This window comes from Lynx canadensis, chromosome B1 (assembly GCF_007474595.2).
Source record: "Lynx canadensis isolate LIC74 chromosome B1, mLynCan4.pri.v2, whole genome shotgun sequence".
NCBI lineage: Eukaryota > Metazoa > Chordata > Mammalia > Carnivora > Felidae > Lynx > Lynx canadensis.
In genome coordinates, this window is record NC_044306.2 from 113,829,427 (window position 1) to 113,895,047 (window position 65,621).

The window sequence follows — 65,621 nt, forward strand, 5'->3', positions numbered from 1 at the left end:
AGTCAGTAATTTACTTCATCAGGGTGTCCCAAGTTTCCTTTCTTGACAAATAACATACCTTTGTAAAGTCTGGGTGCCATTTGGCTCAGTAATCTGTAACATTCTCCTGTAGTCATCATTTCTAATGTAGTGGTATTTTGGCAGTCTGTTTATATGAACCCTTTAAATATGGCAGTGAACTCCATGAGGTCTTTAGAGTAAAGAAATGCAAGTTTTTGCAATCTATTAATTCAAAATAAGTTGAGCCAACAACTTGAAGTGAAACACAAAATTGCCTGTAAAAGGTATTTTCTAACAAATCTTAACAATTCATACTAAATTTTAAACCGTTAGATGATTAGACAATGCACTCAGTGATGAAAGCACCAGAGAAGAATGGGCTGGAAAGGAAAGAGAAGGAAAAGAAAGGAAATTATACAAGAAGGGGACATTTGGGAGCTCTGGACAGGCCATCCATCCATGCTGGTCTCCTCATAATATGCAGAATATTCCTAAACTAGAAATATTTTTCCTTTTTAATTAAGAGCCATTTGGAATGAATGATTTTTCATTATCCAGCTGCCTGTATTATAATTTTCACAATGTGTTACATTAAAGCTTGTCTATTCCTTATGAAAAATACAGGATTTTCTTAGAACTTGCTTCTCAGGGTATTTCAGAATTCCTGACACACCTTTATAAATCTGTTCTGTACTCCAAAATCTCTGATGTAAAGGGAATATAATCTTCAGTAAAGGTGGTGATAAACTTCTTTAAAAAAAAAAAAAAACATAAATGTTATGTGTGATGCCCCTTTCCTATCTATTTATATGCCTCCCTCCAATTCAATTTCCGTGATGTTTTTGACCTAGAAAATCTGACCAAATTAATCCATTGAATCTGCTCTTCAAGATCCTAAAACATTCTTTTCAGATCTAAAAAGAATTTTCAGAGTTCTTCCCTTTATCCAGGAAATCAAAATATAACATGGCAATGGGTGATGGGCATTGAGGAGGGCACTTGCTGGGATGAGCACTGGGTGTTGTATGTAAGCGATGAATCATGGGAATCTACCCCCAAAACCAAAAGCACACTGTATACACTGTGTGTTAGCTAACTTGACAGTAAATTATATTTAAAAACCAAAACAAAACAAAACAAAATATAACCTGGCAAAGGACAAACAACTTAGCTGTGGTCCTTTGACTACCTGAATATCTTCTGACAAAGCAGAAGGGGAAAAAAAAGAAATGAAGGAAGAAAGGGAAAGGGAGAGAAAGAGAAGAGGGAGGGGAAGAGAAGAGAGAATATCAAAATATTAAGGAGATTGTTTCAAAATGAGCACTTACGTTTTTAAAAAGATTCATACAGTCTGTTAGCAAATGCATTAGAATGCAATGGTTACTATTTTTAGAAATGGACTTACTATGTTCACAATCCTCCTTTTAAACTTATTTTTCCTAATACCTATGTTTCTAACGATAAGGGAAGTTTTTTCTTGCAATATTAATACAACCGTACAGTATTGTAATGCATAATGGTACCAAGAGCTAGCGCCCTCCCTCTCCAATGGGTTGCATTTAACCTTAATGAATGCAAAATTCTATACTTTCCCACTCTCGCCTAGTAGGCAATGGCAGTAAATAGCCACAGCAAATGCAATAAAGCACTTCAAGCATGGATGAACATCAAGGCTTACCTGGTTATGCTAATCTTTACTTCTTGGAAAACTATCTTTTTAAAATTCAGACTTTACTTTTTGACAACTATTCTCACATGAATTTATTTTTAAGAACTAAGCACTATCCTAAAACATACTATTAACTTATTAAGCAGTACCCTAAACATTATTTCTATGGACATCTTCCACATAACAAAAACCCAGACTATTTGTCTTTTTAGTTCGGAAGTCACATGGTAGTTTTTACGTAATCTCTACACCCAACATGGGGCTCAAACTTACAACCCCGAGATCAGGAGTTACATGCCCTATTGACAGCCAGCCAAGTGCCCTTCGCATGGTATTTTTTTTAAGCACAATTAAAAGCACTCCATTTGTGATTTTCATAGAGGATGTGAAAATCTGTCCAAAAGTCATCCAGAGGGTCAACCACATCCTCAGATCCTTAATTGTGCGGAAGAAATTTTATGGACTTCACATGTGCCTGAGTTGTAAAACCTTAGCAATAATACTCTGGTCTCAAACCTTCACTTTTAAAGGTCACCTGAGATTCCACACTTGACCTAGAACAAAGCAGCAATTTTTCAGAATCATCTCTGTGCCTTCGTGTCCAAAGTTCCCCTATACTTTGAGACCTGGGGGACAGGGTCTCAAATTGAATATAAGTCTCTTTTGCCAGATCATCTTCCCAGAAGGATTCTGACCCACATTGCAGTTTACAAACTTTGTACAACAGGAAAAATATCAATGGCAAGACAACAACACAGGCAGTACCGCTCACCACGATAAGGAAAGACACTTGAGAACCACCTTCTTCTTCGACTCTGTCAACAGAAAAAGTGATACATTGGTCCTTCTGGGGAGGCACTCCCTTTGGACAGACGCATGCTATGTACTGCCTGCCAGGCTCCAAGCCATCTATGGTTACTTGGTCCTTGCTGGAGTCTGCATTCAGCAGCAGCAGGTCCTTCTCGCCATACTTGGAATACAACACAGTCACCTCGGACTTACGTGTAGTGTTGACAGTGTTCCACATCAATGTCACACTCTCTTCAGTCTCACTGACTACTCTGAGATTTTCTATTATGGTATTTGTCTCCATTGGCATTGCTTGATCCAATGACGCCAACTCTTCATTTTTACTTGCACTAGCTGAAGGAAGCTTACTTCCACCTATCTCTGCCTTTACATTTCTTTTCCCATCTGGGCGGAGCTGGAATGACTGCTGGCTGGCCATGGTGGGCTTTGTTGAAATTCTGGTGCTTAGAGTTGTGATTGAAGATGCAATGGAGGAGAGGAAAGGAGATAAGGAGAAGAAAGCAGTGGAGGGAGGAGAGGAAGTAGAAGTAGAAAGAAAAATGGAAGAAGCAGGGGAAGAAGATGAGTTAGAGGACCAAGGAGATGACAGTGAACCAGGTATGGATGTAGATCTAGATCCTGGCTGGGCTCTTTGCTCAAGGTGATCTCCAGTTCTTTCAGAGGTGTCTGATAATACCGTGGTTGTGACAACACCAACCACTGTCACGGTAACCACAGCTTCTGACATCCCAGCCAAATTTTTGGCCTTACATTTGTAATCCCCAGCATCCTTGTAAGAAATGCCTGTCAAACTTATTATGGACCATCTGACTCCTTCTCCTGGAGATTCCTGAATTACTGTAAGAAAAAATATATATACTCTGTGAGGAAAAACTCAAGCAACATGCCAACCTATCTGGTTCTACATGTATCCCTTTCACATAAACCAAGAGGGAAATGGCACACTGCAAATCTCTGATGGCAGGTGATAAGTTCTGTAAATTGTCTACATGGAGGTCTTTGATATGCTGGGTTCCATGAGGTCTATATGGGGAATGGTATTTTAAAAAGACATGGGGGGCTATGAATTGGGAGACTTGGTTTTAGTAAATGTTAGTCCACAAATTAGTGTTTGATTTCAGACAAGTCAATTGGTGTCTTTAAGCCTCTGTTACTATATTTTTAAAATAAGAGAAGACAAAGTGGTCTCAAAGATCGTTTCCAATTTTAACTCACTATGAAATGGTTATTATAAGATCTTACTTAAATATTTCCCAAGATATTTTTTCATTGTAATAAAATGCTATCTATCTACATAGGCGGCTGGCATAGCAGATAACTTTCTGGCATAGAGGAGTCAAAGTTAGTATTCTCAATCTTTCATTTTATAGTTAATCTAAATAAATTAGTAAGCCATGGATTCTATTATTTGCAGAATAATATACAGTTTTTGCACAATTGGAATTTTACTTTCCTAAAGACTAAAATCTAACATATTACCATTCTGTCTTGGTTTCTGAATCTTTATGAAGAATAATAATGTAGTGAGCACTATCCTAGGATCCCAGAATTTAGCTTGCTACCTTAAGCTGTGGGCCTTTTACTGTCTATTTATAAGAATATTAGGCCTTAGCTATTTTTTATTCCATCAGGTTTCTTTATTTCTATCTTGATTTACATTTAGCTTCAGTGAGTTTTTAAAATATATCACTCTAATTAATCAGAATATCACTACTGAAACTAAAGCCAAAGCACTGAGTTGGTCAGAGTAGGATCTGAAAAGTCTATGTAACCAATTTTTCTAAAAATTATATACTTTTTGTTTCATAATAAGGTTTGCATGTAATTTAAATAATGATTTGAATACTCATTCAAAAATGGGAAACCTATATTAAAATCTTTTTTAAAGAAAACTGTAATAGATATACATTTGAAAGTGAGCCATATCCCAAGATGATGCAGCAAGACAAAGGCCTTATTTGCAGTCATCCATCCATTGGATCATGTTGTTTCTGTCTAAAAATCAGATTATCTAATTTCATCTACATAGTCAGATAAACTGAGGAAAAGATTAACGAATAAAATGAACTTTTCAAAGTCCTTTCACCCAATAATTTTGGTGTATTTTATTAGAATTAACTAGCCAATTTCAAATCACACAAAACCATGAGTTTCAATTCAGACCTTTGCAAACTTGTTTTATAGGCCTAAATTAAGAAAATACCTGTATAATTAACTGGTGAGCTGTCGGATCTGGTCCACATGAGCTGTGGAGTAGGCTGGCCAGTAGCATCACACCGCAGCAGAACATTACTGCCCACAGCAGATGTGATCTGGGTGGCCGACGTCATCACTGATGGCTTCAAACACTGTTCCAACTCAGCCCGCTGAAATAGAATCCCTGTCAGGCGCTCAGGTTCACTACATATCATCAGTGGATCAAGAAGCACTACAGCAGGGTCAGCAACTTTTGACAACTCGATCATTTTAGAAATGTGACAGTCACAGAACCAAGGGTTGTCCTGCAGACCTAAACCAGAAGGGAGGAAAAGATTGATAAAGGTTATCAACAGATGACTTCAGTTTACATCATAGTCACTTGGGCAAGCAAGCATTTGCGCTGTCTCCCTAAAAACAGAAGTGCTTTGAGAGATGAAAGGGGAGTCACCTCTCTGTCAGTTTTGCCCTACAATCTGGCTACCTGAATGAACATAGCCTGTCATTTCCGACCATTAATGATTGTAGCCAACATTTACTGAGCATTTACTCTGTACAGGTCTCTGTTCTAAGGATGTACCTCTATTATTTAATCCCAAAAATCCTATGAAGAAGAGTATTAGTGTCCTCATTTCAAAAATGAAGAAGCTGAGATACAGAGAAATCAAATGATTTGACCAAGGCCACATAGCTAATCAGCATCTGAGCCAAGATTCTAATCCAAGTACCACAGAATACTATAAATACACTAATAGAGATATTTCTAGCATGTTATGAAAGTACTTCTATTACCGTAGGTATTGGAGGGTGTAGAGAGACACCTAACTGCCTGCACTGTGTCTTGGGTTTGCGTGATGTGAAGACCTTTGGAGGACAAGTTCTGTGTAGCATGTAGAGTGAGATGCAGGAGATGTCAGGAGATAAGACTGGAGACTGGGAGAGGCTGGAACAGAGCTTGCCATGAATGCCATGCACGGGGGCCGTACAGGTGCCCTACCCAAATCCCCCTTCAAGAGAGAAGCAGCAGCAAGGAATAGAGTTAGCTGACAGCCTCCAGTTGGAGGACTGCCTCAGCTTTCAGAACTGTTAGCAGACATGCTTTGGCCTTCAAGAAGAGTGTCTGTGAGAGCTTTAAAGGCAAGTCAGGAAAATGTAACTATTGGAAACCAGAAGAAAGGAGACCCTTTTATGGAGTGGCAGAAAGTTTAGAAACACTGCCACCTGTGGTTAACATGGAAAGGAGAAAACACATTCAAGGAAATGAATGTTCCAGCCATTGATATTTCCTTCCACACGGAGTGTTGAAACTGCTGCCCGGTTCTCCTTGCTGCTCGTAGTAAAATGTGAAGGGCAGACAACAGCTAAAGGAAGAACTGCTAAATATAAAGGAGCCAAAACTTGCTGGGTTGAGTAATAAAATTGCTTCTTAAACCCAGCCTCTCCAAAGTTCTCAAATTAAGAAAGGGCTTCAGAGCAAAAATCAAATCCAGAGACAGTGAAAGTATATAATTATTTGCTAATATCCTAGAAGGATCTCAGGTAGTGCTTCGGAGCCTTTGGTCAGACAAAAATCTCTCTAATGATATTAAGGGTGATGTCCCATGTAAATAAAGCGCAAAGCTGAAAGAGATTTATCTCAAAAAGATTTATGGTTGTGGCTTTTTACTAATGGAGTGGATTATAACATTGATTCATAAGGAGAAAAGACAATCATAATTTTTAAACATTCTAACCATGTTAGAAGATTTAACTTCATTCATAAATTCTATTTATGTCTCTTTATGTCTATTTTTATTAGAATAGCACTTCATGAGTGGTTCATATTTTTCTGCCAGAATTTATAAAAATTTACAGTTTTTTTATCTTCTATCTTAGAAATTTCACTTCTTCCATGGGTGAATTATCTTGAACTTCTTCCTCTTACATTTAGTCCTGTGAATCTATGACCAGTTCTCTAATATCCAACTTGCCAGCAAACATCAAATTCATTCTGTCATGTAACAATTAACATGTGGATAATACTTTTTGCTCTCAAAACACTTGTTATGCTAAATTTTTGCTTTATAAAAGAATAACAAAACAAGTTGACAGTTATTGTTTCCTGTATGACAAATATTGTACTTGTCAAGAATTGTAAAGGGTCTGAGTTTTATCCAACTTTAGGGTGACCAGTTGGCAGAAGACACAAGACTTCTGGTCAGAGATGAAGGAGATCTGGAGGAAGACGTTATTATCTCCCTTATACTGGGCAGTAAACATGCCTACCCTTTGCTCTGGAGGGAGATACATCTTTACCTTCCAAAGCAGTTCTCTACATAAACATCCTTAAAAAGATAGTTCAGAACAAAAGGCAGTGACTGCCCCTGCTCACTAGACAGGCAGAAATGTGAGAGACCATGGAAAATTGTCTTCCAGCAGTGCTAAGTATGCTGAAGGATTTGTCTACCTCAAGCCTGACAATAGCATGAGGTAGATAATATTAGTATCATCATCATTTTATTTTTTTTTTATCATCATCATTTTAAAGAGGAAAAAGCCAGCACTCAGAGAGGTTAAGGGTCTTCTTGTCATTACACAACTGAATATAGTCAGGATTTGAACCTCAGTATCCTGATTTTAAATCTCATTCCCAAGCACTGTATGTCTTATATTGACCTCAGAAAGCTAGTGTGATTCTCCAAGTCTCACATCAGAGGATGCTAAAGCACAAAGAGATTACTGCCTTGATTCTGTAAGTAGCTTAGAGTCCTGACTAAATCCCAGATGTTTTAGCCTCCTAATCTACTACCCCTTCCACCATAACTCATTTCATCACCTAAAAACATTTAGGGCCACCGGGTGGCAGCTATAGTGCTGTTATCTATAAACACATGTCAAAGCAGCGATGTCCGGAGCACAAATGTCTACATGGGGAACCATCCAAGAACTGTAACATTAACGGGTCTACTCATGCTTTGAAACTGTCCTAAAAATGTGTTAATGGTGAAACAAAATTCTCTTAAAAATTAATCCTACTTTTATGTCTAAAAGTTATGTCTAAAAGTTACATAAAACAGGAAAATATTTTAAATCCCTCAAAAACATAATGTTTATTCTAGATTTGAAACATCCAAGGTCAAAGGCACAACTTTTAGAGCCTGAATAATAATAATGACCTGAGTGCTGAACACATTCATCAGGTGTTTTGTGTTTTTTGTTTTTTGTTTTTTTCCTTTGGGGGACAAAGGTACAAGAACTCCCTGAAGTTAAACTGTTATTTGCACTGCATTCCTTCAAGGCAACACACCCACCACAGTCACAGTAATTTGCATTAATTAATTTAGTTTATGTAACTATTCCTGGATGGGGCAAGCCAACTTTGCCTTATTCCTTTTGTAAAAGGATAATGTTTTCCATGCATCACAGTACTTGAATTAATTGTGCTATTTTGTGTGTGTGTGAAAAGTCAGCAATAAATTCTTGTACCAAAGTTATTCTATAAGCTCTTGAAAGCAAAGACCATGCCTTAGTCCGTTTTGTAATGACAGTAGTGTCTAACAATTCAAGGGGGAAAGTAAAGTCTTTTCAACAGATGGGTGCTGGAACAACTGGACATCTGTTTGGAAAAAACCTCAACCCCTACCTCACGCTACACTCAAAGACTATTTGAGATGGACCACAGTCATAAGCATAAAAGCCAAGAATATAAAGCCAGAGACTGAACATAATAGTTAAAACTATAAGGAAAACAGAATATTTCTGTGACTTGTAGGAAGACAAATATTTCTTAGATGAGACACAAAAGGCACTAACTATAAAAGAAAAAGCTGGTAAATCAGACATCACTAAAATTTAAAAGTTTCTTACCAAAGACACCATGAAGAAAATGAATAAACAAACTACAGACTTGGAGACAGTATTAATAATACATATAATTGACAAAAGGCTTGTATTCAATACTAAAAAGAAAATGACTTTTAAAAATTGTATATTGGCATAAAGGAATATAGCAATGACCAATGGCCCAATGAAAACATGGTCAATGCCATTAGTCATCAGGGAAATGCAAATGAAAATCACAATGCGAAATCACTCCCTGACCACCCACCCCTAGGAAATGACTGAAATGAAAAAGACTGATAACATCAAGTGTTGGTGAGGATATGGAGCAAGTAGACTGTTACACAGTGCTAGTGGGGGTGTAAAATGGTACAACCTCTGGAAAATTGGCAGTTTTTTAAGGAGTTATATAGCCATCTTAGGACCTAGCAATTTCAATCCTGGGAATTTATCCAAGAGAAATAGAAAATAGGTGCCACAAAAACCTTTGCATAAAAATGATAACAGCAGCTTAATTCATAATAGCTAAAAACTGGTAAGAGCCCATGTGTCCAAAAACAGGAGAAAGGATAAACAATTCATACATTCATAAAATTGAGTATGACTCAGCAAAAGGAACTATCCGTACATGCAGCGACACGGATGAATCTCAAGAACAATAATGCTAAATGAAAGAAGCCAGGCACAAGAGTGTATTTTAGATGATTCCATTTACATAAAATTCTAGGGCAAACAAAATTAACCTACTGTGATAGAAATAAAAATAGTGGAAGGGGTGCCTGGTTAGCTCAGTCAGTTAAGCGTCCAACTTCGGCTCAGGTCATGATCTCATGGTTTGTGGGTTCAAGCCCCACATGGGGCTCTGTGCTGACAGCTCGGAGCCTGAAGCCTGCTTCGGCTTCTGTGTCGCCCTCTGTCTCTGCTTCTCCGTGCTCACGCTCTGTATCTCTCTCCTTCGAGGATAAACATTAAAAATTTTTTAAAAAGAAAAAAAAAATAGTGGTTGCTTGGAATGGAGGAGATTGACTGAAAAAAGACAAAGGGGAACTTTTCCAGTGTGATAAAATTATTCCGTATCTTGGTGAGGGTGTGGGTTCTGTGGAGGTATGTCATTTATCATCATTTTCTAAGTTGTGTACTTAAGATCCATGGTATGTAAGTTATACTTCAACTCCTCAATTTAGAAAAGGTTTGAAAAACAAAAGAATGATATCTCTGGAGATAAACTGAACTTGAAGCTTGACTGCCTCTCCACCAGCTGTAAAAGGGTGGTAATACAGACTCACTTTATGGTATTGTCCTGAAGACTGAGATACTGCCAGGGAGTCCTTAGAAGAGCACCTAGCAAGGAGTCAGCCTTAACTGCGTGGATTTGTCTCCTTGGTGCCTAGCAAAGAACAAGCATACCAACGGGGACTGACAGGTGTTTGTTGAATTAAATTAATGCCATTTTAGAAAATTTTGTGGGAATACTCATGTGGCCGCTGCCCTTCGGGCTAACTTAATTCTAATCTGGAGAAGAGCTTATGTTTGCAATTGAGAAAATTTGGGTGCCAGTAAAAAGCACCCAGAAAAGCATTTTATATCCTCTCCTACTGCAAGCTTTTTCCTCCAAGACAAAGAGTGTGGAGCCTCACAGAGTCTGCCTGTGTAAATATTTGTCTATTCTGGAGAAAGAGACCGTGGAAATTTATCTGTATTGCAAATCAAAACTCCAATCTAGTTTCACAGTTCACTTAAATGTTTACTTGCAAGACACTTGTTTATGTTTTTATGATACATTAGAGGATAATTTGATTAAGCTGATATTTTTACTCATGTAGAAAGAAGAGTCATGGAAAAGCCTCTCCCTAATTTTTTATATTAAATAAATATATGATTTAAAGAGATAGTAATGCATACGTGAGGAAACTAACTCTAGTGTTATTACATACAATACATTACAAAAGAGTGTGGAAGCACATGGGTTCTGGAGCCAAACAGCCTGTATTCACACCCCAGCTCCATGAGTATGATGAGTAAATTTGGGCTTGTGGCTTACCATGTGTCTCAATTCTTCTGTAAAATGGGGATGAAATGATACTTAATACAGGGTTAACGTGAGACTGGAAGAAGTTATATATGTAAAGTATAAGAACGAGACTTGGCCTTGAGTAAGCACTCCATCAATATTACCTATTACTATTATGGTTACAAACAGAACCGCTGTCTGCTAACAATAATGAACACGGTACAATAACAAATAAAAGCAGAATGTGTTCCACCATAATAATAGAAAAGTAAATTCTAGAGGGTACTTGGAAAGATATAATTGCTACAGTTAAAACCTGAGTTCTAGAAAAGCTAGAACTGGTTCTCACCACCATATTTTAATGACGAAATTAGAAGACTCCAATATAGTTAAAATAACAGAAAAAGCCAAAAGAGAGGAGTCTTTCTTTATAAGACACATCTATCTCAGTCACAGCTGTTATGGATTATTGTCGATCTAAAATTATAACCTCAGAGACTGTCCACCTCATATTCTAAAGAACTGTCACATAAAATATCTTATAATATTCTCATTACAGTCTTATGAGTCAGAAAAGAGGGAGTGAGTCCTCCTATCTCCATTTTCCAGATGAAAAACCCCGAGTTTTCTGTGTGTGATTCACACACATGAGCCAGTCTTTTTTTTTTTTTTTCTAATTTTTTTTTAACATTTATTCATTTTTGAGAGACAGAGAGAGAGTGTGAGCGGAGGAGGGGCAGAGAGAGAAGGAGACACAGAATCTGAAGCAGGCTCCAGGCTCTGAGCTGTCTGTCAGCACAGAGCCCGACGCGGGGCTCAAGCCCACGAACCATGAGATCGTGACCTGAGCCGAAGTCAAATGCTTAACTGACTGAGCCACCCAGGTGCCCCGAGCCAGTCTTCTTATTAGAGGAGAGCATTTCTTTCCCCTTTTGTTACATAGCAGGCTATGATTTTGCTAAGATCAGCGGCCACATATGGTTGGGCATGTTTCAAAATATCTTTTGTTATTTATTATCATTATTATCATCACTATTATAAAAGCAATGCATGACCAAAGCAGAACATTTTGAAAATATAGAATACTAAAAAGATGTCCCACCACCCAAAGAGGACAATTAACCAGCTAGTGTATTTTTAAATTTTCTTCTTTGCACATTTTATTTATTTGTATTGTATTGTATTGTATTGTATTGTATTGTATTGTATTGTATTGTATTTTAGAGACAGCATTGCAAGCAGGGGAGAGGGACAGAGGGAGAGATTGAGAGAGAGAGTCCTAAGCAGACTCCACACTCAGTGCAGGGCCCAACTCAGGGCTGAATCCCACAACACAACCCTGGGATCATGACCTGAGTCAGAGTCAAGAGTCAGACACTCAACCTACTGAGCCACGCAGGCATTCCTCTTTGCACATTTTAAAATAGTTATGATCATGAATATGTATAATTACATACCCTGATTTCTCTGTTTAATGTTATACCAAAAGTATTTTCATGTCACTTTTTTAAATTTTTTTTTTTCCAACGTTTATTTATTTTTGGGACAGCGAGAGACAGAGCATAAACGGGGGAGGGGCAGAGAGAGAGGGAGACACAGAATCGGAAACAGGCTCCAGGCTCCGAGCCATCAGCCCAGAGCCCGACGCGGGGCTCGAACTCACGGACCGCGAGATCGTGACCTGGCTGAAGTCGGACGCTTAACCGACTGCGCCACCCAGGCGCCCCTCATGTCACCTTTTTAAAGAATCTGCTTTTGAACAATCTGAACCCTGAAGCATAGATAAAGATGTTTATCTCTTAGGACTGTGAGATTTCATAACCCTTTTCAGTTTGATCCCTAAACTTTTATCCAGATTTAACTCACAAGGTAACAATATTAATGTCCCATAAATCAATTCTTCATAATGATATTAGCAATATTAGTGACTAGTCATTAGAGAGCTATTAATAAGAATTTATTAATTTGATTTTATTTTTTACTATAGATCTCCATTTGGTAATTCTATTAGAACCAAGAGTCACTTTCAAAGAAACTTAGAAAAATGTGTAGAGAAATAGAATCTCAATGTTTAAGACAATTTCTAGCTATTAGTCTTACTCATAAGGACTAAATTAGTGGCTAAAATAGAGTAAATAAATACTGCTGTACAGGTTTACACGGTGCCTGTCATGGTGTACATAATAAGAAGGACTCCACAACTATTGTTAAATTAAACTAATATTTTTCCCCAATCCATCCTATAATATTCCTTTTATTATCTAATAGAAATGTTTGAAATATTAGATAAACAGTAGGTAAACAAAAAATAGCCATATAATAAAAAATTACATGACTTTTCCTCTTCGTGTCTGTTTTTTATCACTCATATTTTTAGTCTCATAAGCACCAAAATGTATTTACATTTCAACAAAAGCAATGCTAAAATCATTTAAATGCTGCCACAGCATTTTTCCTTTTTATCAAAAAAAAAATCTCAGTTATCTTTATTTATAATTTGCTTTGGCAAATATTTGAGCATGTGATATTGGTCAATAGGAATTCCTGGCACAAATTTAGCATCGAGTTGCCTCTCACGCCAAAAGGCTTATAAGTCATTTCCCTAGCCAAAGACCCAGTTCTTTCATCCTGAGAAATACAGCCTCTCCTGCAGCCCTGATGGACATAACTGGTGAACTAATGACCTAGGCTTACTGGGTGAACAAGAATTTAGGAAATCAACTTGATCAGAGCCTCAGGCTTGTGTCACACACAAAAGTATGAAAGACCTCACTGCCCACAGATACCCCTTGAGAAGGGTCTCAGTTCCCTGATTTCAATCTGGCAACCACATTTACCAGGCATTTGCCATGTGTAGAGCGCCATGCAAAGCACTGTGGGAAGATACAAAAAAAGGAAGAGATAGACTTACTGAAAGGAGTTTACACTTTAAGAACCCAAGACAAATACCCATAGAACCTAAACAAAGTCAAGATCAAAGTCTACAAAACATATCACAGTTAAACTAAGAGACCAAATCCACTAGGCGACCCCAATAACTGGTGCCTTCATCATTTCTTTCTAGATTAAGAAAATTTGGAAGCTGTTCTCCCTAATTAATGAAACCACTGCCACCTCATAAAGATGCCAGGGCCCCTCTTCTACTCCTGAAGAGCCTGATGAAGGGCTGAAAAGAGAACAGAGCAGGTTGACTATGGCAGAGCATGGAGCATTGATATGTTCACAGAAACAGGGCAGGTTGGTAGGTTTTGTCACTCAGCCCCAGTATCTCTGACAGCACCATCAGTCTCTCAGTTTATGAAACTAACTCTCCTCGCTCCTCCAACACACATACTGCCTGCCACCCTCCCTCCAGCGCTCGTAGAGAGCCATTACACGTTACACAGGGTAAACAAGTCAATTGACCCTAAGTCAACCAATAAAGTGCCATTCCATCAAAAACTCAAGTATAGAGTAAAAAGCCAAATTCAATAAATGTGAAAAGGCTGAACAGCTGAAGGCACGCAAAGCAAATAATCTGGACCCAAGAAGCCCAGAGGCTTCTGAGCTTACCAAGAATAATTCTTTGTGGTGAAAGGTCCAGGCTTCTTGACGATGTTGTAAGTAAGTGGGACCAGCTCTCCAGGAAATCTGGTGGTAGTGTGGTTAGCCTGTTGCTTGATAAATCCAAGTAGGCAAGGTTCTTCAGGTACCTGACCACCTCATTAGGCACACTGGTTATTTTGTTGTTGTGCAAATCCAGGGTCCTCAGCTGGGGCATGTCCAGCAGAGATGCCCAAGGGAAAGCGGCCAGAGAATTTCCATCCAAGCGCAACTCATGCAGCTGCTTTAGGTTGTAAAAGCTGCTGGCATCAAGGCTGGCCACGGAATTGTAAGTCACCCAGAGGTACTGGAGCTCCACCAGGTAGTAGAAGGCCTCTGCGGGGATTCTGCGGATGACAGTCTTCTCTATACGTAGCTTCACAGTTTCCACAGGGAAGTTCATAGGGACCTCGTTCATATCCAGGTCATTACATAGCACCGACCTAGTGTCACAAAAGCAGTGGAAGGAAACCTGCTTTCCAAGACCCACGTGAAAAAATAATACTTGAAACATAAATCAGTTTTTCATTTCCTACTTGTTTTCACAAAATACCTGTTCAGCCTGGCTGACCTATTCATAATTCATCATCACCATCATCTTCTTCTTTTAGGTTGAATCATATGAAATGGCCATTTTTGTAGGATAAAAATGATCAAATATCAGCAATTTCATGTGTTTCAACCTACTATTGATGGAACTCTTTATGTGTCAGACCTGTGCAACACACATCACATCCACCTAATTTATCAACAGCCCTATAAGGTAGATACTGGGTAATAGGTAAGGGCACCGGCTCTGGAGTCAGGCTGATCTTGGTTCAGATCTAAGCTCTGCCACTTCCTTTGTGGACATGAAAAGCCACGTCAGTCCCTCAACTTCATTTTCCCACATGGCACTGTTAGGATGATTAATTGAAATGGGTGTAAAATTTTATACCTTCCTGGCACATAATAATGGGTGTTTGCCATTTTTTATCATTAATCTCATTTTTACAGAGAAAATAACTGAGGCCCACCAATGTGCAGTAGCTGCTGAATGTCATATAGCCAGTGGGTTACACAGCCACCTATTAAACCCACATCTGTCCAACTCTAAAGTACACACTTTTAACCACTTTAGGAAATGACCCATATTTTTAAAATCCCCTGTTAACGTTATAAATTGATCCCTTTTAAATAACTTAATTTTAAAAAGGAAGGAAGGAGAAAGAAAAAAAAAGCCAAGTGTTCAAACTAGATGCTTCAAGTTGAACTCTATTTTAATGTGACTGGTGAGTTCCTTTCAGCCTAAGGAATAAACCAGAAACTGCAAGTTTATTTCTTTTACCACTCACTAACTTAAGTGACCTTGAGTAAGTCACATTGTGATCTTGTTTAATGGCATTTGTAAAACAGGCATAGAAAAACAAGCCTGTCCCCTCTGTGGATATAAAGTATGAAGAATCAGAGAATTTAGATTCATTTTAACCTGAAAAAAGACTTATTTATCCCTTATTCATACTCACTCCCACTGGATTGCTGAAAAATGAACAATAAAAATTTTGCAAAGCATAGTCTAAATTACAGCCTATTATACTTGTAGTACATAATAACAATGAAACAGCCATTTGGTAAAAACAGGACATTAAACCAGTGAATTTTAAAAGCCAGTGTATAATGTAAAGGGAAGTAGGTAGCAGAAAGCTGGAGTGCGCTGACAGTATCATCTCCTTTCTGTAACTTTAGGAGAAGACTATGGAATCATTGGAATTCTCTAGGAACACCTCTTTTTCTTCATCTCTATTCCAAATTACAACTTTCGGTGCTATTTTATACCAGAATGGTAAGTCAGCATTCCAGCGTAATGGAAAAAAGCCTGGATAGGAAGCTGAAAGACGTAGCATCTTTATCAACCAGCCACTGCGTCAACTCAGTGTTGTGACCTTGGACAAGTCATTTAATCTCTGTATGGTTGCATTTCTTTGTTTATAAAAGGACAGCAGTCAAACTAGATTATTTCTAGAGTCCTTGCCAGGCATAATGTGCTATGGTTTTTATAAAATCAATAATGGGGTTATCATGGGGAAAAAAATAAACATTTCTGTGGCTGTTTTCTCAAAATTATGGAGCCCCTAGTCATTAACTACTTCATATCTTTTGCCAAGTAGGTCTTTAATTTGTTACATTCTTTCCTTGTCTTAACCTACTTAGTGAATATCCCAAAAAGCTACAAAGAGTTGGTTGAGTAAAGTTCAAACAATAACAAATCAAATTACTCAAAAATATATTTTACTTGTTATTGCTTATTTGTTTAAAGTTGTAAGATATAGTGGCCTGGGTTGCTCAGCTGGTTAAGCGTCTGACTTTGGCTCAGGTCATGATCTCCAGGTTCATGGGTTTGAGGCCTGCATCAGGCTCTGTGCTGACAGCTCAGAGCCTGGAGCCTGCTTGGGATTCTGTGTCTCCCTTTCTCTCTCTGCCCCTCCCCTTCTCGTACTCTGTCTCTCTCTCTCTCTCTCTCAAAAGTAAACATTAAAAAATAAAAATTAAAAAAAATAGTTTTAAGACATAAACTGGGCGATCCTTTTAACTAATTATTTTCAATGAGAGTCTCACTGTTCACTTCAACCAAGCCACAAAATAATCTGGTTGTTATTAAATATCCTCCCCCCCCATCTCCCCCCCCACCAAAATCAAGTTCTACCAGGTTTAGCTAACAACAGTTCTGTTTTGCATTTAACTTCTATCTCAAAGGACTCACTACATTATTAGTATGTAAGTATTCTCACTCCACAGGTAGATGTTAAAGCAGCCCAGAGATTAACTTCAGTGAGGCCCCCCAGTGTCTGCAATAGACAAGGCTGATTTGTATCTTTCCAACTTTTCTTTGTAAACTCCAGTACCTTAAAATGAAAAATTCTAACTATGAACATTTCTAAATTCACTCTTGTGATCTTCCTTCCTACTTTTTAAGGTCTATCCAGAAGGCATGAAAAAGAAATGGGAAATCAGGGAAGCAAATGCTCTGGTTACCTCCTAGATTGGCCCTCCCTCTCATGCCTTCTGTAAACAAGCTGAGCTGGCCACACACATTTCAGTGGTTTGACCTAAAAGGGACAGGTTGTGAATATGAGTGCAGTGAAGATTTTGGTTACACAGAATGTGTTTGAGAGTCTCAGATAATTTGAGAGGGTTTTAAGAGCTGAATTGCTCAAAATGAAAACAATGGAGTGAGCAACTGGTATTAACACAATTAAGCTAAAGCTTAGGTAAATTAAACCTTCTGTCCTCTGATACCTGGTCAACAATTTGCTTTCAAAATAAGGCTGCCTAGTTGGAGTCCTTTTCCAAAAAAATCATTAGAACACTTAATAGCAAGGAGAGGAGCATACCTTGATCCTGTGCCGTCATTTCTGCCATGATAATCGCAGGTGCACTGTGAAGGACATGAACAGCTCACTCCCTCCAAAAAGCTAATGAGCACAATGCACAGGCATGCTGAAAGACGCATCGCTCCTTGTAGAGGTTATTTGAACAGAAAGTAAAAACCAAATCCTAAACTTCAGAAACTGGTGTGCCAGGAATGCAAACAGCCATTTAGTAACAGCAGATTAGATGGGATTAGCTGAGATCTGTAGTTACTTAACCTTCAAGTGTATTTTACAGGGGATCAATCGACCTAGGCTTTGAAAATGGTTTCAGCAAAGTAACACATTCCAAGGAATATGAAAATCAAGCACATGTCAAAAAAATTTCAATAGTTGCCCATCTCCAGATTTGCAAGGAAATGCCTATTAAATTCTTTTCCTATGAATGTAATTGCTACTATACTGTGAAGATACACTTAACGTTTAAAACAATTCAATGTTTTAGGGGTGCTAGAAAATACTGCAGCTTATTTATATAACATTATAAATTATAGTTTTTGCATTTGTGATCTCCAAAAACAAAGTAAACAAAACCCAGTACCTAGATTTTTTAGGCAAAATGCTTCAATCCACCACTGAGTAGCAGGACCCAGGCTCTGGTGAGAATGTCTCCTGCAGCTCTCCCACGTCACCTCAGTGCAGCATGTTTGTAATGAAGACCGTTATCTTGGTTTAAGAATATATTTTATTCTACATTAGTTTCCCAAGTTATGGGCATCAAGCCAGATCTGAAGATCCATTTCTTTTAGCAAAATTAGGCTCTATCAGAAAACAAAAATGTAATTCAATAATTAAAAACTACCTCCAATCACAGAAGATGGAAAATCCTCATCGACAGTTGATAGTCATGGATTTAGTGGCGTGTGTGTGTATGTGTGTGTGTATTGATTAGCCTTGCCTGATCACACACATACACACACACACACACACACACACACATATATATAATTTAATCTTGCTATTATTGTATTGGGTAGTTCTATCAATCATCTTTAAACCAAAAAACTTTTTCAAAAGGAAATTCTATAAAAGTAAGAATATTATGGGAAATTTTATTTAAAACTGATAGAATGCATATAGAAACAATAAAGTCAGCAAAATGTGCTCAATTAAAATAAAATACTGCAGATTTTAAATGTCCATTATTTAAACAGTATTACATTATCATACTATGCTTAATGGTTATTTCTTTTTTTTTTTTTTTTTTAATTTTTTTTTTTTCAACGTTTATTTATTTTCGGGACAGAGAGAGACAGAGCATGAACAGGGGAGGGGCAGAGAGAGAGGGAGACACAGAATCAGAAACAGGCTCCAGGCTCTGAGCCATCAGCCCAGAGCCCGACGCGGGGCTCGAACTCACGGACCGCGAGATCGTGACCTGGCTGAAGTCGGACGCTTAACCGACTGCGCCACCCAGGCGCCCCAGCTTAATGGTTATTTCAAACAACAAATACATGAGTCTACAAATGCATTCCACATTCAACAGTTTTTTTATTGAGTGCCTACTATGTACCAAGCAACATGCAGTTATGTGCTAAGAATACATCAAAGAGCAAGCATACAGCTATCAATAGCCATTTCAGTTAAGGAAGACAATAAGTTCTACAGATCTGCTGTGCAATACTGTAGTCACAGTTACCAATACTATATTGTACACTTAAAAACTGGTTGAAAGGGTAGATTGCATGCTGTGTTCTTGCCACTATGAAGTAAATTTCAGACAAAATAGGAACAAAAGAACAAAACACAAAAAACCCACTCTGATTAAATTAAGTGTAGTGGCAAATATATGGAAATATATATACAGAAAAATGTTAATTGAAAATGCAGAATACATAATAATATACAGAGATTATATTGCTATATAAAGTAAATATGTGCATCAACTAATGTGATTTAGAAGCAAATGTTTAATATTCATTTGATTATTTTTGTTAAGTAGTATGTTAATATTTGCATTAAAATTTTAAAAGAGTGAAATGCTAAAAATGTTTTCCATCTAGTTCCATCTAGGAACATCCAACAACTCATTTCTGTAATTTACTTACTGAAGACTATTTATTATTGTTAATTTATTTCAATATTAAAATGGCTACTTCTAGTCTAAGGAGGACCCAGGCAAGTTACTTGGTCATTGATACAGTGTAATGAATGCCATGATTGGGAGAAATAGAATGGGCCTTAATCTCATGTGCCTAGCTTCATCAAAGGAGATGGACATAAGTTTACATAAAGGGCATAAAGAAACATTCACTACAGTAGCCATCCCACAAATAGAAGAAATAGGAGAAACACTTGAGGCATTTAGGGTCTAATAGGACAATAATCTATGTATCTGATCTAAGCACGATCATATTTAAAATAAAACTAAACCATTGGAGAAAAAAGTAAATAAAAAATTTTTGATACTGTGTGCTTTTCCTCTTATTTCACTTTCTTCCAGAAGTCAGTGGGTTTTGAGATACATCCATTGGTAAAATACTTGTCACGGGCATAGGTTGGTGATTCTCACATTTGAACATGGCAAACATCGCCTTCCGAAATCTACAGTAAAAAAGGGGAAATCTGGCATTATCCTATAATGATTTGGAACTATTAAAGCATTTTCAAATATGGCTAAGATGCCTCTACTGCTAATTGACATCTCCAAATAAATTTCTGCCTCCAACTTTAAAAGCACTCATAAATGTATAAGGTATATGGTACAGTTAAAGACCAGTTTTACACCACTGATTATAAATATTGAAGGCATTTAATACAAATCAATAATTATGCCTGTTTAAGATGACACTTCTAATGTCAATTACAGTTTACTTGAACCAAGGATGTGTGTTTCATGCATTTGTTCTTCTTAACAAAGGCCAGTTGAAATTAAGGGGAGCTTGAAAATGACTAATCTTTCCAAAAGAACTACCAATAGGCTCTGAATTTAAAATGTGTTCTTGGGGCGCCTGGGTGGCTCAGTCAGTTAAACCTCTGACTCTTGATTTCAGCTCAAGTCGTGATCTCACAGTTCGTGAAATAAAGCCCTGCATCAGGCTCAACGCTGACAGCGAGAAGCCTACTTGAGATTCTTTCTCTGACTTTCCCCTGCTAACTTATGCATGCATGTGCACCCTTTCTCTCAAAATAAATAAAAATGTGTTCGTTATTCTTATGTGGTCTGTTTGCTCTTAAAAGTTTTTATGTTTCCCTGTATTCCTGTAGCTAAAGCTGCTCTACCAAACATGTGCCTAAATAATGTAAGTTTAACAGAAGCATCGCTGGCATTCCAGGATCAAATTACCTGACCTCTACTGAGATTTTTCTTATCAAATATTTAAGGACAATAAATTAGTTATTCCACCTTTCTGCAGTAACAGGAAATAAAATAATCTAAGCTTCACAGAGGAAATATTGCTGAGTCCCAACAAGGGGGGAGAGGGGAGAGTGGGGGATTCTTTATTATCCTGAATGACTACCCACCCCTGAAGTCCTTTTATTTTAGCACCGGGTTTTTCTCTTGCATCTGAATGTCTTCTGTTCTAATATACAACTATGCTACCCACTTACGGAGTTCAACGTTGTCTTCTTCACCTTGTCCCTTTTCTGGTAATAGAACCACTCTTTTCTTTGGAAAATCAATTCCATGTATTTTGGGTGGGGTAACCACGAGAACTAAGCTGAGCCCACTAACAACTTTCCAGCAGCTTTTCAATCAGGGAGCTGTCTGAGATGAAACTCGAGTTTGGAAAAGCTTAGATGGTAGAACTTGGGTCTTGTGTTGCTGTGATCATCTCACCTCCATGTGGGAAGAGGCTCTCACAGAACTGGAGCTCTAGGCATTTAAGGGCCTAGATGCTTCTCCAGTTGCATGAGCCAAATAATTTTTACACTAGTTTGAAGTGAATTTCTGTCACTCTCCAACCCCCCTAAATTTTTTTTTAGCATTCTTTCTATATCTGTTTTTTTTAAAGCATTTTAGACATTACTTACTTTTTATTAGCAACCACATAAATACAGGGATTGTAGAATGTAGAAGATTTTGCAAATAGTGGAGCTATGATGGCCATTGAGGGAGGGATCTTCTTTGGGTCACCAAAAGAAGCCCATAAGCACACGATGGAATAAGGGGACCATGCCACCAGAAACATAAATATCATTATCACAGACATCTGTAAAATAAATCAATATTTGGCAAACCCAATATCTAAAATATTGAAATTTTTTAATTTTTTAATGTTTATTTTTGAGAGAGAGAGAACAGGAAAGGGGCAGAGAGAGAGGGAGAGAGAAAGAAGACAGAGAATCTGAAACAGGCTCCAGGCTCCAAGCCATCAGCACAGAACCTGATGTGGGGTTCAAACTCACGAACTGTCAGATCGTGACCTGAGCTGAAGTCGGATGCTAAACTGGCTGAGCCACCCAGGCACCCCAAAAACTGAATTTTTCCAAACCTCATCGTACTTTGCTTATGTGCCTGAAGTCCTCTATGATAACAAGAACTTGTTAAATGAGTAGAATGTTATACAGATGTAAAGGATGTCCTCTTTATCTGGGAAAGGAAGAATACAAAAGCTGGCTTTGATGAAAGGCACATGAAAACCCACTCTTAACCCATTTCTAGTAATTGTGCTATGGACTGCTGGCATTGTGCTTTTTCCTCTCACTCTCATTATTTGCTAATCTAAAAACTAACCTTCTCACTTTCTAAGTTCAATCTTGAAAAGACCAAAGTCCTATATTGAGTTCACTGTATTGTAATACGGAAGCTCCACATAGATGTACAGTGCAGATAGTTTTGTAACGCAGCTCCCTTGCATCTCCTTTATATAAAAAAATATAATTTTTACATTGTTCCTTATTGATTGTCCACTAAAATGATAGAAAGAGGTTTAAAAAGATCTAAACCCTTAAGGCCTGAGAATCACAGATTATACAATAGCCTTGTAAAAATTAAAACTGAATAACCATTGGGCAAGCAGCAAATTATTTATCAGACACAAGAATAATTTAAAAATAAATTTAAAAAACTTTTAAAAGTACCATCAGTGAGGGAACATGAAATAGAGACTAATCCATTACGCAGAACTTCAGAAAGTCCCTGGATTTGGAGGTAACAGCTAGCTCTGAATGTAGGGCAGCACATGGAACTTAAAATAGCAGAACTCATTGAAATCTGCAAAAACAGACAAACTTCTGAATCCCCTTACCATTCCACCATGCAACTGCCCCATCCTCTCCCCAGAAGAATCCCAGAGCTTCAGTCTAAGAGGTAGGAAACTATAGGATCTTGGGCTTAGCAGAGAGCTGGAGCACTGTAAGAAAGAGGGGTGCTGCATGCTGTCTGTCCCCTCCCTGCTCTGAGCCATGAGAATCTGGGAAACAGACTTGTGCTTCCCACTAAGGAACATGAAAGAATCTCCTTGGGAACTGACCAGCCCAGAAGAAAATACCTGGAGATACAGAGTGTCAGAAATTCCCCCCAAGGAAACATCCCAGGGAGGAGCATGTCCAGAGCTCACAATCAGCTTTTTAGTGTATCACTTTTAAATATGCAGGAGACAGTCGCTGACCACCAGATATTGAGGAAACAAACTGACAGGCAGAGACAAAAATGGTGTGTGTGTGTGTGTGTGTGTATCTATCTAATGTATATATATAAATTATATACATATATATGTACATACACACACACACACACACACACACACACACACCCCACAATGGAATATCACTTACCCATAGAAAGAATGAAACTTTGCCATTTGCAACATGGATGGACCCAGAGGGTATTATATTATGCTAAGTGAAATAAGTCAGACAGAGAAAGACAAATACCATATGATTCCACCTATATGTGGAATCTAAGAAACAAAACCAAATGAACAAACAGACAGACAGAAATAGACTCATCAATACGGAAAGCGTGGTTGCCAGAGGGGAGGAACATAGGGGATGAGTAAAATAGGTGAGGAGAATTAAGAGGTACAAACTTCCAGTTATAAAATAAGTCATAGAGGTGAAAGTACTGCATAGGGAACATAGTCAATAATATTATAATGACATTTAATGGTGACAGATAGTAACTACAATTATTGTGGTGAACATTGTATCATGTAGAGAATCATTGAATCACTATGTTGTACACCTGAAACTAATATAACATTGTATGCCAACTATACTTCAATGATAATTCTTTTTTTTAAAAAGATACCAAAAAATGATGCAGAAATTCAGGGGAAACAAAAAATATGTGATGAACAGAAATGAGAGAAGATACATATCCATAAACCAAGAAGAGGGGGCTATTGAAAAGGAGTAGAGGGTGTAAACTAATTCTTTTTATCTATAAAAATGGGCTTTCTCCTATGCCCTATCTATAAAAGAAAGAGGAGAATTTTTAAAATGCAATAGAAAAGTTGAACAATGTGATTAGCCAGGATTGGGGTACTGAGGTGAGTCATGCAAGGGCAGGGTGAGATCCTATCTTTATTTAAAATTTTATATTTTGTTCAGTGAGTTTCTGACATTAATTTTGATTTTTTTTTTTAAATGCTACATTAACTGGAGCACCTGGGTGGCTCAGTCAGTTAAGCATCGGACTTCGGCTCAGGTCACGATCTCACGGTTGGTGAGTTCGAGCCCCGTGTCAGGCTCTGTGCTGACAGCTTGGAGCCTGGAGCTTGCTTGGGATTCCGTGTCTCCCTCTGTACACCTCCCCCACACTCACTGTGTGTCTCTGTCTCAAAAATAAATAAGCATTAAAAAAATAATAAAAATACATTAACTACTTTGTGTGTTGGGGGGGGGGATTACTGAGTTTCGTGGTGCCTGATTAAATTTTGCACCCAAGTCTTGAGCCTCATTTTTCTCACCCAACCCCAGACATAGACATGGTTGAGGAAATCTCTCAGAAAGAAACAAACGGAAACAAAGCCCAAGACAGAGACAACATAGGAGAGAAAATTTAAGAAAATTGGAAGGTAAATCCAGGAAATTTAATATTAAAAAAAAAAAAAAAAAAGGACTTCCAGAAAAAGAGAACAGGAAAAACAAAACAGAGAGAGGAAATCGCCAGAGAAATAATACAAGAAGTCTCCCAGAAGGGGAGGACCTGAGTCTTCATATTGAAAGAACTCACCAAGTACCCAGCACATGGTGAATAAAGAGCCCCATCAAGGCACATCTGCATGAAATTCCAGAAAATTGGAGACACAGAAATGATCCTGCAAGCTTCCAGAGAGAATGCATAGATCACTACAAAGGGACTGTCACAAGCATGCTGTCAGCCTTCGTAATAGCAACACCAGAAGCTGGGAAGCTATAGGGCAATGCTTTCAAAACTCTTTGAAAATCGTTTTCTACTTAAAATTCCATACAAGGCAAACAGTCAAATATAATCATAGAATTAAGACATTTTTCAGGCAACAAAATCTTTAAAAAATATACCTCCCTATAATCTCAGAAATCTACTTGAGAATGTGTTCCACCAAATGAGAGAGTAACCAAGAAAAAGGAAGATACGCAAGCCAGAAAACAGGTGATTCAACCCAGGAAAGAGGCCAAAGGCATTCCCAGTTGGTGATAAAGAGATCTGAGGATGCTGGCAGTTGTTCTTAGAGAAGGGCCAGTATAGAGCGGGACACTTGGAAGTGCCAGGAGGGACTGTTCCAAAAAAAAAAAAAAGGATAAAGTCAATTAATCTCTGATGCATTTGAAAATATTGAGAGGAGATTGGCACTTCTGGTAGGGAGTTAAGAGATGAATTGGCAATAGGTATACAGAACAGTAACCATAACTATGGTGGTGGGAAGGGTAGGACAGATGGGGAGAAGAAGAGGGGACAGAGAGGAGGAGGGAGGAAGAAAGAAAGGAATGAATTATTAACCCCAAAAGAAAAAAAATTTGTTTAAAAAAATACAAATCACAGAACCTTACAGAGGTCTGCACTAAACAAAATTTAGGTAGTTAGGATAATGTAAAATAATGTAACCAAATATTAACATTATACTGACAAGATGAGGAAAAAAGGTTGGGGTAGAGGAGTGGGAAAGATGATATAAGAGAGCTAAATTCTCATTGTCCATAGTGGGAAATCAAGAGTAATAGCAAATAAAAATATCCAAAACAGCAGATAAACACATCATTTAGAAATATGGAGGCAGGGGCGCCTGGGGGCTCAGTCGGTTAAGCATCTGACTTCAGCTCAGGTCATGATCAAATGGTTCATGGGTTCGAAACCCCACGTGGGGCTCTGTGCTGACAGCTCAGAGCCTGGAGCCTGCTTTGGATTCTCTGTGTCCCTCTCTCTGCCCCTCCACCACTCACGCTCTGCCTCTCTCTGTCTCTCTCTGTCTCTCTCAAAAAATGAATAAACATTAAAAGAAAGAAAGAAATATGAAGGCAAACAAGAAAAAGAGCCAGGGAATAAGAATCAGGTGTTGGGGAGAGGTGATTATAATATAAACCACATATGTGTAAAAGCTCCATTGCAAAAACATTTTAAGGATTTTAATCTTACCTTTGTCACATCTACCTGATTTGACCAATCTCTGTTGAGGTATCCAGTGCAGTTACTAGTATCATGACATTTAATGGTTTGAGTGACATGGTAATAACAGTAAAACATCACTGTCAAGGGTACAATAAAATTTATCGCAATAACTGTCATCGTGAAAGAAACAAAAGATCTGAAAACAAGAAAACGGAATCATTAAATCACTACTTGTTTAAAGTGCTAAATAGGGCAAAGGAAATAGGACAATATTAAAAATAATACTAGCACTGTTAAACAGTCACTGTACTATTAAATAGCTTAGGAAGGATATTTAACTAATTCCTTTAGACTAGGAGTTGGCAAAGTGTAGCCTACAGGCCACACCCAGCCTTGTCATCCGTCTTTGTAAATTAAGTGTTATTGGAACTACATTCATTTATATACTATCTATGGCTGCTTTCACAGGCAGGCTTGAACAATTATAACAGAGACAGTCTTGTCTGTAAAGCATAAAAATATTTACTATTGCCCCTTTACAGAAAAATCTTAAATTTAGATTCAGAAATTTTCTACTTGTTTTTCTGAGTAGTCTTTCGTTTTCTTTAATAAACGAAGTTACCCTCTTTTTCCTGGTAAATACAGAGAAGCAAAACTAACAAACAAGTGAATCCTTACAGTGACTGCTTTTGCTGTGTAATTTCAGCTTTATCACCAGACCATCTTGAAAAGATAGTAGGGACTCAGCCTGGGCTTCCCGCGGAGCTGCATGCTGTCTAGTGATATTAACACTCCCTTTTCCCTTTTGGATTCTATCTCTGAGTTACAAATACCGAAAGGGTGCTTCTGTGCCCACTTTGGTGCCACGGGAGAGGATGTAAAAGGGTAAGGGGAACAAGGGAGCTGGATGGCCTTTACTTGCAAACAAGAGTAATTCAATGCTGGATTCACATGTCACCACCAAGGAAGCCCTTTGCCACACTCTGATTGGAAAACATTTGACCTGACCTTAAATTTGAAATGGTGAGAAAATGTCTGCATTAGAAGTATTTGATTATAAAGTGTAAATGTGTCTCTTACACATCATTTTTCCTCCAGTTTATGGTACAAGTAGCCCCAGTAGGATCTGGGGCATAACTAGCCCACCCTATGATAGGCATCAAAGCCCAAAAGAGACCATTGAGCCAGGCCCCCAGAATCATGCTGATGTAAGTGTTGGTGGTCATTCTTCTTCCTATTAACAAACAGATGAAATATTAGCATCATTTGCCAGTGATGAATTCATACCTCCACTTTCTTTTTACGAACTATTCAAATTTGTTGTCAAGTAGATTCTTTGCAAAACACTTTAATTCATTCAGAGGCCTATCTATGTGAATTTATATTCAGAAAAGAAAATGGCATTTAAGCCAAAACCTGAATGATAAAAAGGGTCAGCCAGAGGACAAGCAGGGAGAAACACTTTCCAGGCCTAGGGAAACAGCATTTACAAAGATCCCCAAGTGGGAAAGGCCTTGTCCAGTACTCCAAAGTGAGATGCCCTAGCCAAAGCTGGAAAGATAGCCAGGGGCCAGACCACACAGATCCTTGGAGGCTGTGCTATGAAATTTGGATTTTATTCTAATTATAATAGGAAATCATGGAAACTTTTGAACAAGGATTCTCAGACAAATAAGACTGACCATGATTACAACTCATTACACACACACACACACATATATGCATGTGTGTATATGTATACATACACAAACACACACACATATATAACATGTATATGTATATGTATATGTATATATACATACATATGTGTGTGTGTATATATATGGGTTTTTTTTTTTACATTTATGTTTTAAAGTAAATGTGTGTTAAGTGGTACTTAGGCAGGAAGTACCTTCCGTTGAGAAAGTTGAGAGAAGTGCTATACCTGAGTTAGGACTGCAGATGGTCAGGTATCGATCCATAGCCACAACAGTGAGTAATCCAATACTTGCCATTCCAAAAAAGATATTCAACCCAGCATAAATCTAAAAATCAAAATCGGAAAGAACCCACTATTCTACATGCCCTCCCAAGAGATATTTACATTTTTATTCCAGTGTTAGAATATATTTTAGATACATTGAATGTTTTTTATTTTAATAATTTTAAAATACATTTTCCATTGTCATATTGTAACTGGCTTATTAAAGGCATTTATGGAAAGTGCTTTAGGACTTCACTAATTAAAATAAACTTAAAATTTTAAGACTTAAAGTAATACTTCTATACAACATATTCTATTAACAGTAAAAAACAAACTATAAATTAGGTACAATGCATATAACCAACAAAATACTAGTGTTTACAAGGTAGACAATTCAACAAGGGGAAAAAGACAAACAGAAAAATGAGTGATTCACACAAGAGGGAATCTGAATATTTATGACATAAGATGTAAACCACAATATGTATTCAAAGAAGTGCAAATTGTAAGATACCATTTAGACACATAAAAATGATGAAAAAAAAAATTAGAAGTCTGACAGTCCCAAGCATTAGGGAGAATGTGGAATCATAGAAGTTCTCCTAATTGGCATACCCATTTTGGAGAGCAATTTGGGCACATCTAGTGAAGTTGAAGATGAATATTCTCTACAACCCTCTCCTGAGAAATATATTTAAAGAAACTCTCACATATTGTAGGAGACATGAATAAGAATGTTCATTGAAGCCTTGTTGGTGAAAGAAGAACATGGGGGATAAATACTCAATAACAGAAAAATAAGTACATTTGGGTATGTTCATAAAATGGAATATCATGTAGCAGTTAAATTGAGTACATCCAACAACATGGATAAACCTCAAAAACATGAAGATTGTATAACACAAACAATACATCATTTATACAGAATTTAAAATATCCATGCAGTTTAGTTTATGCACACCTAAATATGTACTAAGATAGAAAAACATTCATGGGAAAGAAGGAAATATGATTGGATATGGTGCTCAATGGCCTTCAACAGTATTTTTCAAGTTTTATATCTTTAAAAAGCAAAACAACCTGAAGCACATATTGCAAAACCTTAAGAAAGATCTGACAAAACTAGGTGGTACACACATGAGTATTCATTATTCTCTATTACACTGTATTCTCTATTTTATAATTTTTAAAATAGTAAACTTTTTAAAATAGTAAACTGATTTTAAAAATCAGGCCAAAAGTCATGTCTGACTACTAGGATATGAAAATTAATATTTACATATTTTCTTGCCAGTGAAATTAATAGTAGATATAATTAATAGCAACTCCATTGGAGGACTTTCCATAGGGGAAAAAACCTGATAGCTTAACTGTATTACTTAGATATTACGATATTGTCATTAAATATTTTATTGTTTCAAATGAAAATAGTATATTTCTTTTTGAATATGGAAATTTTTACTTTTCTTCTCTAGCTGAATGCTAATTTTTTTGTTTTTTCCTTTGTGTTGGGGAAATTTCGAAAACATAATAATTGCTACCAAGGTCATTTCTCTTATTAAAGAATATATTTCCCAGTCACTCCTGAAGTTCTTTTCAGTAAGAGCGCTTTATCTATTATCCTATGTGATCTTATTTGATTGAAACCTGTGGGAATTTTTTTAGACATTTAAATTTATAATCTATTTTATTTTCCTTTCATTCCAAAGGATCTCCAATACCTGACATCCTGCATATCCAAATTTCCAACTTCCATACAGATCTGAAGCTGCAGACATGGGATATCCAATGCTACTGACCCCTATGTCAGTAACAGCCAGGTTAATGATAATTGCATTTGTGGGAGTCCGAAGTTCCTTGTACTTAATGAAGATACCCAGAACTATTATGTTGCTGAGAATACTTATCATACCTGAGAACACATACAAAAAAAAAAAACCACTTTTTTTAATTTGAGTATTTAAAAGTAGTATCAAAATTAAATATTTAAGCCCCTTCAAATAGCAAATCCATTTTAATTCATTCATTTGTGGAGCTTCAACTGTTCTTAAAACTGTAATATCTTCACAGCCTTTTGTGCAATAGAAATAATAAAATAACAAAGAATTTACCAATTGCATAACTAGCACTGAAGGCTGGTTAATCACTCTCCCCTTGAAATTGCTCCTTTATCTTTCATAATACCACCCCTACTGATTTTTAAGATATATGTATGACCATACTATCTTTTTTGGCAGTCTAACTTCCTCCTCCTCCTTCCTGAGGCCTGAAGCTTTCTCTCTCTCAAGTTTCCTTTCTCGAGCCTCAACTATGATTCTGTCCTAACAGCTCTTCTGTCTCGTTCCAGCCCTGACCCATGCTCCAGTTCCATATCCCTTTTCCTTCAACTCATTGTCATTAAACATTTATTAGGGATCTATCATGTATAAGATCAGATGATTGTTCCAATATTTCTTGAAATTCATCATGTTCAAATCAAAGGTCTTCATCCAACACACACACTCACTCACACACATCTGTAGAATGCACACTGTAAGGTTTGCCTATCCAAAAAGGAAGTCAAGCTGGCTTTTAAGTACATTGAGAAGCTTCACAGGTGATAACACGCTAGTCAAATTTCCACAAACTAGGATCTGATTCTTAGCCTTGCAGGTCCCAAAACTCATTGTTGTCAATGCCCTGGAACAGGCTGGACTCAGGTAGATAGATGACTGAACTTCATAATCAGAATGGCCGTGTATTAATATACAATAAGCAATATTGTTGAGTGGACCAGACATGTATGTTAGCCCAATTAACAACCTACATGCTGCAAAGGATGTGTAAATATCCCAGATGTGGGTCATACCAGGTCCTAACATGGGGATGGGGAAGTAGATTTTGGCTGAGAGAGGCTAGAGCCATTACCAGATTCCTGGGGGCTAAAAGAGGGGTAAGCAACAATACAGAGTTGTATTCACCACTATGAAGAGTACAACTGGTGCGCAGTCCCCAGCAATTCTAATGAGGGAAGGTTTCAAGCACCAACACACAAAAGTATCAGCTGGGGAAGAACTTCTTGGCACCCTCATCCAAAACTTCCTTTTAGCATCCTGTCACGCTAAGCTTCCAGATTCCCATTCTTTCCTTTCCTTGCTGGGGCAGAATAAGCTTGCTACAACATAGAATTAATGTTTCTTCTCAGAACTTTCAATACTCTCCACTGGCTGTAGGATAAAAGCCCACATGTCCCAACCTGATATTCCAGTTTTTGCCTTAATTGGTTTTCACTTTCTTTAAGCAAATTTCCTCACTTGTCAAAACAAGCCCTCCATTCTAGTTATTTATCAAATACACAAGGCTTGTTGTAAATTTTGACTCCAATTTCTTCCACTTGGAACAACGTACTTTTTTCCTGTACCTATTCAATCAAATGCTACCTATCCTTCAAAGTTCTATTCAAGCCCAGTTCTGCCCTAGGGCCTTCTCCTACCCACAGTATACTCTCTTCTCTAAATTCCCAAAGTGCTTGCTTAGATTATATATTATTAATCTTATGTGATTGATATATTCTTTAACGTTTATATATTCCTAGTCTTCCCATCTAGATTTCAGGCTCCTAACGACTCCTGTGTTCTATGAGTATGTGGCATATAGATTTATTTAATAAACAGACCACAACTAAAATTCATATTGTTCCATTTCTATTATTCCTGCAAAGCATAAGTAAGGCATAGTGATAGCAAATTTGATGATTCTTTGGCTCTATTTTTATTTTTTTAAGATTTAAAAAAATTTTGTTTATTTTTGAGAGAGACAGAGTGCAAGCGGCGGAGGGGCAGAGGGAGAAGGAGACAGAATTTGCAGCAGGTTCTGGGCTCCGAGCTGTCAGCACAGAGCCCACCATGGGGCTTGAACCCACGAACTGCAAGATCATGACCTGAGCCGAAGTTGGACGCTTAACCAACTAAGCCACCCAATGCACCCCTTAAGATTTTATTTTTAAGTTATCTCTACACCCAACGTGGAGCTGGAACTCACAACCCTGAGATCAAAGGCAACATGCTGTGCCCAATGAGCCAGCCAAGGGCCCGCTCTTTGGCTCTATTTTTTGCATCAAGTATTATAGCATGCATACAAGAAATACTGCAAAAAGTAATGAATCGAAGAATCTTTCTAAACTAATTATAAATTTGATGTTTTAAAAGTTCAGATAAAACATAGTACAGTAAGTTGTTGCCTACCAAGTACACAGCCAGAATAGAGTTAACTATTCTGGGGAGGTCTTAGATATAATGGGGGATATGCGGTAAACAAGTTGGCCCTTTATTTGCTCAGCAGCTATCTCAAGCTCTCTGCTCTATTTCTCAAACTGAGGATATTTTCTAAGGAGTAGATAATAATAGATCATTTAATAGTTCAGTCTACATTAATTCCCCCTTGGCTTCTGTGGCTTTCTTTCAATCTCTTTGGTAGATCTTACTTAATCTATACCTGGCCTTTATTTCTCCATCTCTCTTATTAAATATGTGCATTGTCCAAGTTTCTGTACCAGACCCTTTCTTTTCACATTCAGTACATAATCTTGAGTGATTTCATACATATCCAAGTCTATATGCTGATCCTTTCCAGATCAATCTCATAAAATTCAAACCCACGTGTCCAGCTTTTTACTGGACATCTCTCAAACTGAACCCAGAGACTTTTCTCCTCCTGCCTCAAACCTATTCCTCCCCAGGTGTTTTCCTATCTTGGTGAATAGCTTCACCATCTAACCAGGAGCCCCAAACAGAAACCTTGTCATCTTTGATATCCCCTCTCCTTCTCCTTCAATTGCCACACCCAACCATCAATTCTAACTTTTGGCTCTTGAGTGTGTCTATTTCTTTCTATCCCCATTGCCACTTGTCCCTCCTCAGGATCCTTCTTAATCTTAATCACACAGGGGCTCCTATGTGGACTCTTAGCTACTAATACATAGCACATTTCTAAAATGCAAGTGGAATCACATTATTCAATGACTCATCACCCTTATGACTTAGGTGATTCTTCATTACCTGATACACAACCTCCTCTGCAGCCTAGTATCTCTTGCCCTTCACTTTACAACTCATTCATAATGAATTTATTTCATATCTTTAATTTACCATGCCCTCTTGCCTCCCAGCCTTACCTGGATTAAGAGACAGTGCTCAAGTTGATAAAAGTTTATAAGGGAAATATTAAATTGAAAATTAAAAACGAAAGAACCTGGGTGGCTGAGTCAGTTGTGCATCCAACTCTTGATTTCAGCTCAGGTTGTGATCTCATGGTTTGTGGGTTCAAGCCCTGTGTTGGGCTCTGCACTGACAGCATGGAGCCTACTTGGGATTCTCTCTCACCCGTTCTCTCTCTGCCCCCCCCCCATCCATGTGCATTTTCTCTGAAAATAATTTTTTTTAAAAAAGAAAAAATTAAAAACAAAAAATCTAAATAAGTTCTTGGTAAAAATAACAAATGAAATAAATGTTTTATTCTCATAGCTTTTTTGGTTTGGGTTTGGAAAGATGAGTAGGTTTTATTAAATTAGGGGACCTAAAGAACAATAAATCTTTCAACAGAAGCATGAAGAGGTTAGATATGCTCCCTTCAGTTTATCCGAAAACCACAACCAAATAACACATACTCATCATATTCCTTAATAAAACTGACCCTTGGGGGCACCTCGGTGGCTCAATCAGTTAATTGTCCAATACTTGATTTCAGCTCAGGTCATGATCTCACGGTTTGTGGGTTCAAGCCCTGCATTGGGCTCTGCACTGACAGCCCGGAGCCTGTTTGGGATTCTCTCTCTCTCTCTCTCTGTCCCTCCTCAGCTCCCACGTGTGCTCTTCCTCTCTCTCAAAATAAATAAATGAATTTTAAAAATTAAAACTTTTAAAATTAAGAAAACAATGACTTTTGAGGTTAGATGTGAGGGCTCTAGAACCAAAATGTCTGACTTCAAATCCTGGTGTAGCTACTTAGTAGATTTGTGTGTTGGGCAAGTTACTTAAACACTTTGTATAAACAGGGAAGATAAAACTAAGTCACTGACTGACTTAGTATAAGGATGAATTATTCTATATGAGTAATTATTTAGAATAGTGCAAAAATTCAAATAACAGTAGCGGTAGTTGGTAGTGGTGGTCATCTTTGTAGTTGTAGTAAGATTGCTATTATTGTTACTGCTATGAGCACAAGAACCAAAGAGAACAATTTCTTAACAAGAAATTGTCTTTGTATGCTATTGTTTGTAAACAGATCAAAAAAGATAGCTTTTCTTGATCATCTACAAAAAACTAACTAAACCAAAGGTTTGTATACCAAGTATTTCTATGTAATTGTGACGATTTTCTCTTTAATTAGCATATTGTTTTCTCATATTGTTTCAACCACAAAAAAAAAAAAAAAAATCAAAAAGAAACTAGAACTTGTCCAGTCAGTACTTATTATACAGAGGTATTCAAATGAACAAGCTAGCATAGTACTAAAATTTACAAAAATTATCTGAGGAACCATAATTTCTAACACTAAAGTAATTGTGAATTATAGGGGAACTAAGCAATTATAAAGAATAAACTGAGTACCATAGGATTTGTTATACTTTTCACTCCACTTTTGAATATATTCGAACATTTTCAAATGTCAATACAAAAAATGATAACAACCCAAGGTACAGTTACTTCTAAAACTCATTACTGAGCATAGAGTTGAAAATGAAGTTACTGCTTAGTATAAAATTTATACAATTCAACCTCTACCTAAAAAAGATGAGACAACTTCTGTTGTCATTCCCCCATCCCTCTTTTTCAGTAAACACCTTTATCTTAATCCAATATACATCAGTGACTGTGTGCGTGTGAGGAGAAAGAAACACATGTGTCCAACATCTACTGTATGTGTCGTTTAAGTCACTCAGTTTTACTCTTCACAACAATCATGACAAGTATCTTATTCTTAACCTGTTTTCAGATAAGAAAATGGAAGAACACAAAGCTGAGGGAATTTGCTCACTGTTGCATAGATACTAAAGGATGAAATCCAAAGTGCAAGAGTTTTCCAATACAGCATTCTGGGAATGAGCTGAATTTCCACCTTGTCTTCAACAACAATACAGTCTGCTCTCTTTTTTTACAACTTTCATTTTCTTTCCAGGACCTTAATTAGATTTCCAGGATCTTAATTAGATTCCACCACCAAAGACAAGACGACACAGAGGATGTGTGAGAATAGTAAATGACCTAAAAATACTTTTTTGCCATGGTACACACTCTTCCCCAATAAAGCCTTAATTTGACAATGTAATAACCAAATATACGGATGATTATTAAAAAAATTATTCATTTTATAGAAAACTTTTCTCAACCGCACTTCACCACTGTCACATTATTTATCAGGATTCAAAATAACTTATGGCATTAACCACCCTTAACAATGCCTTCATTTATCCTTCCATCCATGATCTCTCACTCTACAGCCAGGAAACGGGGCAAGTAGTATCATCCCTATTGCCCACATGAGCACCCCAACTCAGAAAAGATAAAGGACTTGAAACATCTCTGATCCCATACTTTTTTCTACTGACTTAATGCTGAAAAACTGTTTTTCTTCACCCATTTGAAAGAAAAATAACAGTTAATGGAGTAAACATCCATACCTGCTGTGATCAAGTAAGCTGCAACAATATTGTGTTCAGTCTGTGAAAAGACCGAGCCATCTTCATTTTTAGAGTCTGAACTGTTGTCTAAGTTATTCCTTAGCATTTTGGAGGGAAGAAGTTGAGACAGCCTTCATAATGAGCGTTCAATGATTATAAAATGTTTTAAGAGTCGATGAAGAAGAATTTTCAGAACCAATCATTTCCACTCAAAGACCTCAGAGAAGGGCCTTTTCATAGAGGCCCTCCCTTAACAAATTTAATTGGGCTAGTGAAAGGATTTTAATTCCCAGAACAAGGCAAAAGCTTATTAGCAAAATACAGAGAAATAACAAGCACCACGCATTTTAAACAATTTGGGCATCAGCTTAGTATCTAAGGAGATTATCAAGTGCACACATCCCATTCAAACAATGAACATACTCAAAAATCAGTGTGGGAGCTGACTTAACTGATTGCTGCTGGAAATCAGTCCTGAAATTAAGAACCAGCTTTGGTCACCTAAAACTATTCAGGTTAAGGACCCTACTTTCTGTTGAGCTATTCGAGTTTTTCCATTTCAGTTTCTTTTTCCAGAACCATTTGAATAATCAGACATAAAGAAGTAGTCTCCCTCCATCCTTCCAAATCTCACTCCCCTAAAGGTAGTAGTAATATTTTTTGGTGTACATCTTCTCTAATATATATTCATACTAGGATTTGAGGTTTCTCCCACTTTTTTTTCTTTTAAGCAAAAAGGGGTAGATATGCATATATAAAATCATTCTGTAACATATTTTCCCCTAAAGCCAGATCATAAATTCCAGCTCAATAAACCTAAGTCTAACCTATTAATAGCTTATATTTCATAGCATTGATATAGTTTATTTTACAATCCACCTCACTTAATTTACCCTATGCTTTGGTATGCACAAGTAATTATCTAATAATAAAAGTCACAGAATATATCAGCAAAGTATCTGGATTCAGTCATTCATCTTAAGAAATACAGGACAATTCTAGTATTTTGGACTCTTGTTAACAACCCAAAAAGTAGGTTACAGAAATGGGTTATAATCTAGCATGAAAATTGTTAGAATAAAACATTCCTACCACTTCCCCCCTCCCCATACTCTTTCTGTCATGTAATATTACTAAAATTTGATTCTTTGCAATATTTCTTTTAAATCAGTAACTTCAGAGAAATGCTAGATGCACCAAAGTTAACAGTGTAAGCATATAATAGAACCACTAGAGGGCTATATTTACCCACTGAATTTAATTTTATAACTTGGAATGGCACAGCAGGAAAGGACCCAACATAATCCTTTGCCTTAATTCTCCCAGCTATGTAGAAAATGAAGGGCGGTTGATCTGTCCCAGATCTTACAGGTACCCGTACTCAATTTTTATAAATGTAAACTAATGCTCCAAAGAGTTATCCATACTCTGAGTGAATCTCGTCAGTATTCCAAGATCAAAATATTTTCAAATGACCGTAAAGCAACTAACACATAAGACGAATTCTCCTTTTTAAAAAAAACTCTGGGTTATTGGGTTTTAAGGGTTGGCTTTGGGTTGCTTGTTTTTTGCATTCAGTATGCAGAATAAAACAAATTGAGCTTTCTTTGGTTCATAGGTTCATATTCATTTTCTTTTCTATAAGGGATTATACCTAGTTTTGGCATCCATTTAAATTTCATTTGTAAGAACTGAAGAAAAAACAATTCCGAATTTATCTGCTGTAGATAAAAGCTTTATAGTTTGAGTGTGGTAAGTACAAACTACTTTTTCATGCTTCATGACTGATGCAGAGAAGCTATACTGGGATGAGGCTTAGAACTCTTATGTATCACTTATGTACAAAAGTGAAATGCAATAAAGGGTGCTAATGTTCTCATATACAAAAGGCAAAGATTTTGAAAAGAGGTGTTAATTATAAATAATGTTAAAGTACTGTTCTACTCACCTACTGTTTTAAAGATTAGCTATATACAGGGCACCTGAGTGGCTCAGTGAGTTAAGTGTCCAACTTCAGCTCAGGTCATGATCTCATGGTTTGTGAGTTCGAGCCCCACATCGGGCTCTGTGCTGACAGCTCAGAGCCTGGAGCCTGCTTCAGATTCTGTGTCTCCTTCTCTCTCTGCCCCTCCCCCACTTGTGCTCGGTCTCTCTCTGCCTCTCAAAAATAAATAAATGTTAAAAAAAATTTTTGAAAATCAGTTATATATGTAAACAAATCATTTTTCTATCTGAAATCCACTGGGTCTAAGCTTACTTGTTCCTTTTAACTTCAAAATTAGCTCTGGTTTAATAAACACAGGTCTATATAACTTAAAGAAATAAAACACTTTATTTTAAAAATTACAAGTATGCTTCAAATGAAAACTGTCCATTTATTAAGCACCCAGAGTTCCAAGCATTGTACAAAACATGAAAATACTTGCTCATACTCTTTTAGAGCAAAACTGCTTATTCTGCTGCACTCATTTTTGCATGGTGTTGACATTTCAGTTCCACTGTTGTAAGAGGACCAGTTCTTCAAAACTTGCTCAGGAAACAAGTTTCTTATCCATAGAAGTAGATCATGCAGGAAGTTTCTCTGTTAATGTTACACTTAATGTCCTCTTCCTGGTTAACAGAAAATGAAAGTATTAAGTCTACAGAAAAATGAATTTTAATAGGACTATATTCCAAATGTCAAGTTTCAACTCAGCATTAGTTCTTATACTGTTTAGCCAACCGATTTACCAAATTTAACTATCATTCATATTACATTTTATTTTCCCTTCAAAGGGAAAAGCAAGAAAGTGACATAAAATAAAGCTATATGATAGGCTACAGCCAAGAACACCATAGTGTTCTATACACTGGGGAAACAAATAAAACTGAACAGAAACTTTAAAGGGGAGATAATATCAATTTCAGAAATTCAGAGATTCAAAGACTTTTCTTCACACTCACCTCTGAAACCTCCACCTCCTCTTCCTCCTCTGAAACCTCCACCTCCTCTTCCTCCTCTGAAACCACCTAAAAACAGAGGAAATTTTAAATTACCGTACCCTATCCTACTCCCATCAGCCTAACACCCTAGATTACAACTTTCTAAGCAAGTATTCTGTTTTAATGAATTACAAAAGCTGGTTTCTTTAAAGTCCTATTTAGCCCTGCTGTTAAGTGTAGGAATACCTCAACTTTTGCTCACATTAATTACTTTTTTGTTTGAACGAAGGCTTTTTATCCTAAGAACAAAAGGTAGCAGACAGGAATGGTTTCACTCTGGGGATACTATAATAAATACAATATTTAAAGTTAATTCAGCTGCATATGGAGCAGCACTGATGCTCACAGATTGAATAGAAAATTTAAACTTTTGAAGTATCCAACACATATTTGGCCTCCTGTTTGAGTCTCCATTTTTACTTCTTTTGGTTGCTAACTTTGTAAAGAATGATGAATCGTAAGAAGAGGAAAAACCAACATTTCTAAAATAATGGTATAAAAATATAGAAGTTTTAAGACAGATGAGTCAGTTTTTTCAATGTTACATATGAGATTGAATATAGAATGGGAATAAAGAGGAGCTTATTAGATTCTCAAAAATATTTAAGAAAGACGTATTTTCAGATTTCTTAAAGAGATAACCTCCTAGCTATCTGGACCGAAAAAAAAGGACGTTTAGAGTGAAATAATTAAATTAAGAAAGGCAAAGGTGAAAACAGAATTCTCTCTACTTTCTGATTCAGTAACAGAAGATGTCCAACTAATTTTCAGCTCCCCTTCCTAAAGCCTACTTTGCCATCATCCTGTCACCCACCCACCACGCCACTACTCCCAGATCTAGTCCTACTCAGTGCTGCACCCCACCTTATCCCCAGCCCTGTTCATCATCTAACCCTCATAATGATGAATGTTACAAAAGTTTTGGGAAATACATATATCAAAATGCTGAAATCCAAGCAATGAATTTATTGGTTAAGTCTTTGACATAACATCAGAAGATAGGGGTTTTATTTCTGGGACTGCCAACGGCTCAATTAGGGCAAATTAACTTTTGTTAGCCTCTCATTTCCTCATCCAAAATAAGGCTATCACCTAGCCTATAAGGCTCTGCTGAATATTACAGGAACACACATGCGTGTGAAAAGAATACGACAAGCTCTCAGCATAAATTCAACACCCAGTGATATTAATTAAAAAACTAAAATTCAGTCAAGATAATCTTATACTTTATAAAATGTTCAACAAAACACGAATAACCCCACAGAGATAAAATCTCTCAAAATTATACTTTATTAGGTTTTTGAAAAGTAAGTCATTGAAACTAAGCACTATTACTATGGCAACCTGCCAAGATTTGAAACTAGCTTATCTAAAAAAATAAACATAAGGGAGGTTTCCCTATATACAAAATTAAAGTGTACTGTGTGAACTGGCTGCAGCTGTGAAATCTCATTAGAAATTTCCCTCACAAGTAACTTACCACCTCTGCCACCTCTGCCACCTCCGCCTCTTCCTCCTCCTCGACCTCCCCTGCCACCACCTCTTGGAGGTCCCTTCTCACCGGGAGGCCGAGGTAAAAACCTCTGCAGTGGTAGCAGTTTATATGGGTCTATATAAAACTGGAAGTGTAACAGAAACAATTAATGTGATGATTTGGAAAGGAGTACAGTACAGTCATTAAGAACTACACACGACTCAAAACAACCTGGGTTGAAATCCCAACTCTATTAACGACTGTGTAGCCGTGGGCAAAAACGTAACTTCTTTGTGCCTTAGTTTTCTGACCTGTCAAATGAAGAGAATCAAGTGCCTACCCCACATAGTCTTGGTGAAGATCAAAAGAGTAATGTATAAAAGCACTTCAACTTTGCACACAATAAGCATTACATGTACAGAAATAAAAACCTAGACCAATTCAATCTCATTTCTCTTTAGAAACAGATGTCTTCCAAAAATTAACTACATTTTCACTCTACAGACTTGCCCTAAGAAAAATGACAGCTTTTAAAACCTTAACATTAAAATTCAAAATAAAGCCCAGGCACACTCACTATTTTAAGACCTTAATAAAGGATCAAATCAGTTAACTATTTGCTGAACATACAAAGTAATAGAGAATATGCATAAACTAAACCCATCCATTATTTGGAATTAAAGAGGTTATTCTGCACAGTAATGAAACATAACGGGGTATATCTCAATTTTATGTAAAACATGCATAAGGAATTTCAAAATGATAAATGTATTACTTATAACAAGATGTCTGAATCCCTCTTTAGACTACCTTATCATTCTTCTTTCCTTCAGAGCCCATTCATTAAAAATAGTACCTAGCTCTGCACTGCCCGATACGGCAGCCACTAGCCACATGTGGCTATTTAATTAACAACTAAAAATTCAGTTCCTGAGTTACATTAGCCACATTTCAGGTGTATGATAGCTACAAATGGTTATGATAGCTACAAATGGATATGATAAATGGTATGATAGCTACAAGTGGCTGTTGTACTAGGCTCGAGTTTTCATCACTACAGAAAATTCAATTGGGTGGCACTAGTCTAAAGATTATTATAACAACATAGGCTGGAAAAGGAGGGCCTCAACCGTAACAGTGGATCTAGAAATGGGGAGAAGTAGAATGTACCAATTTAGCATCTGATGATAAAAAATACTAAATACTCAATCTTCAAATAATACTGTGAGAAAAGGCAGGCATAGAGATCAAATTTAAATGGCTATCACAAGCAAATTCTTTTTTTCAGGTCACCAAATGAGAAGCCGGGCTGTCAGGCCCACCTGAATCAGTTCATTTCCCCGGGGATACTTGTCAGGTTTCTACAGCCAGTAGCAGCCCTATGCTAGCAACAGAACACTGTCCCCATCTCATCTCCTATTCGTATCAGGGTTCTGGGCCCACTCCACTGGTGCCATAACCTTTTGACCTCCCTGTTGCTAAATCCAAAGAACACTTGGAAGCAACATTTTGCCACAGTTGAGCACTTCCCATTGGAAACACTCTGTTCTCCTGACTTTGGTTGATAACCTCTTTTATGAAACTCTCCTGATTTGCGTCCTCCATGTTTCCTAGTGTGACTTCTCAGTCTCCAAGAGACATATAAATTTAGGAGGTACCCCAAAGCTGTTTTTCTCATTCTTTCTTCCCAGACTGTATCATATACTGTCTCTACAATGACAACTTTCCAATTCCATCTCTAGTCCAGACTCTTCCTTCGAGCTCCTGTGTGAATATCTCACAAGTGCTTCAAACTCATTATGTCTAAAACTGAATTCATCATCTTCCCCCTATTACCTTCTTCTCCAGTGTTTCCTATTTTGGTACTGTGGTGACACTGTCCACAGAGATGTTGAAATCACACATCCGAAAGGTGGGGATATATTTTTTTAATTATTTACATGCACACTAGGGTGGGGCAGAGAGGGAGAGAATCCAAAGCAGGCTCCATTCTCAGCGCAGACCCCAATGTGGGGCTTGATCCCACAACCCTGGGATCATGACCTGAGCCAACATCAAGAGTTGGATGCTCAAATGACTGAGAACCCCAAGTGTTCCAGAGTGGTGACATTTTTTAACTTCAACTGATCAATTACCAAGATCTATGGATGGCTACTTCCTCTATCTCTCATAAATCCATTCACTCTTCTCCATTTCTACTGTCACTACTACCCTAATCCAAAATGTTACCTCTTCTGGGACTAATGCAGCAGTCTCTGACTTGGCCCCTTCACATACAGTACTAACCGCTTTCCAGGGTACTCTTTTATTTTGCCAGTGGTCTTTTTAAGTATAAACTTAATCATATTCATCCTAATATTTAAAAACAAAATTAACCTAATGTCTAAACTCTTTCCCATAACCTGAAGCATTAAGTAACCCAGCCACTGCTTACCTCTAGTCGCTCATAAATGTTCTATGCCCAAGCTATACTTTTGCCTTTTTTCAGATCCTTAAATTGGCTTACTGTCTTAGAGACTTGCACTTACTGTTTTCTCTACTTGTAATGTGCTTTCTCCTCCTCTTTGACTAGCAGTGGTTCCAAACTACATCAAAATTATCTTAACTACATCAAAACTGTCCAGGAGCTTTCCTTTTTACAGTTGAATCCTGGTCCCTAACTAAGACTTACTAGCTCAAATTTCTAAGAGTGGAACCAAGAAATACGTGACCTTAAAAGCTCCCCCACATATTCTAATGAGCAACTAGGTTTGGTAATCACCCCTAGTCAACTTGCAGGTCTCAGCTTCTAGCTCACTTCCTCAGAAAGCCAACATACTAAATTTGGTCCCAATGCTAGCATTTGCATAGTAATATGTATTTCTCCTTCACAGCATGTATCAAAATGTTATTGAAATTATTTGTGAAATCATTTAATATCTGACTTCTAATGTTTCATAATTTAATGTTTTAACTTAGAATGTCTGGTCCTCTAAGATGTCCAATAAAAGAGTTTTACATAAACTAACAAACGTACGCCAGCAGTTATAGAATTTGCTAATATAAGAATAATTTCTGAAAGCCTGTATTAATTACATTTTTTTAAGTTTATTTATTTTGAGAGAACACATGTGCGAGAGAGCAGGAGCAGGGACACAGAGAGAGGTAAAGAGAGAACTCCATGTAGGATCGGCGCCATCAGCACAGAGCCTGATGCAGGGCTCAGAACTCACGCACCTGAGACCGTGACCTGAGCCAAAATCAAGAGTCAGACACTTAACTCACTGAGCCGCCCAGGCGCCCCTTAAATAAATTACTTCTAAAGATCAGTAAGTTCAACGTCTAAAATACAGAACTTCTCAATTTACGATATACTGGGGGAGTCTCAAGGGCTCTATGTAGCACTGTCCTAAGGAAGGTCATTCACTTATAAAACCATCGATCCTAGTTATAAGCTTGACTCACCTTCTGCAGTTTTTTAAAGGAAGATGCCTTCATATTTTCTGACAATTTAACAGAAAAATACTATTAGTTATATTAAGGAACAATTAAGATCAAAGAAGGTAACCTTCTGAATTCATATGTAATTTTAATAACAAGTTTAGAATATATGGCAATATGTAGGCAAAGAAATGAGTTTCCAAAAGGAAATAAGTTTTTGTTTCTAAAACTTCTAATTCCACACTCAAGGCAAAGTACCTTAATCCTGTAGCACTTATCCAAATGACAATCATTTCTAAAACCTTCCAAAAAGGAAGTCACTCTTATAGAGCCTTTCTTTTTAATATATGGAGATACATTCTCCTCTCTTGATTCTCCTTTATGGTCCAATCTTAGCAATACTCTGTCCAATTTAATGAAGCAAGAAGTTTAATTAAATCAATACTTAGCTCCAGAAAAAGCAAATGGTAACCCTTCAAAAAGATCATTGGGCCTTCTAATTAAAAAGGATACAAAATCTCTAAGTTGTCCAAATATTTCATCCACTTTACCAATTTGTTCTTTGTTCTCTAAATAAACTGGAGCATTGAAATAAGGCACCTTATTTTCGTCTGTAGTACATTTACAAACTATGTCATCTTCACAGGGATGCAGGAACTCTCCTAATACTGAAATAGGACAAAAAAATGTTAAAATATAAAACAGTCTCAAATGATATTGACCCAACATTATCTGGAAGCTTTCTTTTGGGTACCTGGGATTTCACTTTATCTGTTCTCCTCGGAGGCAAGAAAAAAAAAAAGAAAAAAGCCCTAACTGCACAACATATTAGCTTTGTGGCCTGGGGTAAGGCTCTTACATCTCTGCGTCAGTGTCCTCATCTTTAGTAAGGGGCTAATAACAGTACCAACATTTAATATATCGTACCGTGAGGAGTAAGTACAATGATAAATGTCAAGTACTTAGTACAGTAAGACCAAATAACCCCGAACAGATGTTTTATTATAATAACTATCATTACGAAGCACTATACTTACATTTGCTGTCTCTTTTCTTCTCCCCAGTCCCTAACTGTAAATTAGTCTTTGTTCTTTTTTTCCCCTCCCCTTTTATAACTTCTCACTACCACCTCTTCACCAATGATGCTTCACTCTTTTTCAAGGAAGTGTGGAATCTCAAAAGAACTACCTTTATTTCTGACTGTCACCCCAAACTAAAACACTCATCACATCCTGCAAAACCAACTCTTCATCCCTATCATCCAAGCTTAAAACCTGGAATCTTTTATTCCCAGTACTAGCCAAGTTCTACTGAATGTTTCCATTGAAATCTCTCCCATCAAACTGTTCCTTTTTTTTTTTTTTTTTCTCACTTCCACCATGGTCACAGTTCATCATGCATGGACTGTTGCAATAGCTTGTGTGCTAGGACCTGTGACTCTAGCCATTACCCTCTACAAACCATTTTGTACACTGATCCAACCTCATCTTTATATTAGACACTCTTCATCCTTTCTCCTCTTTGATGTAGGCTTCTACTGTCAAATCTCTATCTCACTTTCCATAACTTCCATCCCACCTCATTGATAATTAATCCGAAATTACTCTAATTAGATCCTTTATCTTGCTTTCTCCCCCTGTAGTCTCCCTTCCGAGCAATTTTTTTCTCACTCCTCTTATTTATGCATAGTAATTGAGAGCACGGGCTTTGGAGTCAGAAAACTTGGCTTTGTCTCTCAAACATATCACTTACTGATCACTTATTACCACGACTCTAGCAGACAAACTTAACTCTTAATCACAGTTTTCTTATCTGTAAAATGGGGAAAACAGGAGTAAGCACACAATATTACCTATTTAATAACTTCCTTTCAGCTCAAGCTCAAGTTCCACCTCCGTGATACATTATAAGTGCTCTTTTGCTCTCTTGATCCCCCCTTAACATTCTACAGCACTATTATAACTCACTTTACAGCACTTCCACACCCCACTCCCCAACCAAGCACTAACTTCCGTATGAGAGCTGCTAGAGCTATCTTTCAGCACGTCATTCCCAAAATTAAACCCACAACTTCCGCCCCCAAGTAGGGTAAGCTTTGAAACCGACATACAAACTACGTGTTCCGGAGGTCCTTGGTCTTGGCCTTTGTTAAAGCCTCCGCGGCCACCTCCTCGTCCAAATCCTCCTCTGCCGCCACCACCACCTCTGAAATTACCGCCTCCACCTCGGAAGTGGTTGTTGCTGCCGCCGCGATTGAAGCCCCCACCTCGATTAAAGCCTCCACGACCTCCGCCTCGAAAAGACATGCTTACTATACCTGGTGAGAAAAACAGTGCGTACCTTTTGGTCACTGTGGCCTCAGGGTACACCAAGTAACCCCTCTAGCCCCTCTGAGCCACGGTCAGACCATAGAGGCGGACAATAATAAGAATAGCAGCCTTGCCACCTCACCCACCGCCAAGCCGCCAGTGACAACCCGAAGGGTGAGGAATGTTACCTCCCCATAGCCTTACGCGCGCGGACCGACCACTCACCAGCCTCGTCGCCCACGCTTAGCACCTCCGCCCCCAGCGAGCAGCAAGGTGTTCACGCCGCAATCCCTTCACTCATCCCTCCCTCCCGCACCTGAGTTCCGCGTCCAGCCATTCTCCGCTCCTCCCGCTCCCTACCTCAACTCACCCACGCCACGTGCACCTCTGGCCCCGCCGCGCACACCCACCCGTCCACTACTTCCGTCGTACACCAGCCTCCTCGGCCACCGTACCAGCACAACGTGGGGACGTAGGGGGGGAACGACAAGAAACTCGAACGGGTTTACAAAAACGCCAGTCACCGGCGGAACCCGCGCCGCTGTCACCTTTCCACAACAGCCTTCAGCGCTGGAGGAGCCGCAATACTGTCTAACCTCAACCACTAGCTTACGGCATGCAGGTCCACTTTCCTACTGAGGAGCAGAGGAAATGACGTATAATGGTGGCGTCCTTTGAATCCAGACCTTGCCGGAAGTGCCGCCTCGGTGTTGCCCTGGGAGACGGTTGGCGTTGGTGATCCGCTCCCTCTCCCGGGGGTCCGGCGGTTAGAGGTGGCTGTGGACTCGCCGTGAGCCCTTGCTTCTCAGGCTGCAAAATGGCCTCCTCGTTCGTCACCCCACAGTTGTGAGGAGTTTTCAGCCGCGCTCTGGCCCGAGGTGGATCTGGTCGCGTCGAAACCCAGTGCGAGGGCTTCCTGTGTTTTTTTGAGCTCTTTTTTTTTTTTTTTTTTTTCTGGACCCTTTGAAATATGCACGATTGTGAGCTCGACTGGTCCATTCTTTTGTGCTGACTAGTCCGTCCTTTTGTGCTGTGGTTTCACTAAAGGAAGAAAAGATGCGTGTGTGTACTTTCCTTTTAAAATGTTTTTTTTTTCTTTAAAAACATTCTTATGTGATAAAAAGCCAAACCGTTATTTCTATCTTTTGCACCAAATAGTTTACTCGATTTGTCAAGTACGTTTTTTGTTTTTGTTTTTTGTCAAGTACGTTTTGAGCACCGACAGGCTGTACGCCATCAATACTACAAGCCCCCTTTTTTTAAGCCTTGATATCTAATTTCAGCTTCTGGTGAAATTTCTCTAACAAAGAAAGCTAGTGACCTCCTATTTGTTAAATTTGGTTGGTGTCTTTTACACCCGAATCTTTGGAGACCTTACTTTGGTATTGGACACAGTCGACTGCCTGCCTCTTTGAAAGGGTGGAGATTGGTACCTACTTCAGAGCACTATTTTGATTCGGAAAGAACTTTGCAAACTTCACTATGGAAATACTAGGTAGGAACTATAATATGTTTTCTACACTAATGTATAAGCTTCTTGAAAAAGCCCCTAACAGCCCTACATATAAAGGGAATTTGATAAATGTATTTTTTATTCAGATTTGGTAAATGTACCTTAAATTGTATACATCATACAGAGGAGAGTTTTTCATAAATGCCCTGCTCTATTTTGCTTTGCTTCGTTTAGCATTTGCATTCAGTGTTTCCACCTCGATATAATCTACAAGAATTCGAAAGTCCAGCACTAACAACAGGGAACTACAATATCCCCTCACATCCTGAGCATCTCTTTGGCCTCAAAATAAGCGCTTTCATGTTTAACTTTTCCATCTGTACTGCATGTAATGATATACTCACCTTACTAAAAGAGTTTACTCATGCCATAGCCATCCGCAGGACCCCCAGATAGCTCCCCATTTCCTTGAGCAACAAGTCTACAGTAAAATCTCCCCATTGACTAGGTCCTCTACGTGATCAGTTTTATTCCCCTCCTGTGTTGCACACCATCCCTCTGCTTAATCGGACCAGCGTCGTTGCCTTGCTTCTCTTGGCTGTTGTCAAATACTTCCTGCTTAGAAAAGTTTACTTTTCCCATCCAGCAGACCAGACATTTTCTATCTTTTTTACCCTGGAGAACTCTTAAAATAATTTTCATGTCTCAGAAACCCCTGTTCTCTCACATGATCGGCAAGTTGTAGACATAATGATCCAATATTAATTGTCAATACTCTTTTTTTAAACTCTGGTAAAATACATATAACAAACTTTACCATATTATTCATTTTTAAGTGTATAGTTCAGTGGTCTACATTGTTGTGCGTGCAAATCTGTTATTTTGAGTAGAGAAGGAGGTTTTTCTCTGAATCTATTTACTTTGTCCAACCTATTCTGTGTAATTTTCTTTTCGTTGCAAAGGATATCAATTCTGATACAAATTGAGGAGACTCCCATTTTTCCTTTAATTTAGTAAAGGTTGCAAACTGATTTTAGTGACTGTTAAACTCTTTATATAGGCCTCTTTTGGGGTAAAACTGTTATTTTTGAAATGAAAAAATAATGAAATTTACCTATTTAGTATGAAATCTTTTCTTGACTTTTCCTGTATATACCATCAATTCTGAGTTGGTCTTAAAACCAGAATACAGGGATTTCATTTTCAACTAAAATAGGATGACCTGGGGCACCTGGGTGGCTCAGTCGGTTAAGCGTCCGACTTCGGCTCAGGTCATGATCTCACAGTTCGTGAGTTCGAGCCCTGCGTCAGGCTCTGTGCTGACAGCTCAGAGCCTGGAGCCTGTTTCAGATTCTGTGTCTCCCTCTCTCTCTGCCCCTCCCCTGCTCATGTTCTGTCTCTCTCTGTCTCAAAAATAAATAAACATTAAAAAAATTTAAAAAATAATAATAAAATAGGATGACCTTTGTCTTTGTTCTTAATGCTCATTAGATAAAATAAAGCTTGTTCACACAAGTAAGAAGTAGAAAAGTACAGTAAAATATTTATTACTTTCCTATGAATGGTAGGATGCTTTTCTTTTACAGAAATTCAGAACTTACAGAAAGGCAAATCAGTGAATTTCATCTTATGTTTATAATCATTAATTCACAAAATTCTTCCCCTTTCAAAATCAGGTGCTCAGCCTCAGAAGAAGGTTCAGAGAAAGGAGCCCTCATTCAGTCATAAACTTGTGTTGAAGTGGAGGGAAAATACTGTTTAGTTTTGTTCTATAGTTCCTCAAGGTGGTTTGGTCTCAACTTAAGAGTTGTTATTTCCTAAGTGCAAACAGCAGTCGAAACTTCAAGATTTCTTTTTGCCATGTGATTTTTCCAAAGATTCAATTTCTAGGGGCACCTGGTGGCTCTGTCAGTTAAGCGTCCAACGTCCCACTTCAGCTCAGGTCACGATCTCAGGGTTCACGAATTCAAACCCTCATTGGGCTCTCTGCTGGCAGCACAGAGCCCTCTCCAGATCCTTTGTCCCCCTTTCTGTGCTTCCCTGTGCTTGGGCTCTCTCTCTTTCTCAAAAATAAACATTAAAAATAACTTCCTAAGTGCAAGCAGCAGTGGAAATTTCAAGATTTCTTTTTGCCATGTGATTTTTTTCAAAGATTCAATTTCCATTTAAAACCAAAAATCTTGTCACTTAAAATCAAGATATTTTCTCTAGGCTCTTGAATATATTCAATTAATTTAACTAGTTCATGCGATGAAAAAAATTAGTAGGCTAGTTTCTGCAACCATTCTTTTTTTTTTTTTTTTTTAATTTACATCCAAGTTAGTTAGCATGTGGTGCCACAATGGTTTCAGGAGTAGATTCCTTCATGCCCCTTACCCATTTAGCCCATGCCCCCTCCTACAACCCCTCCAGGAAGCCTCTGTTTGTTCTTCAAATTTAAGAGTCTCTTATGTTCTGTCCCCCTCCCTGTTTTTATATTATTTTTGCTTCCCTTCTCTTGTGTTCATCTGTTTTGTATATTAAAGCCCTCATATGAGTGAAGTCATATGATATTGTTCTTTCTCTAATTTCACTTTGCGTAATACCCTCCAGTTCCATCCACGTAGTTGCAAATGGCAAGATTTCATTCTTTTTGATTGCTGAGTAATACTCCATTGTGTATATATATATATATATATATATACACCACATCTTCTTTATCCATTCATCTACCAATGGACATTTGGGCTCTTTCCATACTTTGGCTATTGTTGATACTGCTGCTATAAACATTGGAATGCATGTGTCTCTTCGAAACACCATAGCTGTATCCCTTGGATAAATACCTAGTAATGCAATTGGTGGATCATAGGGTAGTTCTATTTTTAATTTTTTAAGGAAAAATTAAAGGAGGAACCTCCGTACTGTTTTCCAGAGTGGCTGCACCAGTTTGCATTCCCACCAGCAGTGAAAAGAGATCCTCTTTCTCCACATCCTCGCCAACATCTGTTGTTGCCTGAGTGTTAATATTAGCCTTTCTGACAGGTGTGAGATGGTATCTCATTGTGGTTTTGATTTGTATTTCCCTGATGATGAGCCATGTGGAGCATTTTTTCATGTGTTGGTTGTCCATTTGGATGTCTTCTTTGGAGAAGTGTCTATTCATGTCTTTTGCCCATTTCTTCACTGGATTATTTGTTTTTTGGGCGTTGAGTTTGATAAGTTCTTTATAGATTTTGGATACTAACCCTTTATCTGATATGTCGTTTGCAAATATCTTCTCCCATTCTGTCAGTTGCCTTTTAGTTTTACTGATTGTTTCCTTTGCTCTGCAGGAGCTTTTTATTTTGATGAGGTCCCAGTAGTTCATTTTTGCTTCTGTATCCCTTGCCTCTGGAGACGTGTTGAGTAAGAAGTTGCTGCGGCCAAGATCAAAGAGGTTTTTGCGGGCTTTCTCCTTGAGGATTCTGATGTTACATTTAGGTCTTACATTTAGGTCATCCATTTTGAGTTTATTTTTGTGTATGGTGTAAGAAAGTGGTCCTGGTTCCTTCTTCTGCATGTCACTGTCCAGTTTTCCCAGCACCACTTGCTGAAGAGACTGTTTTTATTCCACTGGATATTCTTTCCTGCTTTGTCAGAGATTAGTTGGCCATACGTTTGTGGGTCCATTTCTGGGTTCTCTATTCTGTTCCATTGATCTGAGTGTGTGTGTGTGCCAGTACCATGCTGTCTTGATGATTACAGCTTTGTAATACAGCTTGAAGTCTGGGATTGTGATGCCTCCTGCTTTGGTTTTCTTTTTCAAGATTGCTTTGGCTATTTGGGTTGCATACAAATTTTCTGGTTCCATACAAATTTTAGGATTATTTGTTCTAGCTCTGCGAAGAATGCTGGTGTTATTTTGATAGGTATTGCATTGAATATGTAGATTGCCTTGGGTAGTATTGACATTTTAACAATATTTGTTCTTCCTATCCAAGAGCATGGAATATGTTTCCATTTTTTTGTGTCTTTTTCAAAGAAAGGACAAGAACCACATGATCCTCTCAATAGATGCAGAGAAAGCATTTGACAAAATACAGCATCCTTTATTGATAAAAACTCTCAAGAAAGTAGGGATAGAAGGATCATACCTCGAGATCGTAAGAGCCATATATGAAAGACCCAAAACTAATATCCTCAGTGGGGAAAAACTGAAATCTTTCCCCCTAAGGTTAGCAACAAGACACGGATGTCCACTCTCACCACTGTTATTCAACATAGTATTGGCAGTCTTAGCCTCACCAGTCAGAAAACACAAAGAAATAAAAGGCATCCAAATCAGCTAGGGGGAGGTCAAACTTTCACTCTTTGCAGGTGACATGATACTCTATGTGGAAAACCCAAAAGATTCCACCAAAAAAACTGCTAGAACTGATTCATGAATTCAGCAAAGTTGCAGGATATAATATCAATGACAGAAATCGGTTGCATTCCTATACACCAACAATGAAGCAACAGAAAGAGAAATTAAGGAATTGATCCCATTTACAATTGAACCAAATACCTTAAAATACCTAGGAATAAATCTAACCAAAGAGGTGAAAAATCTGTACACTGAAAACTGTAGAAAGCTTATGAAAGAAATTGAAGAAGTCATTCTTGATCTTCAAAGCATTTGGCAAAACCTAACCTATTGTTTTCTTCAAAGTATTACTGCAGTTCACTTTTCAGCTCAAACATCTGTTTGAGAACGAAACATTAAGAACCAAAATGTGTTTCTCTTACTTTGTAACAAATTACCTCAACACTTAAACAATAAACATTATCTTGCACAATCTCTGTAGGTCAGAAATTCAAGAGCAGCTCAGCTTGCTGGTTCTGGCTCAGTCTCTTACGGTTGCAGTCAAGATGTTGCCGGAGGCTGCTGTCACCTGGAGGCACAACTAGTGATGGAGAATGAATTTCTCAGGTGGCTCACTCATACACCTCGCAAGCTAATGCCTTCTATTGCCAGGAGGACTCAGTTCCTTACCACCACATGGGCCTTTTACAGAGTGCTTTAAGTATTCTCATGACATGGCTGCTGGCTTCCCCCAGAACAAATGATCTCCTAAGCCATAAGATTTTATGCATCGTGGCAGGAGATTTATGTTGTCTTTTTCCAGGTTTTCAGTTTCTTAAACATTCTTTAGTGAACGAACTAGACCTTGATAAGTTTAGCCATTTCTGTTACATCATCCCAAATGTTTTTCCATTTCAGCTTGAAAACTTTCTGACACCCACACTTCTCTGGGAAGAAAGTAGTGTATTATGAATACACCAGGTTTTCTGTTTTTGTCAGAATGAACCCTTTTAGGGTGCAATGTTCAAATCGGTGGGGCACCTTCAGTGCAGATGCCAGTGCACTTCCTTAAAGAAGTACCTTTTGTTTTCAGTATGAAGACAAAACTGTAAAGGTATCTGGGCCTTTGCTTGTTTAGGGTAGCATTTTATAGCAGAAACATTCTCTTGAATTTCACCACAATTTATGTATCTTACAAGTGATACCATATGTTGAAATCTGTTAATCCATCATTCTGGAAGTTGCTTTTTGGTTTTTTATACCAAAAAATCTCTTCAACATTATGTGACATGTCACCAATTACATCAGTTCATCAAATTCTCATGTCTTATCCCAGCAATTTACTCTAGAATTGCAAGGTTCTTATCAACTGTGGACCTTTTTCCGTTTTTAGTCAGAAATTCTGCTACTTAACTTCCTTTCTGGACCTTTTTACTGAAGGTGACTTTTTTTCGTTTGTTTTTTGTTTTTTTTTTTTTCTTTTTTACTTTTTTTTGTTTTTAAATGTTTTACTCTGGGATTCCCAAGGCCATTTTAAATTATTTGCTCCTTTACTGTGATGTGTGGTTAAGTGTCTTTTCAATTTTGCTGGAGCCATTGCTATATTTATAAATTATGATTCTTCAGTACTAATGTTATCAGAATTACCTAGACCTAGAATTCTCTTCTATCTCCCACTTCATCTTTAAAATCACCACATGGGACTTATGTCATGTTTATAAAACAGGTGCTAATAAAGTGTAAAACAAGCCAACTAAACAAAGATATCACAAAAGGAAATGAAATCTTTATAACTCACTTTTAATCTACAAGCTCCTTGTTTTACAATATTCACAAAATTACAAAGCAACAGGGAGGCATCTGATTTATAGCACTTACAAAGTGTTTCCTTAGATTTAAAACAATTTTTTTTAATGTTTACTTTTTTTTTAAACTGAGAGAGACATAGTGTGAGCAGGGGAGGGGCAGAGAGAGAGGGAGACACAGAACCCAAAGCAGGTTCCAGGCTCTGAGCTGTCAGCACAGAGCCTGATGCGGGGTTCAAACCCATGAACCGTGAGATCATGACCTCAGCTGAAGTCGGACACTCAACTGACTAAACCATCCAGGCACCCCACAAAGTCTTTCCTTAGAATTTACTCCTTGATTTTTTATCATATCAGGAAAGTGTGTTTGCTTTTAGCTTTCTTTAGCTATGTGTAAGGGAAGGCTGGGGGAAGATAAGGAGATATGGCTCAAGAGGGAGAAGCTGCTGCCATCAACCTATCATTCCTCTCTCAATACAATTCAGCACTCAGGACTATCAACAGCATCCCATATCTCAGATCAAAAACAGAGTGAACTCAACCAAATGGACATAGTCATGCAGAGACTGCCATATAGGTGAACAACCTTCAGCAAAATTACTAACAGGGCTGCTTAATCACTGTTCATTACTGCAGGTACTGGCATTGCATGGAGAATTCAAAAAAATTAAAAATTTTCCCCTTTCTTCTCTGGAACTTCTAGTAACTTCTCAGAACCCCTACTGGCATCTACAGAACCCCAACTGAGAAATCTATACTAGATTCTGAGTTCCTGAAGAGTGGACACTATGTCTTCTTTGTTTTGGTATCCTCAGCATTTAGCACGTTGCCTATTAAAAACAACAACAACAACAAACAAAAACTGATGCCTGGTAAGTATTTGCTGAACTGAACTCTATAATTTGAATCTTTTCCCATTCATTAAAATTGTGCTTGTCAACAAATGACTACAGAATAATGGGCAAAGAGATTATAAAAGTAATGGAGGAAAAAAAGAAAAAGGGTATAAGTAAGCATAATTACAAGATCCAAGATCTAAGAGAGCATACATCCATTTGTACTACTGAAAAGTTAGGAAATCTAATTAAAATACTTGGTAAGGAGATATTCTGAACAACAGAAGAGAAAGGGCTGAAAACCTTACATTGAAAAATAATTTTTTAAATTTTTCTCTTTATTTTTATTTTTTATTTATTTTTTAAATCATTCATTGTCAAGTTAGCTAACATACAGTATATAGAGTGTAGTCTTGGCTTCGGGAATAGATTCCCATGATTCATCACCAACATATAACACCCAGTGCTCATCCCAATAAGTGCCCTCCTCAATGCCCATCTTCCATTTTCCCTGCACAGCACCCCCCCCCCCCAATCCCTCAGTTTGTTCTCTATATTTAAGAGTCTTTTATGGTTTGCCTCCCTCTCTGTTTGTAACTTATTTTTCTTTCCCTTCCCTTCTCTTCCCCTATGGACTTCTGTTAAGTTTCTCAAATTACACATATTAGTGAAAACATATGGTATCTGTCTTTTTCTCACTAACTTATTTCACTTGGCATAATACCCTACAGTTCCATCCACATTGTTGCATATGGCAAGATTTCATTCTTTTTCATTGCCAAGTAGTATTCCATTGTATATATAAACCACATCTTCTTCATCCATTCATCAGTTGATGGACATTTGGACTCTTTCTGTAATTTAGCTATTGTTGATAGCACTGCTGTAAACATTGGGGTACATGTGCCCCTACAAATCAGCACTCCTGTATCCTTTGGATAAATTCCTAGTAGTGCTATTGCTGGGTCATAGGGTAATTCTATTTTTAATTTTTTGAGGAACCTCCACACTGTTTTCCAGGGTGACTGCACCAGTTTGCATTTCAACCAACAGTGCAACAGGGTTCCCCTTTCTCCACATCTTCACCAACATCTGTTGTTTCCTGAGTTGTTAATTTTAGCTATTCTCACCAGTATGAGGTGGTATCTCAATGTGGTTTTGATTTGTACTTCCCTGATGATGAGCAATGTTGAGCATCTTTTCATATGTCTTTTAGCCATCTGTATGTCTTCTTTGGAATTGTCTATTCATGTCTTCTGCCCATTTCTTCACTGGATTATTTGTTTTTTGGGTGTTGACCTTGGTCAGTTTTTTATAGATTTTGGATACTAACCCTTTATCTGATATGTCATTTGCAGATATCTTGTCCCATTCTGTTAGTTGCCTTTTAGTTTTACTGATTGTTTCCTTTGTTGTAAGATTTTTATCTTGATGAGGTCCCAATAGTACATTTTTGGTTTTATTTCCCTTCCCTTCGGAGACATATCATGTAAGAAGTTTCTGCAGCCAAGGTCAAAGAGGTTGTTGCCTGTTTTCTCCTCTAGGATTTTGATGGTTTCCTGTCTCATATTTAGGTCTTTCATGCATTTTGAGTTTGTTTTTGTGTAAGGTGTAAGAAAGTGGTCCAGTTTTATTCTTCTGTGTGTTGGTGTCTGGTTCTCCCAGCACCATTTGCTAAAGATGTCTTTTTTCTATTGGATATTCTTTCCTGCTTTGTTGAAGATTAGTTGGCCATACATTTGTGGCTCCCTTTCTGGGTTCTCTATTCTATTCCATTGGTCTATAAGTCTGTTTTTGTGCCAATACCATATCATCTTTGTAGCACAGGCTAAAGTCTGGGATTGTGATGCCTACATTGGTCTATAAGTCTGTTTTTGTGCCAATACCATATCATCTTTGTAGCATAGGCTAAAGTCCGGGATTGTGATGTCTCCAGCTTTGGTTTTCTTTTTCAACATTATGTTGGCTATTCGGGGTCTTTTGTGGTTCCATACAAATTTTAGGATTGTTTGTTCTAACTCTCTGAAGAATTCTGGTGCTATTTCAAATGGGATTGCATTGAGTGTGTACATTGCTTTGGGGTGTATTGACATTTTAACAATATTTGTTCTTCTAATCCATGAGCATAGAATGTTTTTCCATTTCTTTGTGTCTTCTTCAGTTTCTTCACTAAGTTGTCTATAGTTTTCAGCATACAGATCTTTTATCTCTTTGCTTAGGTTTATTCCCACAAATGTTGTGGTTCTTGGTGCAATTGTAAATGGGATCGATTCCTTGATAACTCTTTCTGTTGCTTCATTATTGATGTATAGAAATGCAACCAATTTCTGTAGATTGATTTTATATCCTACAACTTTGCTGAATTCATGTATCAGTTCTAGCAATGTTTTGGTGGAGTCTTTTGGGTTTTCCATGAAGAGTATCATGTCATCTGCGAAAAGTGAAAGTTTGACTTCTTTGCCAATTTGGATGCCTTTTATTTCATTTTGTTGTCTGATTGCTGACGCTAGGACTTCTAACACTATGTTAAACAACAGTGGTGAGAGTGGACATCCCTGTCCTGTAAGAAAGCTCTCAGTATTTCCCCATTGAGGATATTAGCTGTGGGCCTTTTATATATGGCTTTTATGACGATAAGTATGTTTCTTCTACCCCGACTTTCTTGAGGATTTTTATTAAGAAAGGATGCTGTATGTTATCAAATGCTTTTTCTGTTTCTATTGACAGGATCATATGGTTCTTATCCTTTCTTCTATTAATGTTATGTATCACATTAATTGATTTGTGAATATTGAAACAGCCCTGCAGCCCAGGAATGAATCCCACTTGATCATGGTGAATAATTCTTTTAATATACTATTGAATTTGGTTTGCTAGTATCTTGTTGAGAATTTTTTCATCCATGTTCATCAGGGATATTAGCCTGTAATTTTCCTTTTTAGTGGGTCTTTGTCTGGTCTGGAAATCAAGGTAATGCTGGCTTCGTAGAATGAGTCCAGAAGCTTTCCTTCTCTTTCTATTTTTGGAACAGTTTGAGAAGAATCAGTATTAAGTTTGCTTTAAATGTCTGCTAGAATTTCCTTAGGAAGCCATCTGACCCAGGACTCTTATTTGTTGGGAGATTTTTGATAACCGATTCCATTTCTTTGCTGGTTATGGGTCTGTTCAATTTTCTATTTCTTCCCGTTTGAGTTTTGGTAGTGGGTGGATGTCTAGGAATTTGTCCATTTCTTCCAGGTTGTCTGGTTTGTTGGCATATAATTTTTCATAGTATTCTCTATTGTTTGTATTTCTGTGGTGTTTGTTTTGATCTCTCCTCTTTCATTTGTGATTGTATCTATTTGGGTTCTCTCTTCTTTTTGAAAAGCCTAGCTAGGGGTTTATCAATTTTGTTTATCCTTTCAAAAATCCAGCTCTTAGATTCATTGATCTGTTCTACTGTTTCTTGAGATTCTGTATTGTTTATTTCTGCTTTAATCTTTATTATTTTTCTTCTTCTGCTGGCTTTGGGCTTTCTTTGCTGCAGTGTTTTTGGTTCCTTTAGGTATGAGGTTAGTTACTGTATTTGGGATCTTTCTTGCTTCTTGAGATAGGCCTGGAGTGCAATGTATTTTCTTCATAGGACTGCATTTGCTGTATCCCAAAGGGCTTGGGCTGTTGTGTTTTGATTTCCATTTGCTTCCATATATTTTTAAATTTTTTCTTTAATTTCCTGGTTGACCCATTCATTCTTTAGTAGTATGTTATTTAACCTCCATGTATTTGGAGGCTTTCCAAATTTTTTCTTGTGGTTGATTTCAAGTTTTCATAGCATTGTGATCTGAAAATATGCATGGTATGATCTCAGTCCTTTCATATTTGTTGAGGGCTGTTTTGTGACCAGTATGTGACCTATTTTGGAGAATGTTCCAGGTGCACTCGAGAAGAATGTGTATTCTGCTGCTTTTGGATAAAAAGTTCTGAATATATCTTCTAGGTCCATCTGGTCCAGTGTATCATTCAAAGCCATTGTTTCCTTATTGATTTTCTGCCTAGATGATCTGTTCATTGTTGTAAGCTGAGTATTAAAGTCACCTACAAGTACAGTATTATTATCAATAAGTTTGCTTATGTTTGTGATTAATTGATTTATATATTTGGGTTCCTTCACATTGGGGACATAAACATTTACAACTGTTAGCTCTTCTTAATGGATTGACCTGTTAATTATGACCCTTTCTTCATCTCTTGTTACAGTCTTTGGTTTAAAACCTAGTTTGTCTGATATAAGTATGGCTTCTACAGCTTTCTTTTGACATCCAGTAGCATGACAGATGGTTCTCCATCCCTTCGCTTTCAATATGCAGGTGTCCTCAGGTCTAAAATGGGTCTCTTGTGGGCAGCATATAGATGGATCTTGGTTTTTTATCCAATATGATACCCTATGTCTTTTGATTGGAGCATTTAGTCCATTTACATTCAGAGTGATCATTGAAAGATATGGATTTAATGTCATTGTGTTATCTGTAAGTTTCATGCTTGTGGTGATGTCTCTGGTCCTTTCTAGCCTTTGCTGCTTCCCACTCACAAAGTCCCCCTTAGGATCTCCTGCAGGGCTGGTTTAGTGGTGATGAATTCCTTCAGTTTTTGTTTGTTTGGGAAAACCTTTATCTCTCCTTCTATTCTGAATGGCAGGCTTGCTGGATAAAGGATTCTTGGCTGCATATTTTTCCTATTCATCACATTGAAAATTTCCTGCCACTCCTTTCTGGCCTGCCAAGTTTCAGTAGACAGGTCTGCTACTACCCTTATGTGTCTACTCTTGTAGGTTAAGGCCCGTTTATCCCCAACTGCTTTCAGAATTCTGTCTTTATCTTTGTATTTTGCCAGTTTCACTAGGATATGTTATGGTGTTGACCTGTTTTTATTGATTTTGAAGGGTGTTCTCTGTGCCTCCTGCACTTAGATGTCTGAATCTTTCCCCAGAATAGGGAAGTTCTCAGCTATAATTTTGGAACAAAATTTTAAAAGGACTTAGCCAAAGTTGACTTTAAATTGGAAACCTTAATATGAACTCATGGCTTTCTTTTTTAAAACTTTTATTATTTAAATTTCAAACATAAAAGTTCAGAGAACAGTATAATGAATCTCTATGTACCCATAATCCAGTTTCAACAATTAGCCAGACTTTTGCAAATCGTTTCATGTATTCTTTTATTATTATAAATTATATATAGAAATTATAAACTTATAGCTATTTATAAAACATGTGTTAAAAACAAATATTATTAATTTATAATTCTAAAATAATTTATGTTATTTTATTATTTTATAACTACAAATATATACAAAATATATATATTTCTTTTGGCTAGAGTATTTTGTGGTAAATCCCAGATAATTTTTATTTTTTTCAAATTCTTATTTAAATTCTAGCTAGTTAGCATATAGTGTAATATTTGTTTCAGGAGTAGAATTTAGTGATTCATCACTTACATATAACACCTAGCGCTTATCACAAGAGCCGTTCTTAATACCCATCACCCCTTTAGAGGACTTTTTAAACCTGAGCACAATACCATTTTCACACCTAACAAAACTAATAATTCCTTAACACAGCTAATAAAAGTCCATGTAGAATTTTCCCAAATTATTTCAAAATGTCTTTTAACAATTCCTTTGAGCAAGTGAAGATCCAAACTTTGCCTATGCATTATATTTGATTGAAATGTCTCTTAAGTCTCTTGTTCTTGATCAGTTTCTTCTCCCTATTTTTTTCATGGCTTTTATTTGTTGAAGAAACTGAGTCTTTTATCTTGTAGTATTTTCTAACCTCTTGGTGGTATAAACCATCTTTCTCTATTCTCTGTATTTCCTACAAATGGGTAGTTCATGGTAATGAGATCTGGAGGATTGTTCAAGGTTCAATTTTTTTTTTTTTTTGCAAGAATATTTCCTAGAACACCACATGAGGAGGCACTTGACATTGGGTTGCCTCTCTTGACAATATTAAGATTGATCAGTGGGATCAGTGTATCAGCCTGAATTGTCTATTAGAAAGCTCCCTTTTAGCTTTTCACCTGATGGTTTTAGCAACTGTTGATGATCATCACCTAGATTTATTGGTTTATAAGAGGTTACAAAATGGTGACATGCTAATTTTATCATTCATTCCTCTGTAATTATTAGCTGAAATAAAGAAATTTCCCTCATTATTGTTTAATATTTATATTTATTTCAATCCTTTGTTATTATTGGTTTTTTAATGCTTAAATTGCTTCATCTTTGACTTGTGAGAGCCCCTTCATGTTGGGTCCTGTGTCTTTTAATACCACTCACTAGCCTCTAATACCTTTCTTGCTTTCTGACACAAGATGTCTCTATCTGACTTATCTTATACATTTCCTACCCCAGTCCTTTCTCCAAGGAGCCCTTGCTTCTTTTAGTGAGAAATAGTATGTAAAAAACACAATCTGGGCACTATGGGGGTGGTCATTACTTCTGGATTATCATGACTTCTAGGCCTTATCAGTGGACACAGATAGGAGGTATATATTTTTAGAAAGAAAAATCATGGTTTGTACTGATATTTTCAATTCAGAGTTAAGACTACAATATTTTTGCTTCTTTAAATTTAGACTTGTGCCTCTTTTACCCTGAAATTATGACATTAACCTAATTACTTATTTACTTGAGCCTGCAGATCTATGTGTGTGTGCATAAAATAGTTGTCAAGTAAGACTGCTGAATCTTAGCTAAGATTTTGTTTATATCAGTTTGCTAATATTTCATTTAGAATTTTTCACCTATGGTCATAAACGAGGTTGATCTGTTGCAGGGAGTATGGCCAGAGTCGCAAAAGATGAGTCCACAAACAAAATGCAGTTAAGTGAAGGTCCTCATACTCAAGTCGGAATGAGGCCCCACTCCAGAATGAAGCCTCTTTTTATTAGGATAATTGCTAAAGGCTACATGCATAAAGTCATCTAAGCAAATATAGTAATCAACTTAATGGTTTTGCTTTTCAAGGTTGAATTTCGGGATGATTGTTTTTTATGATACTAGGAAGGGTCAGGTGTGAAGGAGGATCTGGCCCTGGACAGTGTTAATAGCTCTAGGCAGTCCTTGTTCCTTCCCATGCAGCTGCTTTCAGCTGTGTAAACATGTCCTAAGGCCTTGCACCTTCTCAAGCCTTTTCCTTTTGAAGTCTTTTCCTTTGATAGTTCTCTCCTGCATCTCCCACATCTCCCCCTTTTTCTTTCATTTGGCAAAGCTGGAGGGCAAAGACAGAGGCTTGTGAGGCATATTCATGGCTTGTCATTGTCCTCTTCTCCAGACTAGGTATATGCCAAGTAATAAGACAAAGGTTAATATAAAATACTGATTGCAGAAAAGCTTAACAGTTTTATATAGTTCATTGGATTCAATTCTGAGATTCGTTTAGTTATCTCAGATAGAGAAGGAGCACCAGAAAGCATCTCAAGTTTATTTTTGAACGTTTCATAAATGTCCTTTTGCAATTGGGCTAGATCAGCGGAGGTATTACCTTGATTAAGAAGGTGTCGATGCACCAGGTCCCATGATATCTTGGATTGATTATATACATGGGGAGTGACACAAAAAGTGGTTATCTTCCAATCACATTGAAGCCTTACCTATTATTGTAAACTAATCAATTGATCTCCTAGAAAAAGAACAGCATGTTGCAAGTCAGATAATTGGCTCTCTATTCAGTTAATCAGTCAGCCATTGGCTGTTCCACAGCCTTTCTGACTCTTGATGCCAGTTTTGTACAAAGTGGGTAGTTTGTATAGTCTGATGTAGTGCAAAACTGGCTGTGGCTGCTGTAGCTGTAATAGCTATAATCCCAAGTAGAGCAGTTACCAGTAAAGCTACAAACCATTGGGTGTGATGTAAGACACGTTTCAGTATTTTATCTAAGAGAAACATTTCAGGGGAGTGTTGCCAAAGCCGATCCATGATTACAGGCATCCAAACCCCATTTTGTGCCTTAAGGATGTATAAGCTTTGTTTTTCCTGGTTAAAAGACATAGTAGAATTAAGACAAGTATAAAAGGAGCAATTATGGCAAGTAAGAAGATGGTTATCAGGGTCCCAATGAGGCATACCCAACATAAACAGAAACATAAACAGAAAAGGAAGTCTGACACATGCTTGAATTTTATGAGTCTCATTTAATCTAAAAGAGATGGAGAATTTATTTGAAACATTCATTAAGTAGCCTTTCCAAGCAGCCATGCCTCATAATCCAGTACCAGTTTTCCAAAGTTCTGAATGAACTGGCCCATCAGGTTAATGTGGACTGGGGGAGAGTCATCCCTCCTTCACGCCATACAGGGGGTTCAGATGTTATATCTGAAACAATGTCGTCTTGATATCGATGCCATTAGAGCTCTTTTTTGGAGTATTTGGTCTGAGCAGAGCCTACAGAGGCCCAATCAATGGGCCTCCTTTGGAAGTATTTAGAAGAACTCTACCAACCTCTCCTCTACAGAGCTCCCAATTAACCCATTCCTCAGGATTTATGTTTTTTTTCATTGACATTGAGGCAGTTTAGGAGGGTGATTGTATGTAATTTTTTGACTTCTCATGGAGACTCCCTGTAGTAAGTACAAATTTTTTTTTGCTATCCATGCCTGTGAATGAAATGTAACACAGTGGTCGCCTGTTCCAAAGCATATAGGTGGCCCATCTGCACTTACAGAGTATTCAGGGATTACCTTTCTTGCTCTTGTTCAGTTTGGAAGGGCAGGTTAAGACTGGCTCCTTCCATGAACTCTATCATCATTGCTAATAGGAATATCCCAGGCTAGGAGTGTTATGCTATCAAACATAGGTGTTTTAAGGAGATGAGCCCAATATGGACATTGAGCTTGGCCTGGACAAATGAGGGCAAGGAGTATAATCAGGCTTACACATATTGAATTTTTGTTAATGGCAGAAATCATGGCCATCAGATGCAAATTAAGGGTATATGCAGTATCATTCTGTTGTAAGAGAATGCTGGCCTGGTTAGACAGGCATTTAAGGCTTCCCCATGTTATGTTAGGGGCAAGGACTTGGCGTTTGTAGAGTAGCTTCAGGATGAGTCCATCAAGAGGCTTGTTCCATCTTGAAGAAGGGGGCCAGTGGCCGTTTACTCAGAGTCATTTTCTGGATGTTCTGGTTTACTGGAAGATATTCTGGGGGTCTCCATGATGCCATGGTAAGGCTTTACCAAAAGTGAGGGAACCCACAGAAGTCTGGAATCTGAAAGAACACAAGCATGTCCTCGACCCCAGATGAGAAGTTTCATGGGCCCAGGCCGTGTGGGCCCCCCTTCAGGTGTTTTGCATAGCACCATAGGGTGAGAGGGTTTATCTTATTTTGAAGAATGTCACTCAACTGCAGTTAGTCCTTGAGGATTAAGATTTTAAAAGTTAAGAGTAATCATAGCACGATCAAGAAGGAGCTGAGGTTGTAATGCAGACAGCCAGGGGAGCAACAATCTACATTTATAATTTTTCCATAGGTCTTATCTCCCATCTTCTGTCATAATAAAGTCTGAAGATATCTGGATCATTTGGACTTCCTGTAAAACATCACATTGTTCCACTACATTGATGGCATTACCTTGATCAGATCAGGTAAGCAAGAGGTGGTGACCATGCTGAATGCCTTGATAAGACACATACGCTCCAGAGGGTGGGAGACAAGGCCTGTGCTTAGGAACTTGCCAGGATATCTTCTCTAAAGTAAAAGACAAATGATTTCATTTTGAACTGCCCTTCACAAAGAAGGCAGCACAAAACACAGGAATACTGCTCGGGCTGCCAGAGCAGGAAAGATTTCTGCAGTGATCTGGCAAACCCTATGGTGTTGGAAGTGTCAATGGTGGGGAAAAACATTGTGTAATGTTTGAGGAAGAACCAGTGAGAGAATTACAATAGAGGACCCTGGTGTTCTGGAGCAAGGCCATGCCATCTGCAGCAGAGAATTACACTCTTTTTGAGAAACAATTTGTGTACTACTGGACCCTGGTAAATGTGGAATTACTGAACATTGGACACTATGTCATCACATGACCAGAATGCCCATTATGAGTTGGGTTCTAACAGACCCACAAAGTGTAAGTTTGAGCAGGCCTAGCAAAAATGTATTATAAAATGGAAGTGTCACATCCAGAACCAAATGCAAATAGAACCAAGGGCACAAGCAAACTGCATGAATTGATAACTCGGATTTCCCCCTCCCTGCCTAATGCAAACTGTTGCACCCAAGCATCTCCCTCAGCTCATACCTATGGCTCTATATGGATTCCAGTATGACCAGGAGGAGGGAAAAACTTGTGTTTGGTTTACAGATGGGTTGGCTCAGTATGTAGGCACAAACTGAAAATAGACAGCAGCCACATGACAGCCATACTTAGGACTGGCTTTGAAAGACAGTGGTAAGGGAGTGTCCTCAACAATGGGCAGAGCTTCAGGTGATATACCTGGTCACCCACTTTGTGTGACAAAATAAGTGGTCCAAAGCTAGACTGTATGTGGAATCACAGGTAATAGTGATTGCCTGGCCATCTTTTTTCCTAGAATAAAAAATATTCAAAGATTAAGAACAAGAAAATCTGGTGTGGAGATATGCGGATGTAGAAATGGGGGTGAAGTATAGAAATCTTTGTATCATATGTTAATACCCACTAGAGAACATCTGCCAGAGAAAACGTACTTAATAACCAACAAAATGGCTCAACCAATTGGTATCAGCCAGTCTCAGTCATCAGCCACCCCAGTGCTAGCACGATGGGCTAGCACTGAAACAGAGTGGAGGCTAGCCATGAGGCCAAATATCACGGACCCGCTAAGATTTATTTAGCTGCTCCCATCAACAAATGTCCAATCTGACAGCAACAGAGACCAATGCTGAGTCCACAAGATGGCACAGTTCATCAAGGATTCCAACTAGCCCCTTGGTGGTAAACTGACTCAGTTGGTCCCTTCAATCTTTAAAGGGCCAGTGGTACATTGTCACAGGAGTAGACATATATTCTAGGTTGAGGATGTGCCTTTCCTGCCTACAGGGCCTCAGCTGAGATCATAATCCAAAGAATTTCAGAGTATTTAATCTTCCAACAAAGGATTCCATGTAACACCCTGTCAGACGAGGGGACCCACCTGACAGCAAAGGGAATGTGAGAGTGGGTCAGTGACCATGCAATTCACTGGCCACATCATCTACTGCACCACTTTGGAAGCTGGCAGCTTTATGGAGCATTGGAGCAGCCTGCTGAATGCAGGACTGAGGTGATATTTAAAGGCTCCTAGAACTGGATGCCATCCTCCAGGAAGTAGTATATGCATTGAATCAAAGACCTTCATCTAGCATTGTATCCCCAATAGAAGATGGTGGTCTGGGAGCCAAGGAATGGAAGAAGAAATGACCACACTTACTGTCACTCCCAATAACC

At 37.8% G+C, this 65,621-nt stretch overlaps 3 protein-coding genes across 8 annotated transcripts; all 3 read right to left on the bottom strand.

Annotated features, from left to right (window-relative positions):
* Positions 1-2,043: 2,043 nt before the first annotated feature.
* On the bottom strand, positions 2,044-17,859 carry LRIT3 (leucine rich repeat, Ig-like and transmembrane domains 3). The gene is made up of 4 exons (XM_030313263.1): positions 17,459-17,859; positions 14,058-14,530; positions 4,683-4,988; positions 2,044-3,316 (listed from the first exon to the last, which is right to left on the bottom strand). The coding sequence occupies exons 1-4, from the start codon at positions 17,575-17,577 to the stop codon at positions 2,160-2,162; spliced, it is 2,055 nt and encodes a 684-aa protein (XP_030169123.1). The 5' UTR covers positions 17,578-17,859; the 3' UTR covers positions 2,044-2,159.
* A 1,505-nt stretch (positions 17,860-19,364) lies between these two features.
* Positions 19,365-37,622, bottom strand: RRH (retinal pigment epithelium-derived rhodopsin homolog). The gene is made up of 7 exons (XM_030313265.1): positions 35,591-37,622; positions 29,655-29,845; positions 27,895-27,994; positions 27,051-27,204; positions 25,998-26,166; positions 21,470-21,648; positions 19,365-20,038 (listed from the first exon to the last, which is right to left on the bottom strand). The coding sequence occupies exons 1-7, from the start codon at positions 35,694-35,696 to the stop codon at positions 19,924-19,926; spliced, it is 1,014 nt and encodes a 337-aa protein (XP_030169125.1). The 5' UTR covers positions 35,697-37,622; the 3' UTR covers positions 19,365-19,923.
* Positions 37,623-37,899: 277 nt separating this feature from the next.
* GAR1 (GAR1 ribonucleoprotein) lies at positions 37,900-46,525 on the bottom strand. Of its 6 annotated transcripts, none has more exons than XM_030313270.1 (7): positions 46,462-46,525; positions 45,577-45,783; positions 43,980-44,134; positions 43,491-43,550; positions 40,053-40,191; positions 38,534-38,599; positions 37,900-38,200 (listed from the first exon to the last, which is right to left on the bottom strand). In XM_030313270.1, the coding sequence occupies exons 2-7, from the start codon at positions 45,770-45,772 to the stop codon at positions 38,187-38,189; spliced, it is 630 nt and encodes a 209-aa protein (XP_030169130.1). In that variant the 5' UTR covers positions 45,773-45,783; positions 46,462-46,525; the 3' UTR covers positions 37,900-38,186. The 6 variants fall into 6 exon arrangements, with proteins under 6 accessions (XP_030169130.1, XP_030169129.1, XP_030169127.1 ...); XM_030313269.1 differs by lacking the exon at positions 46,462-46,525 and adding an exon at positions 46,231-46,422; XM_030313267.1 differs by lacking the exon at positions 46,462-46,525 and adding an exon at positions 46,146-46,422.
* Positions 46,526-65,621: the final 19,096 nt, after the last annotated feature.

Coding starts and splice junctions, on each gene's coding strand:
- GAR1 (XM_030313270.1), bottom strand. CDS start 45,772: ATGTCTTTTCGAGGCGGAGGTCGTGGAGGCTTTAATCGAGGTGGGGGC. Junction 43,551..43,979: donor TTGGACAACTTAGAGATTTT/GTATCCTTTTTA, acceptor TATAACTAATAG/TATTTTTCTGTTAAATTGTC. Junction 38,600..40,052: donor TGGCAGAGGTGGCAGAGGTG/GTAAGTTACTTG, acceptor CTCTGTTTTTAG/GTGGTTTCAGAGGAGGAAGA.
- LRIT3 (XM_030313263.1), bottom strand. CDS start 17,577: ATGCGTCTTTCAGCATGCCTGTGCATTGTGCTCATTAGCTTTTTGGAG. Junction 4,989..14,057: donor ACCACAAAGAATTATTCTTG/GTAAGCTCAGAA, acceptor CTTCTGGTTTAG/GTCTGCAGGACAACCCTTGG. Junction 3,317..4,682: donor CTCACCAGTTAATTATACAG/GTATTTTCTTAA, acceptor TTTTTCTTACAG/TAATTCAGGAATCTCCAGGA.
- RRH (XM_030313265.1), bottom strand. CDS start 35,696: ATGCTAAGGAATAACTTAGACAACAGTTCAGACTCTAAAAATGAAGAT. Junction 27,205..27,894: donor CATCTGCAGTCCTAACTCAG/GTATAGCACTTC, acceptor GTTTGTTAATAG/GAAGAAGAATGACCACCAAC. Junction 26,167..27,050: donor AACTGGAGGAAAAATGATGT/GTAAGAGACACA, acceptor TCTTGTTTTCAG/ATCTTTTGTTTCTTTCACGA.